General features: G+C 37.4%; 1 protein-coding gene and 2 pseudogenes across 2 annotated transcripts; 2 read left to right on the top strand and 1 right to left on the bottom strand.

Moving 5' to 3' along the window:
• Positions 1-35,884: 35,884 nt before the first annotated feature.
• On the top strand, positions 35,885-36,859 carry LOC143597069 (cytochrome P450 77A3-like; annotated as a pseudogene).
• Positions 36,860-42,450: 5,591 nt separating this feature from the next.
• On the top strand, positions 42,451-45,906 carry LOC143597071 (N6-mAMP deaminase-like; annotated as a pseudogene). The gene is made up of 11 exons (XR_013146832.1): positions 42,451-42,546; positions 42,623-42,693; positions 42,765-42,856; positions 42,927-42,986; positions 43,943-44,149; positions 44,865-44,941; positions 45,036-45,105; positions 45,230-45,343; positions 45,425-45,491; positions 45,575-45,678; positions 45,764-45,906. The product of XR_013146832.1 is annotated as a N6-mAMP deaminase-like (transcript).
• A 983-nt stretch (positions 45,907-46,889) lies between these two features.
• LOC143597072 (pentatricopeptide repeat-containing protein At1g11630, mitochondrial-like) lies at positions 46,890-48,762 on the bottom strand. The gene has a single exon (XM_077075676.1). The coding sequence runs from the start codon at positions 48,671-48,673 to the stop codon at positions 47,453-47,455; it is 1,221 nt and encodes a 406-aa protein (XP_076931791.1). The 5' UTR covers positions 48,674-48,762; the 3' UTR covers positions 46,890-47,452.
• Between the last annotated feature and the right edge of the window lie 23,327 nt (positions 48,763-72,089).

Genomic DNA, 72,089 nt, shown 5'->3' with positions numbered 1-72,089 from the left:
AGTTAAGCTCAAAAATTTAAGTTGGCAACAACTCAGAGGTAATGATGCCTTCTATCTATTCTCAAAGCGTATTTGGCTATACCCAAGTCACCCCGAATTGACTTCGACCCATAGTGTCTGATTAACTTGTAGATACTCGTTGTCTGCTTCCCGTTTTCTTCTTACTCCAAACTTGAGAAATCTTGAGACGTTTTGGTTCTCGTGTTTATTGTCACTATTTCTCATAAGTACAAAAATTATACATGTATTTTTTTTTTTTTTTTTTTTTTTTTTTTTTTTTTTTTTTTTTGAATCAAACATAAGAATTTTCATCGGAGTACTAAACTACTGCAAGTCCCGAATCTGGATCACTGCAGTGTCTTGAAATGCTTTCTTCACGGGAATCAGAACACTCACGGGCTCGTGTATGACTGGGTAGTCGCTTTTCTGCCTATCCTTCGAAAAGATATGTATGAAGACATACAAAACTCTTAAGGAGTTTCCACTTAAATTCGAGTAAATTTAAGTTAGTATCACATCTACTTTTACGCACCATTAAAATTACCATGACATACAATGACTGTTCTAAAGCCTTTTAAGCTTAATAACTTCACTAGTTAGGCACACATAGTCAGTATATATATCATTTTCCAAGGTTGGATCAATTTTCTTTTAAACACAGCAAAGAACTTCTTACGAAGTAATAGACTTGAAAAGTAATTTCATTTCCCGAAATAAAGTTTTGAATTCAATTGCCCCAATCATGTCAAAGTCATCAGGTAAACGGCTATCCTGAAGATCCATTGGATCAGCTGGACCGACCACATGCAAGTATGTGTCCTTCTTACTAAGAATGACCGACTAATTTTCAGCAACTGAAAGAAAAACATGTCAACACTGCCCCAGTTACTTTCAGTCTTCCGGTTAATGGCTATCCTCATTTCCTAAGTCGAAAACAAGGACCAAAACATATCCGAGGAGATGTCCATCAAACCGAGGTAACCGTCTAATTTTAAGCAATAAAGACTCATTTTTTTTTTTTTTTTTTTTTTTTTTTTTTTTTTTTTTTAAATCAAAAACAAAGACATGGTTACTCGGGATTGATCATCCCATTTAGCTCAATTAGGTTTTGAAATCTGGATTTATCAAACGCTTTTGTAAACAAGTCAGCAAAATTTTCAAGTGTATCAACTTTTTCGATCTTGATCAGTTTCTTCTCAGCACAATCCCGTATGAAGTGATGACGAATGTCAATATGCTTAGTTTTACTGTGCTTCACGGGATTGTTAATTACTGAGATGGCGGCAGTGTTATCAATTAAAATAGGAGTGAGTAAGAAATTCAGACCATAGTCGCGCAATTGTTGCTGAATCCATAAAACCTGAGAGCAGCAGTTGGATGCTGCCATGTATTCAGCTTCGCAAGTTGAAATTGCAACTGATGTCTGTTTCTTGCACTGCCAGGAAACTAATCTTCCTCCAAGAAACTGACAGCCTCCTGTTGTTGACTTCCGACTCTGATTACAACCTCCATAATCAGAATCAGTATATGCCACCAGTTCAACGTCTCCTCCCTTTGGGTACCACAATCCTAGTTTCGGCTTGCCCTTGAGATACCGCAAAATCCTCTTCACACCTTTCATGTGAGATTCCTTTGGGTTTGCCTGAAAGCGAGCACAAAGACAAACAGAAAACATTATATCAGGCCTAGAAGCAGTTAAATACATTAAAGAACCTATTATCGCCCGATACAGAGTAGGGTCCACATCTGCGTCACCATCTGATTCAGCTCCCAATTTGTGATTGACGCAGATTGGAGTGTCATATGGAGAACTGTCCTCCATCTTGAATCTTTTCAGCACATCATGAACATACTTTGTTTGATGAATGAACATCCCATCTTTCTTCTGATCAACCTGCAATCCTAGAAAGAAAGTTAGTTCACCCATAGCACTCATCTCGAAACGTTTCTTCATGACAGCCTCAAAATCTTGACACATGGATACTCTTGATGCAGCAAAAATGATGTCATCCACGTAGACTTGAACCAGTAAGAAGTCACATCCTTCTCTCTTCACAAACAGCGTGCTGTCGATCAAACCCCTTTCAAAACCATTTTCCAGCAAGTAGTCCGATAACGTTGAATACCAGGCACGAGGTGCCTGATGTAAACCATATAACGCCTTGCTCAACCTGTATACATGATCAGGAAAGTCTGGGTCAGGAAAACCCGGTGGTTGCTCAACATACACAACCTCGTCAACTTTCCCGTTAAGAAACGCACTCTTTACATCCAACTGAAACACCTTCATCTTTTTGAAAGCAGCAAACGCCAAAAACAATCGAATCGCTTCTAACCGGGCAACAGGAGCGAAAACCTCATTGTAGTCAATACCCTCTTGCTGATTAAAACCTTTAACAACCAGCCTCGCCTTATTTCTCACAATAATCCCTTTTTCATCTCTCTTGCACTTGAACACCCATTTCGTGCCTATAGCATGCACATTCTTTGGTTTTTCGACCAAAGTCCAAACTTCCATTTTCTCGAACTGAGCCAACTCTTCTTGCATAGCTTCGACCCACGAGCTGTCCTTCAAAGCCATTTGATAATTCTTTGGTTCAATTTGGCTTATGAAGCAAGAGTACAAACATTCATTCATAATACCTGTATCTTTAATGCTTGTATAAACACAGGTGTGCTCATTCAAACTACTTCTGGTTTGTACACTAGAGGACACATCACCTATAACATTCTCCAAAGGGTGATCTTTGTGAATTCTCGTGGTCGGAACAGCACCGACATGTAAATTGTCTTCCAAGTTTGAAGAGATCTCATCTATGGTAGTTTCAGGCCGAGAGTGAAAAGGATTAATAAACTCATCTTCAGTTGAGGCCGCAGGGGTATCGATAGGGTTTGATGTGGAAGGTTGAGATTTTTCTATCATCTGATGTTGCACTAGCTCCTCTTCCTCATCAAATATCATCTTCGTCACAACTCTTTCGTCTTCTTCAGCAATTTCCAAATTAGGTACGTTAAACGACTTAAACAGTTTAACATAGTCAAAAAGCTCAGCAGGTCCATTGCTTGGTTTTGGCGGTTGATAACTAGTAATGTCGGTGTTACAAACCACCTCCACCTTGCAAGTTGTCGTATTGAAGACCCGTCTGTTGGGAGTCCCAACAACATAACCGACTAGGATTCCCTCATCGGCTACTTCACCAAATTTCGAGTTAGTCTTCAAAATCGAACAAGGAGACCCAAAAGGTTCAAGACCGCACAAGTTGGGCTTCCTTCCATGCATAAGCTCGTAACAAGTTTTTCCAAGTCTCTTAACTGTTAACACCCGATTCAGAACATAGCAGGCTGTAGCAACTGCTTCAGCCCAGAACATCACAGGAAGCTTTGAGTCGGCCAGCATAGTTCTGGCTCCTTCAATCAACGTTCGGTTCTTCCTTTCAGCTACTCCGTTCTGTTGTGGAGTATACAGAGCGCTATATTGATGCTCAATACCCTTCTGAAGACAAAAGATTTCCATCTCAAAGTTCTTGAACTCTGTCCCATTGTCGCTTCTGATGAATTTAACTGATTTACTCATGACGTTCTCGACTTTTGTAATGAGATTCTTTACCATCTGAGTCGTCTCGTCTTTCGTTTTCAGAAAATATACCCACGAGTATCGCGAGTAATCATCAGTTATCACCAAGCAGTAAGAAGTACCGCCTAAACTTTGTACATTCACCGGACCGAAGAGATCCATATGAAGTAGTTCTAGAGTACCATCAATTGAGTTGATCGTCTTGGTGAGATGGCTTTTCTTGTGTTGTTTTCCCTTCTTGCACGCTATGCATTTATCTTCAAAGTTAAAACTCTTTAAGGGAACGCCCATCACAAGCCCATTTTTGACAATGAAGTTCATCTTACGAAGATGAATATGTCCCATTCTCCTGTGCCATAACTCTGATTCTGATTCGCTTGCCTTTGTCATTAAACATGATTCTCTGGTGGCCATTTCAGTAGACCTCATATCCATCACGTATGTATTCGTTTCACGTGGAGCTTTCATTACTATCCATTCTTCTGGTATATGAAAACCAGGCTTCAATACAATCGCTTCATTCTTAGTGAAATGGACAGTGTATTCTTTATCACAGATCTGCGACACACTCAGCAGATTGTGCTTTAATTCCTCCACAAAGTTTACATTTTCAAGTGTCATTCTCCCATTTGACACAGTTCCTCTCCCAGTTATTCTTCCTCCGCTTTCACCAGCAAAACTAACTCTAGCTCCCTGAACAGGTTTTAAATCTTGCAACAAGTGTTTGTTGCCAGTCATGTGCCGGGAACAGCCGCTATCTACAATCCACAGATTGTTGGCAGCCCTGTTCAACTGTTCCTGCACAATAAAACAATGAGTTAGAATCTTGGGACCCAAGACCAATTGGTCTTGGATCGATACATCCCGTATCCTGGCTTTCTCAAGTTAGCATCAGGATAATTTCTGTACGTCCTGTTAGGGAATCTCCCTGCAGATTGAGTGTAATGCCTTCCAAACCTTTGAGAATAGAAAGTGTTATTTCTTGTGGTTTGGTTGTAAAAATGAGGTTGGTTTTTATGAAAACTTGAATTCGTTACATTTTGGCATTTTTTAAAGTTTTCATTTTTAGCAGGAACAAAATGACGCTTATCCTCATTTTTATTTGGCTTCACATCTCTAAATCTCGGTTTCAAAGGACAATCTGCAACAAGATGTCCTAACTTGTTACATCTAAAGCAACATCTACCCTCCATTTTCTTGTCAAATGTTGGTTTGGATGTAGAGGCAGTGTTACCAGCCGTTCGTCTCACATAAGGTGGGACGTACGGATTGAGTGGAGAACTCTTTTTAGAAACTTCATTTTTATCTCCATCGGTGGGTAAACCTACCTTCTCTTTTGTCTGACCAGATTCGGACAACATATCCGAATCTGATGAGACTGGACTTGATACAGAAATATTCACACTAGAAACAGGCGTACTTGTTTCGCCACAGCTAACATTTGGTTTTGTAATCTTGATTGGAGTTGTCTGAGGAACTTCGAAATCGACAGATTTCTGAACACTCGGATTATAAGTATAGTTGTGGTTAAAGGGTGGTGGAACTTCATTATATCCGATTCCTCCCCTCTTTGCAGAGGTACCTGGATCACTCACGAGGTGATCAAGGATGGCTGAGGAATTCCTGAACTGCTCAAGTTTGCGGTTCAGTTCCACCACCTTTACCTGGTGGTCAGCAATCTGTTTATCCCGATCAGCAATCACTTTAGTTTTTTCCTCCAAAACTTCATAACTAAGATCAATTATTTCAATTTTCTCAGCAAGTTTAATTTTTAAGCTTTGAACGTCTTTTTCACATGCTTTTATTTTAATTTTATAACTCGTTTCTCTTGCTTTCGTAAAATGGTGATCTTCTTTAACAGTTTTAAAGTCAGCATCTAAATGGACATACTGATCAGTTATTGTTTTAAGTTGCTCAGACAAATTCTCACAACTAGTACAAATAGTTTTAGGACTTACCTCGGAGCGATTATCTTTGTCATTTGCCATGAAGGCGGTTTCTTCTTCATTCGCTTTCTCTGTTTCTTCAACCTTCTCACATTCTTCAGCTTCAGTCTCAGCCATGTTAGCCTGTTCACCAGAACCACTTGGGCGTTGATTCCAGTTGTACTCTCCTGCCTCTCTGGTCAACATGGCATTTATCTCTCTTTTAACTCCTGAGTGTTGTGTAGGTCGACCTTGTCCACGTTCAACTGTAGGTTCCTGGACGGATCGTACACGGGATATTCTCTAACAACGCAGGTGCGGAATCCCTGCGTAGGTAGGTTACGAGTGTAGATATAGAAGAACACGAGCAATGAATCAAACACGTTATATTAATAACCAAACACGTGACTCGTAGTCACTAATACAGACTCTGGAACTAGCAAACACGTCTGCTTAAACTCGAACACTTGACTGAAACCCTAAACGAACAACCTCTTACGTTTCGGCTGAAACAGTGAATATATACACGACAACTTCGCCTGTGGCGAAGTTGTCTGTAACTTCGCATATTCAACAAGTTCGCCTGAGCGAACTTGTTGACAACTTCGCTTGTTCAACAAGTTCGCCTGAGCAAACTTGTTGACAACTTTGCTAGTTACACAATCTAAAACATAATCAAATACACAATTACAATACAGACTCGATTACAATTACAAGACTATGAACTACTGACAAACATGCACCAACAAATTATTTGCCTCAAAGTCATATGAAAGATGAGGAGGAAACTTTACTAACATTAACTCCTCACATGTCATGAATGTGAGATTTAAATAAGCCGAAAATAGGTAGAAATTTATTCAGGAGAAATTGATGTAATTTATATTTTTATTTGTTTGACTCCATGATGTGATTGTTGATCCAGCTTAGGAGCACTCACAACGTTCAACGTTAGATATGCTCATAAATCGTTACATCAGCATTATATCAGATTCTATAATTTTTTGAAAAACTATTTAGTTGAAGGTAATGGAACGAAGGAGGAATGAAATTTAAGATAGAATAAAATGGAGGAAGAATGAAATAGATAATTACTATTCTTTTGACTTGTTTAGTTAGCTTATGGAAATAAAATTAATTGTTACTTAATGTTGTTTGGTATATAAAAAGCATAATTATATAAAAATGATCAAAATACTCATATCTCAAAATAAAATAAAAAAGAGACCAAAATATAAAAATTGCAATGGCGAAAGCGATGGCGTCGACGATGGCGGTGGTGGTCAGACAATAACCATGGTGATGATAGTGGTGATCAGGCAATGACAATGGTGATGGTGGTGGTGGTCAGGTAATGACAGTGGTAATGGTGGTGGCAGTGGTGGCTGTCATGACGATAATAGTCATGGGGCTGGGGTGGTCAAGAAGTGGTGGTGGTGGTGGTGGTGGTGACGGAGGCGATTTTAGTAGATGTGGGTAGCGCTAGTGGCAGTGGTGGTTAAGTGGCGACGACGTTGGCGGAGGTGGCGGCGGTGATGGCGGTGCCAACGTTGGTGATGGTGGTAGCGATGGTGGTGACAATGTGGTGGCGACGGTAGTGGAGATGGAAGAGTAAGTGGCGGTCAGGTGGTGGCGGCGACGATTGTTGTCAGGTGGTGGCGATGGCGAAGGCAGCGGCTGCTTTTTGGTTGTGGTTGTTGTTGTCAAGTGGTGTTGTTGAGAGAGTAAGATGAAAGATGAATGGAATGTATAAAAAAGTGTCTAGGAAAGAATGATTATGATGATATGAGATTCCATGCGTAATCGTTGATTCCATTTTATTCACAACCAAGCACCAATTTTTTTCATTCTCTCACAATGAGTTATTCCATCCCCTCTATCATTCATGCACACCACACTCTACCTCACTCTTTTCCACAACGTTAAACCTTCACAAACCCTATTCAAAAATTATTAAATTTGTTATATAATGTGCGTGAGAGAGAGAGGGGGGGTTGGCCCCATGATGCGGTGCGTGCGTATGGTATAATAGATGGGATGATTTTGCTTTTACACAAGATCGTGTTTTAAATTTATAAAAGTGATTTCTACAAAGACTAAACGCACATAAAATAAGCAAGTGTACCTATCGTATATGTAGAATAGTATTGGTAAGAACCAAGTATCGATCCGTGGACACAAACGTTTCTAATAATAAATCGTTGTTTTACTTTAATCGAAGGTTTTAATCATTTTGGGGTTATTTTTTGAACTATTTATAAAATATAAATACTTATATATAATATGTAGGTGAACAAGAAGAGAGATTCTAAACGAGTTGTTCAATTATGCGAAGGTTACCATCTAAGATCAAGAATTCACTCCATTTTAACGTTGATAATTAATATTCAAACATGTGGTAAACTTGCCATAGCAACATATCATAGATAGCTCCTTAAACCTTAAGTGAGCATCTTTGGCACTAAGGAGGTAACATGCGCATTTTAAAGTCCACCATTTCCTAATGTCATGCCACCTTAATGATGTCAATTTAAGTTGGCAAGTAGTTTTGTAAAGTAGAAAGATTAGGACTGACTTCGATTTCTCAAATACCAATTATAACAACTTCGGGTGGTTGTAGTTTAGTCACACAACCTCCCCTTGGTGGATTTATGTAGGTTATAATTACACATTCCATTAACATATGATTTCTTTGACTAGCATGATATCCTAAGCAAAGCCATTTTTGGATTACCAAGACTTAGAAAAATACATCATAACTTATATCTCATCATTTCTAAGTACAATATAAGGATCCATGTTTCGATAATGTATCAAAGTATTTCTATCTTTCAAGAACATGAATCGATCATGAACGATTGCCAATAGAATTGACAACTACCAACTTTGAATTAGTGATTTAAGATGGTGTAACATTTCTCATCAAAAGATAATTGTAATATAACCATGTACTTTACTAGACTACACCACATGTTTTGTATAATTATCAAGTAAAACAAAGCTTCTTCATAGATTTTAGATGGTAAAAGGAGTTTAGCTCATAATGAGCATGATGATAAGATGAATGATGATAACAAATACATGATTAAACTTGAAACAATCTAACCAAATATAGATGAATCTTCTTTCTTAATGATGATGGTGATGATTGATGGTGATAACCTCTAAGCCTTCAAACTCTTCACTAAATCTTCTATATGAGTGTTAGTGTGTGTTTTTATAAGAGAAAACCGGATAGAATTCTTTTCAAGGCACACCAAATGAGTGCAACATGAGCAACTATTTATAGGCAATCTGGAGAGAAAAGCACGGCCTCGTGCTTACGTAGGCACGCCCCCGTGTTTTATAGTGACATGTGCTAAATTCATTTTGTCTTTTCTGGTAGACGTCCACGGCCCCGTGGTTGAGAGGCACGACCCCGTGCTTTTGTTCCCAGTTTTTGTCTTTTCTTGTAGATTTTTGTCTTTTCTGGTGTTCAGAAGCATGGGGGCGTGTTTCTTTGCTTTTCTTGTGTTTTATTTTGTTTTTCTTCGTCTTTTCGTTTGTTTCTTCGTTTGGGGCTTGGTTTTACCTGAAATTTCATTTTCTTATGATAAGTAGCCTTTATATTATGTTATTTGTTAGAAATTGCAGTTTTTAGAGATTATATGATGCCGAAAAGATGTATATTTTTATGTACATCACCCCACTTCCTCGTATTGCCTTCTTGTTTGCAGGTACAAACCCACCTAGATAGACAAACAGTTACAACGTGGCTCGTTTTTGGGCTATCACATCGGACGAAAGATTACCAACAAACCTTACGTTATGGGTCAGGGGTGCTCTTGACGCCTTTGTAGCGACTATAACTTAAAATAAAAGTATATAATTTCTTCACTCGTCGCTCAGAAAAAAGGTAATTTTCATTGAAACTTCATAGCTATTTTCAGAATAAAACATTCAATGACTTATTGTACATTAATATGTAGCTTGCCAGAAAAGTTTATACTTTTTACCTTTGTCACATTATTTGTAGTCGATTTTACAAAGTTACATATAGGTTAAAAACACTACACATAGCTTAGTTAGAAATAATACACATAGCTTACATTGAATACGTAAATATTGTAGGAGACAAAATAAGTTGATTACGGACTAAATTAAATCGGGTTTTTTTAGAACGGCTACTTTTTTGTGTTTAGGCTATCACACTCTTTAAATTTGGAGAGGCTCTGGCCATGCTATGTTGTCTTAACCGGGCCCACGTTGGCTTTAGAGTTTGGCTTGGGCGTTCCCCTGGAAAACCAGACCGCTAACTACCACTTGACAGCTGTTATGCCACCACAAGAGCATAACTCCCTGGCGTAATACACGATGGGACGAAAACCTGGGTGGGATCAGGGTTCGAAGTGACAACTTTTGCACAAGGCCTAGCTCGGGTTGGGTTGAATTAGCTCGCAAATCTTTGTTTTGTCATTTTTTTAGATATGTATAAAATAGTTATGATTCTGCTATGGTTTAAAAATATATATATGTATAATGTATCATAGTAATCTATTTTAATTGCTCTTGCACTTATGAGATTTATGTAATTTTTTTCTCGCTTCAAACATTACCCAACGCTTTCAACATATTTAAATTACATTTTTATTAAATTGATGTAAACATGAGTGGAAAACTTTTTTACTTTTATATGTACGTTTAATATGGTATTTTGACGAGTCCTCGAGATTTTTGAACATCCGCACTGCAACTTTTTTTTTACTTACATTGAAAAACTCAATGTACGCATTTTGTATTTAATAATAATAATAATAACAATAATAATAATAAGTATATAGCTGACCTAATTACTTTAATTATTTTTTCTAACATGTAATTGAACACTTACAACAATAACGCAAATAGTAAGCTTTTATGGTGATGATTGACTCTAAAGCATATATAAGTTTGTCTCTTAATTTTTATTATAACGAAAAAACTAGTACTATTAATGTAACCATACTTGACCCGCACCTAAAATTGTGGTGTTTAACTACGAAACGTCGAGACATATGAACATAACGTAAATAGTAAGCTTTTATGGTGATGAGTAACTCAAAAGCATAAGTTTGTCTCTTAACTTCTACTATAATGATAAAATTAGTACTGAAGAGGTATGTACCCGCCTCAACAACGAGCGAGGCGGGTCAACCCACAAGATATAGACAAGAGGCTTGAAATGTCACAAAGCCAAAACCTATGCGCATGGCGCATATCACATATGCTCAGGCATCATATGCCCAGGCACCACACATGCTCAGGCATCATACGCCCAGGCACACATATGCTCACGCATATCACATATGCGCGTGGCGCATCAGCGCGCGGCGCATATCACATCTGCGCATGAAACATCTGCGCGTGAGAATAAAGAGAAGACCTCGCGCATCCTCAGGATTGGCGCATATCGCGCATGCACATAATCAACCTCGTCCTTATCCAAATCAGGATTAGGGCAACCTTGATTGTGCACGTCAGACAACCTTCCAGAAGGTATCTTTTTAAGGAATAAGAATATGCTGATGTTGACAGCTGCCAAATGAAAGACGGACAGCTCAGCATGACACATGTGCTACCACGTGATTACAACCAATGAAAAAGCACCAGGTGTCCCAGAGGACACGTGGCGCAGAGCAATTGGAGGAGGCCAACGAGGCTGAGCCCAATCAGTGGAAACCCTAGCACTATAAATACAGCATCAAGGAGAGACACTCAATCATCCAACAACTGACAGTTACAGCCAGTAACATACTCATTCATTCACATTCAATCATATTCAATCACATTCACTCACAAACAGTTACACTCTCAATCACAGAAATCTACAGAGTATTCAGCTATTAAGCAATACTCTCCAGATTTCCTTACTCTCATAGCATTATCTTCTCCTACAGATACTTATTCTCACACCGGAGGGTTACCCCAAAGAGGACCCCTCTGTTCCTTTCTGAGGGGTAAGTTAACGGTGCTGTTCATTTTGTAGGTGGAAGAACACAGATCCAAGAAAACCATCGGTGAAAGAATATAATCACACCCGAGGAAAGTAGGTCGTCTACCAGTGAGTCGATCCACGCTTCTTCACTGCGCGCATCGCGCAGGCTCCCATCCAGCACAAAACCAAGATGCCAAGTGGTTTGGGCAAGTATGACGGCACAACAGATCCAGACGATTTCTTGCAAGGTTTCTACAACACGGGAAACCTAGAGAGCTGGACGATGCCAACATGGTGTCATATGTTTGCTCGCTGCCTCACGGGCGCAGCGCGGGTCTGGTTCGAGAGCTTGCCGACTGGGCAAATTGATGGGTTCGAGGAACTATTAGAAAAGTTCCAAGCCCTTTATTCCATAAACGGGTCTGGCTAAAAACCCCTTTATTCCATAAACGCGAGATAACGTCGCGCAAAAGAGGAATAATGAAAGCGCCGAGACACGTGTCAACATAATCAAGATATGAAAAAATCACTTACAATATGGCAAGGGTTAAGTATAATAAATTCCTTACAACCTTGCTCTTATTCCAACGTGCGAGCATATCTTATCTTCAACAAACAAACATGCGATATAAAGAGATCAATGGGGAATGCGCAAGATGCGAAGAAGGGAAAAAACAAAATTTCATTCCAAAGCGTTGAAATTTACAAGTTTACAAGATGAGATACAAACTACAAATAAAAAAAAAAAAACATGAAGGGCTTCTCAAGTCTCCACGTTGACATCAGCCTCTTCATCATCCTCATCCTCGCCCTCAACATCTGGCGCAGCCTGCTCCTCATCATCTCCAAACTGACCATAGTCAAGTTGTTCATCTTGAATGGAGTCTTCGAGCGCGACAGTGTCAGGAGCGGATCCTTTGGCCACGCCAGAGCCGCTAGCAACGCCAGCATTCGCCGCGCCATCATCGCCGCCGCCAGCCCCTTCGCACTCGTCAAGTAATTTCTTCAGCGCGACGAGATCGGGCTGGTCAGCAAGCGCGGATATCTGCAAATCATAAGCAAAAATATGAGCACAAAAGACTTAGAAAATAAGTCAAATCTCATTAAGGTTAAAATACCTGTGCAAGGATGGGAATGGGAGTATTCATATACTTCTCCCCCATCGCGGCCATTTCCGCGCAGGCCGCGTCGCTCTGGTAAGGGTACTCGGATGGGTTCTTCTTCAACATGCCATATTCGTAACCATCCGTGAACCCTTCAGCTCGGCCCACCAAGCGCGCGGCAGCATTGCAATCCATCACCAGGGCCTGAAACTCGTTTGAGTATTTCATCGCGTAAGCGCAACGAGTCATGCCCTGTGAGATCAGCCATTGGCGATCCTGCGCGAGGCCAGCAACAGACGTCTCAAGGGCAGGAACCTGAGAGTTTAATAACTCAACAGTTTTCTTAGTCTTTTTCAGCTCCTCTTTGTCGGACGCTGCTGCCGCCAAGATTTCTTCTTTTTCCGCCCGCGCAGCATCAAGTGCTTCCTGGCTAGACGCTGCCGTTGCCAGGGCTTCATCTTTATCGGCCTGCGCGGCCGCCAGCTCCCTCTTCAGGCGCGCAACCTCACTCTCCAGTGATGATTTTTCAGTGATGGACTGGATAAGAGCTTGGTCACGCGCCTCCGCCTCAAGCTCCAAGTCACGCGCTCTGCGCGAGTACTTGGCCGCCTCCGCCTCCGCCACCTGCAGCTTCTCCCGCGCCGCCTGAAGCTCATGCCCGCGCTTCACGAAGGCGCTGTTGGCACTGGCTCTGTTCTCACTGAGCTCGGCTTGGAGCTTTTCAGCTCTCTCGCGAGCATCAGAAAGATGCCAAGCAGACACCTTAGCCTCTTGCTTGGCTTCCGCAAGAGCATCACGTACTTTTACGTAATCAGAGCGAAGCTCTTGGGAGGCAGCAAAGAAGGCCGACCCAGCAAACATGTGATCGTTGAGCAGGTCGTCGCGAGCGCGGTCCTCCTGGAACCTCCTTTCAGATGGAGGCACAGCATGAGCCCAGAATTCCGCACACACACCCATAGACTGAAAGGTGCTGTCTTCAGTTATATTCCATCTTGGGCGGTAAGTGTGATCGGCTTCCTGCAAAAACAAAGAAATTGTCTAAGTCATCAAAGCATTACGATGGAAATCCGCGCAGTGGAGCAAAAAAGAACCATTACCTGCGGGGACGAAGCAGAAAAGTCAGCGCCAGCCCCACGAGAAGGCTCCGCCGCGAAACCTCGTGGCGCTGAAGGGCTGGCCCGGGCGCCATCGGAGTCTTCACCTTGAACCTCCTCATCCTCCTCTGAAATAGGCCTCTTCTCCTGCGACCTAGAATCAAAATCGGTCTCGCGGGAGGGCTGTGCGCAGGAGGAGGTGAGGGAGGTCTAGACGCCGCCAGATCGGCGCGCAAAACGGCCTCCTGCTCCTTACTGATCCCGATGAGGGGAGAATCATCGCTTGCAGGAGCAGGAGCAGAGCCAGCGGCACTGGCGCCGGCGCCAGGAGTGCCGCCAGAAGCTTGTACGCCAGCTACGGCTTCTATGAAAAAATCAACAACAAGAAATGGTTAATGACTTGATCGAAAAGAAAGTCAGAAAATAAGAGCGCAATACGTACCTTGGCGCAACTCCGTTCGCGCAGCAAACATCGCCATGAAGTCCATTCTACCCTTCTTTGAGGGTAAAACGGGGGACTTCGAAGCGACCTCCGGCGCAGCCTCGGCATCTTGTTGCGCTGTCGCCGGCTCTACAAACATTTGAGTAAGACAAGATTCATTAGTAATCCTATAAGGATCGCGCTCATAGAAACATAAAGGATAAGCAAAGTTTACCTGTCGCGGGCGTTTCCGCCGCGCGAAGGGAAGAGGTAGCGGCACCATGCCTCAGGTGGACAGGAGGTCTGCCCACTTTTATAGGCAGGGAAGACAAGGAAACCCTGGTGGTAAACTCTTGGGTTTTCCCAAATCCTCCCGCCTTAGTAGGAGGATCCTGAACAACAGGGGCATCATCCTTCTTCTGCTTCTTACTGGCCCCTGCGCCAGTTTTCCCCTTAGCTTTACGCTTTAGTTGGGGCGGCTCCTCCTCCTCCTCCTCCTCCTCCTCTTCCGCGAGCTCCAGCTCGTAGTTTTCGAGCGCATCTACATTACACACAACAGAAGTGTTAGCAACATTTGGTATTATAAGGGAAAATGCATAACTACAAAGGCTTACCAGGCGCATCGCTATCGAAGACAAATCCCAGATCAACAGGGATGAACATGTCATCAAAGCGATCAGGGAAACCAACTTCCCCAGCGCCAAGCGCGACGGAGCCACCCTCCATGTGCTCATCATAGGCAGCATGGATATACTCCTTGGTGACTGCACAAAACAAGTCAAATAAGTTCAGCAAAAAGAATTATATTCGCGCAGAAGTAAAGCAATGAGGTAAAACTTACATAACCCGTCGACTTGGATAACGGGCTCAAGCGCGCTGTCCGCCCACCTCTTGCTCATACCAACCCCCACCAGCGCCTCCTCACAAATGTTCTTGGCGGGGGATGGTTCAGCGGTCAGCTTATTAACCCAGGCGCCAGTTGGGTTCTTGAGGACACCCACATCCGCAGGCGCAGAAGAAACCGAGCGCATGGTCATACGGATGGGGATCACACCAGCCCTTATATAAAAGAACCTCTCAGACCAGTCATGAAGGCTCTTGAATGAAACAGTGGAGCACTTCACCTTCTGACTGCGAGGAACGAAGGAGAACCAACTGTCTTGGATCTTGGGCTTGTAAAAAAATTGAAAGCGCCGAGGGGTGGGCTCCTCGCGCTGGGATTTGCACATGAACTCAAAGTGAGTCATGCGCACAAGTCCAAATGGATGGACTTGGGATATATGAATCCCATAAAACTGAAGCACCGCACCCACAAACCTTGTCATCGGAAGACGAAGGTTGCAGTGGGTGAAAAAATGGCTATATAGGGATATATAGCCGGCAGGCGGGTCCGCCGCCGTTTGCCCGGCTGCAGGCAACATGCAGCCAAACAGGGTGGGAAAACCCTGAGAGGCTATAAGGCTGTCAAGATCAGCCTGCCTCAATTTGCAGGGGATTTCATTCCACCTCTTCACCGCCTTGGTCCTCCCTACCTCCTCCGATGAGCCCTCAGCAGCCTTCTTCCCCTTGCCGGTCTTCTTCAATGTAGACATGACTAACGATTTTCTACGGCAATGGATGGGGGAGATTATATTGTCTGAACTATCAGACATACAACTGTAAAATCAAACAAGGGAAACTTATGAAGAACAGATAGCTGGAAGCAGAACAAGGGTAATCGGAATACAAGGAAAGAAAGAAAACAGCTATGAATATTAAACAAGAAGATGAAGGATAAAAAAAAATCAAAGGGCTGGCTTTTATAGGCCCAGGAGAGAGAAATTTTCGTGCTGATCGGACTTCACGCGCCCCCACTCGCAGATATAAGCCACTACGAGCGCGACACGTGTCCCGTTCCCTGTGTGAGGGGACATGAAAGGAAAATATACAGCTGCTGCCAGAGTTCACGCGCCACCACTCGCAGGAACGGACCAACACGAGCGCGACACGTGTCACTGACAGCATGTGAGGGGACACGAAAGGCAACTGTAGCACCTCGAGCACACGAAAAGCCTGACACGTCTCCATCACTGACCCACGTCAGCAACAACCAACCACGTACAGAGACGATTCGTTTGCAGCCAAAGGATAGAACTTTGCGCAACGGTGAATAATAAGAAGAAAAAGACAAAACACCTATTAAAAGAGCAAACTATTTAGTCTAACATCTATCTTACCTCGCTCGCGCGAGACAAGACACACATTAGACTGGGGGGGCTTGAAGAGGTATGTACCCGCCTCAACAACGAGCGAGGCGGGTCAACCCACAAGATATAGACAAGAGGCTTGAAATGTCACAAAGCCAAAACCTATGCGCATGGCGCATATCACATATGCTCAGGCATCATATGCCCAGGCACCACACATGCTCAGGCATCATACGCCCAGGCACACATATGCTCACGCATATCACATATGCGCGTGGCGCATCAGCGCGCGGCGCATATCACATCTGCGCATGAAACATCTGCGCGTGAGAATAAAGAGAAGACCTCGCGCATCCTCAGGATTGGCGCATATCGCGCATGCACATAATCAACCTCGTCCTTATCCAAATCAGGATTAGGGCAACCTTGATTGTGCACGTCAGACAACCTTCCAGAAGGTATCTTTTTAAGGAATAAGAATATGCTGATGTTGACAGCTGCCAAATGAAAGACGGACAGCTCAGCATGACACATGTGCTACCACGTGATTACAACCAATGAAAAAGCACCAGGTGTCCCAGAGGACACGTGGCGCAGAGCAATTGGAGGAGGCCAACGAGGCTGAGCCCAATCAGTGGAAACCCTAGCACTATAAATACAGCATCAAGGAGAGACACTCAATCATCCAACAACTGACAGTTACAGCCAGTAACATACTCATTCATTCACATTCAATCATATTCAATCACATTCACTCACAAACAGTTACACTCTCAATCACAGAAATCTACAGAGTATTCAGCTATTAAGCAATACTCTCCAGATTTCCTTACTCTCATAGCATTATCTTCTCCTACAGATACTTATTCTCACACCGGAGGGTTACCCCAAAGAGGACCCCTCTGTCCCTTTCTGAGGGGTAAGTTAACGGTGCTGTTCATTTTGTAGGTGGAAGAACACAGATCCAAGAAAACCATCGGTGAAAGAATATAATCACACCCGAGGAAAGTAGGTCGTCTACCAGTGAGTCGATCCACGCTTCTTCAAGTACTATTTATGTAACCATACTTGACCGCACCTATATTATGATGTTTAACTACGAGACGTCAAGATATATGAGCATAAAAAAGCCAACAGAAAAATACTGGTTCTACCATTCAATGAGAAATTGCCAACAATATATCTGGTTGGAAAAAAGACCAATGATATTCTAGTGGCCAGTGGGGCCCACGTTTAGATTGAATCCAATGAGATCTAGTTGGAGATTGACCAATCGCTATTAATTTGATGAACACCACTCTGCTGTTTACTAATGTAAGTTTTAAAAGCCTACGTGTACGACCACACCCCTGCTTCTTTTTCAATAAATAATAGCCACCAACCCCGTGAATCCACACTTACTGTTTTAGTAACTAGAAACCGATATATAACTGGTTTGATTTAGTGTTAGGGGGTGTTTGTTTTTTCTTCAAACATCTTCAAGGGAGCTAATGTCTGCAGGCGCGCAGACATTACCCTTGAAGACTGTTTGTTTTTTTTCTTAAAACAGATCTGAAGTTATCTTCTTTCATCTTAAAAGAAAAGCAAGGAAATCTTGCTTAAAACATCTTCACAAAAAAACCCAACTCTTCTCCCTTTGCAGCCACCCTCTCATCCACTGCTCCTACCACCGTCCGCCAACACCACCACCCACCGTACGCCGCCACCACCACCCCCGTACCCCGCCGCCACCGTCCACCACCATCCACCGCCACCACACCGTCCACCACCCACCATCCATCACCACCACCGTCCACCACCCACCATCCATCACCACCACCGTCCGCCACCACCACCACCATCCATCACCGCCACCACCACCATCCATCACCCACCACCACCACCATCCATCACCGCCACCACCACCACCATCCATCACCGCCACCACCACCGTCCACCACCCACCATCCATCACCACCACCGTCCACCACCCACCATCCATCACCACCACCGTCCGCCACCACCACCACCATCCATCACCACCACCGTCCACCACCCACCATCCATCACCACCACCATCCATCACCACCACCACCACCACCATCCATCACCGCCACCACCACCATCCATCACCCACCACCACCACCATCCATCACCACCACCGTCCACCACCAACCAAAACCATCCATCACCACCACCCATTGTCCACCACCACCATCCACCGCCACTACCCACCGTCCGCCGCCACTACCACCATCCACCACCACCACCTTCCACCACCCACCAAAACCAAATCGGCATGGAAAGCAAAGACTAAAAACTAGATGTAACTTGAATAAATGACTTCTATCTTGTGAGATAAGTTTGACAGTTATGCAGACAGTATCAGCTTATAAAAACAAACAGTCTTATATTTTCAGCTTGCAGATCTTCAGACCACATCTTCAGTTGCAGACATGAAAACAGATGAAATCAGCTTGCAGACAGTTTATGTCTGCAAAAACAAACAGCACCTTAGTTAGGCCGTGTGTCTTGGGTTAATCAACAGGGTTTAGTTAAAACACCATGTCATTACTGCGTAGACGGTGAAGTTTTAACCTTAACTAGCGAATTGTGGTTTAACTTAGTTTAACCTATATTTATGAAAACAAATAAATAAAATAAATGTGTCTTTGCATATGATTGGTAAGTTTGATATGCCCCCCTAAACAAAAAGGGGCAGGGCGCTAATGGGTGGGGTGGGGGGTGAAAATGGGTTTGGCGACGTCTTTGGCGGGTGACTTCGCTTTTCGGGCCTCCACAATAATTAATAGTCTTAACAAACTTTAGTGATGCCGATAGTTATGAGACAAACTGTTTGAATCGCAAACTAGACCGGTAGTTGGAATGTTGGACCCTATTTTTAAAAAAATTTTATTAGATTATGTATATGTTTAAAATCTTAATTACTGTTTAATGTCCATATTTCATATATTTTATATTCTGCTTGAAAGTGTGTGCGTAAATGTTTTGAAATTATTTATGACGTTGAAGTGTTTATGGCCAAGAAGGATCAAGGTGTGTAGTAAGGTAATTCTCTGCAATTGGTTCAATGTTGGAGTCACATTAAGAATATTGGCGTAAATTTAGAATTAAATATAGAAAGTATATTAGTTACTTATTCAAAAAAATTTATGGGTTAAACAATCACGACATTGCATACATGGGTACAAAACTGAGACGTCATGCCTATAAAGTATCATTAGGTAGAACATGGAAAACCATTAGAAACCTTGAAAATATTAGAAACCTTGAAAAAAAACTATCAATTACAATCTAAAATTATGGAAAGCTTAAAAGTGAAACCGGGACGATGAGACAAGACTCAATTTTGGTTGGATATTTGGGTGGGTGAGTATCCTCTAAAAGTGCTATTCCAAGCCTTATTCTTACTAGAAAATAGAAAAGATGTACTAATTTGTGAATGTTACCATTGGATGAATGATAAAATAAGTTGGTAATTAAGGTGGAGGAGATAAATGATAAGGGAACATGAGGAAAATAAATTGCAAAGTTGTTTGCAATTAGTTTTGGGTGCATCACTTTCTACTCCTTTGGATGTCAAAGATTTAAGATGAGAAATGAATAATGAGAGACTAGGTGATGAATTAAAATGTTTGTGTAAAATACATGTAATCAAAAGCTTCCTTTATTTTCAATAAACAAATTAAAAGCAAATTCATGCAAATTATAAGACGAAGAAGACAAATGAGAAACCCCAAGAATAATTATGAAGATAAGAGACTACATTGCTGATTGTTGAATATTATTGCAATCTCCAGAGTCTCGTTAAATAGCTATCCAACAAAGTAGAAAAGGAAAACTCAATCAACGCAATCTTCAAATAAAGTAAGGTTGGAGACAACCGTTAACAATGTGATCTTCAATGATAGACAACTTGGATCAAGAGGAGCGTAGTTGCATAAGAGTGAAGGGGAACCGAGCTGGCTGACTAGTCAATAAGTAAGCTCAACCATGAAGCCTAATGCTAAGAGGAAACACATCATGCAAAATATAAGAGAGAACTAATTAGACCAGAAATAACTAAAATATAAAACGGATTATTCAATTGAAGATAATAATATATACTTTTAGCAGTTTGGCTAAAAATAATACCAATCAAAATTAAGTGCTTCATGTGCCATTTGAAGTTAGATCATATTTTAACGAAAGAGGCATTATTATTTAGACTTTCACTTTGCGGAACACAATTGTGTTTTTTTTTGAGATAGCTAATAAAGCTCGATGCATCTTAGGTGAATTGCTCATATGTGAGGTTGGTTTGGGCGATCATAATCCAATAGGTTAAATACCCAACAGTCCGGCACATGTAAGGATTTTATTATTTCTCGAATTACATAACTCTTTTCCTTTGTTTGCATGGAAACTCCAAAGGTTCCTTGCAAACAAGGATAACAAAGGAAATAAGCTAGGTTATTTGAGAAATTATAATATCTTTACAATAAATAGACCTTTCTCAATCACAAAATTGACTAGTGGCATAAAAGCCACTTAAATCATTTGGATAAATCAAAGAAATAAAAAAACAAATGCAAATTGAAATAGTTTGTGCAACTTTTATTTTGTTAATTTTCTTTTGTAATTGGATTTTCTGTTCATTTGTTTCGTTTTGCCTCTATATGCCCATGGTATTTATGCTTCTAGCTTCGTTTTAGTTTATTATATTTGGCTCTTCAAAAAGTATAAAATAAGAAAGTTGATCCGAAAATACAGAATACGAAATTTGATCCGAAAGTAGCGGTATTTATTTAGTCTTTAAATAAAATAAAAAGAAAATAGCTAAAAGACAAGTGTAGTTAAAGAATTAACTCGCAAAATATATCACAATGTCAAGCAAAATAACACAATGTTAAGTAATGTAGCACAATGTCGAGGAAAAAAGACACAGTGACGGAAGTAAACAAAAAACACAATGATAAATAAAAAGACACAATGATTTGAACAATAAGCTAGAAATCAAAAAATGAAAACTTAACACATAATATCGTAGACTTCGACGAAACAGTTCCAATACCGCTAGTTTAAGTTAAATCGGGATCCGTCTGGTACCCTTTCGATGACTTTCTAGTTTTAAAATAACTATGTATTTGAACACAACGCATCGAGTTAATACACTGTTAAATTGGTAAAATGCGTTCGATTCGTGCATTTAAAATGCTGACAATTTGGTGTACTTAAAATGCTCACCTAATATTCTTTTTTCATCATTTACTACTCAACTAGTGTTTAACCTGACGCGTTGCAACGGGCATGTTGAATCTGTTCATGTACCCGTCGTATTGCAACGGTGCACTAATACAGTTTCGGTTGGTACCATAATTAAACCAAAAAACTACATTTGTCGAAATAAAAACATTAACATGTAAAAAATTATAATACTTAAAAGACAACATTTACTCGGTTGGTAAAATTCGAGCGTTGAAACACGGACGTTGGTAAAACCCTAGCAGGTAAAAACCGAGCATTACTATGGCGAGTCAACACAAATTCGGTCAGTAGTTCCTTATGGTATAAAAACATAGGTAAAAGCAAGCGTTAAAATTAAGAAAAATAATATCGTCAATTTAACAAATAAAAAGACTAAATATAAAAAAATATTAAAACAACATTTATTCAATTGGTAAAACCCGGGGAGTTGGTAAACATCAAGTGTTGTAAATCATGGGCGTTGCAGCTAGGGTGTTCATGGTAGGGGTGTTTTTCGGGTTTTGGGTTTTTCGGGTCGGGTTTTTCGAGTTTTAATGTTTTAAATCTTGACCTGAAACCCAACCCGAATCTCTCACAGGTTTTTCGGGTTCGGGTTTTTTCGGGTTGGGTTAATTGGGTGTCGAGTAACCTAGAAAACAAAACAAAAAAAAATTAACTACAATGCTAAAATTAAAACAATATATTATTCTTTGCTCGTAAGCAAATAATCAAATAATAAACCAACATAACTTGATAAAACAATCCAAAAGAAGAGTAAAACTAACTCGAACCATAATCGTCTTGAATCAGACGTGGTTTGGTTGCTCGATTACGGTTGCTATTAGTAACAAACGAAAACATAAATTAACAATAAACAATCGATCTATAATAGTTGTAATGATAACAATCGATTGCGACCAGATCCGGATAACGTTAGTGGCTAATACTAAGCCTATTATACTTAAAAAAATATATTTAATTTCAAAACTAAAAGTATATTCAGGTTATTCGGGTCCACTCGAAACTTATAAATCAAACCCGAGAACCAACCCGGATAACTTCGCTTCGTGTGACATTCGTCAATTTCGGGTCCTATTTGTATTTGTTTTGTATTAATTTATCATGTTACCCGACCCATTTTGTAAACTGAAACCTTCAATATAATCGAAAGGATAGATTTTATGTTACATATTTGTTTCATATTTGCTGAGTCTCAAAAACACCATTTTCGGTCCCTAAAATGCCTTAAAACGCCTAAAACCAACTCCAGGGACCAAATCTGCCAAGTTTACAAAGTTTTAATTGTTTGGCCGCCCACCCCATCCCGATACGCGATGGGTGAGGCCTTAGCTGGTCGCGAAACGCGACCCCCATCAGGTCAGCATGTTTGTTTGTTGTTGTTTGTGTTTTACATCCTTTTATCCAAATCCGATTTTTACACATTAAACCTTATGCATAACCTTTTCAATCTAATCCTATATATACAAGACTCTCTTCTCCATTAATCCCTGCTCATACTTCACCTTCTCTCTCAAATTCAAAGATTTTAAAGGTGTTTTCTTTGTTCTTGGCAGTTTGACTTTCAAAAGTCAAACTGACCATAATACTTGATTTTAAATAACATATTATTACTTATAACTAATGGCACAACATATATATAATATAATACCCCTTGTTACCTTTGGTGGTCATTTCTCCGGTCTCGGTCGGTGAAGTGACGGGCCTCGTAAGGCAAGGCTTCATGGAGGACTCATGTGGTCCTTGATATATATATATATATATATATATATATATATATATATATATATATATATATATATATAACTTGTTTATGCTTACTAACCAAGTTTAACTTCTGCTCAATTTGGTTTGTATATCATATTTATGAAGTTCTATGGTTATGGGTTTGTAGAGACTAGCCTTGGTTTAACCGTAAATAGCTCTAAACCGTAAACCGAACTTTGTTTACTAATTTTGTTAAATAATTGTATAAACATGTTTTATGTTAGCTTTAAGTTTCTAAAATCATTTTTATGAGTTCCATGGTTATGGGTTTGTAGAATCTAACCTCGGTCTTAACCCGAAACAAGATCCGAATCGTTTAAAGACTTTATTGTTAACTTTTTAGTTGTAAATCCTAAGTATCATCATTTATAAATCATTATACAAGCTCCTTGATGTTTGGGCATGTAGTAACCATTCTCGATCTTTTTCCGAGATGGAAACCGAACCAAACTGAACTAAACCGATTTCACTCGCTTAAGACACACAAGTGTGTTTCTAGCTATCAAGACTTGTATATTTCTTTAAAAATATTTTATAAACTGATTCTAATTATTTTCTTAAAGTACTTGGCATGTTGAATCCAACTTGATCTCATAGCAAAGTTTGGACCGACAAAACCGAACACTCTCTTAACGGAATTTGTTAGTTTTAAAACAATAGAACTACATACTTGGTTAAGTCTTATTAAATTTTATTGAATTATCTCATAACATTCATTATTTTGGAAAGTTGACTTTGAGTTTGATCAATTACGAAGACCCGAACCAACAACCCGAACACTCGTTAAAACCCGTTTTAGTATCTATATTATAAAGGGATTTGCATTCTTGCATTTTTACCCACCTTATTACTTAACATAGGTTGAGTAAATATTAAGGGCTAGATACTTTAACCTAGTTTCGAGCAATTTTTATAAAGACTATTATTGAAATATTTACATATTAAACCTTTAAGTTTAAATTGTTTGCATTTCATATCATTTATTTTATTTAAGGACTTCCTAGACAACCTTTATAATACAAGACTTTCTTTCATCTAGGCTTTGCTCGTTAAACCTCATCTTTACGGTTACTCGTCATTTTACCAATCAAGTTTATTACTTGAACGTGAGTACTTTCATCCTCCGTTTTCCATCTTTTATTTTGGGGGTGATATTGCATAACTATTCAAACTAAATGTTTTATACTTGAGTTGTAAACCACAAACTTTATTGTATACTTTACTTAAATAAATGCTCGATTGGGTGTTATATGCTTACATGCTTAAATGCTAATGTGTTTACCGCTTTTGGTTGGTTGATTCATAAATCCGAATATATTTGGCATCCCCTTATAGAAAGGTGTTGTTAATGTATTCTTATTAACGATATCATACAAATCCGAGTCTATTTGGCATCCCCTTATAGCAAGATGTCGTTAATGTATTCTTATTAACGATTTCATTATCTAAATTGTTGCTATTATTTATTGTTTTGTATATAAGTTGTGGAATTTCCTATTATATACTTATTGTTCAAAACTATGAAATTGCTCACCAACCTTTGTGTTGACAAATTCTATTTTATGAAATGTTACAGGTTTGAATTTAGGTTGACTCGAGAACTTGAAGAAAACGTTATCAAGACTATTAGGATATTAGCAAAACGAACAATATATTATTTTCTATGATTTGAATTCGGTTATTGTATGAACACGTTATGTGACTTTTATGATTTTATGAATTTAAATGAGTTGATTAAACATTGTCATGTTAATAGTTGTCGGACCGATGCGGGACACGGTTTCCCAACGATTCACGGGGCAACGTGTTAGAGTGCGGAATCCTCTAACACGGCGATTCGGTGGTGATCAACAACGCACGGTTACGATTCCTAAGACGGTTTGACACCTAGGGACGGAGGAAAAGACCGACACGACGAAGATGGGCAGAGAGGATTTTCGGCAGTAGCAGGTTCGTGACTGTGTGTAATGTGTGCTCTCACTTGTGAAATTTCCTAAGTTTCGTTTATATATCGTATACTGATTCGATCGAATGAGTATCTCATTCGATCGAATGAGTCCTGGTTCGATCGAATCAGTCACTGATTCGATCGAATCAGTTTCTTTTGACATTTTCAGTCCGTTAACTTGGTTTCACGATCGTTATTTTCATATCGAACCATCCTGATAGAACTGGGGACATACACATGACATTTCATGTCCTAACAATAGTGTCTTGTATTCTAGGGCAATCCGTTGCACCCCGGTATGATCCGCCGCCTTTGATCGGGGTGTGACAATTCGGGTTCGAGCTAGTCTTTTCTCGAGTTCGGTACATGTTTTCTCGGGTTGGGTTTCGGGTAAAAGTGACAGCCCTAGTTCACGGTCCGGTTTGCGCGGTTTTTAGGTCAAACTATGAACCAAACCGTTCGTAACGATTTTTGTAAACCAAAACAGAACTGTAGATGATGTGCGAAAACTATATATATAAATATTAATAACTAATTCTCGCAATTCAACACTAAGTCTTAAATTTATAAAACCAAACAATCATAACTAAACTTTCCACAAACGGTAAGTGTATCGATCGCGTAGCAGCACAATCTAACGGAAGTCCGGACATCGAACGCAGAGACACGTGAGAACGGGTAAGATAATTAACCCAAATCTAAGTCCTTCCTAAATAATATATTTAATTATCTTAATTATTTAAACTAACTAAACTTTAACTAACTTAACTTAACAAATGGTGAAACTTAATTGAACTAACGATAATTTGAAAACGAAACACCTAGGTAGGATGACTTAACGGCTATAAGATAACATGGGTGCTAACACGTGGTTGAACCAGGGTTCAAAAGATGGGCTAACTTAGGTGAGGTCAAGGCACTGGGTCCCTACGGTCAGTTTTACCAGAAAACCCTAACGACGTCTTGATAGCTTTTAATTCATGGTTGTTAATCTACGTACCCTAATAACTCATCACTTGGTCCATGTCTAAGTTACAGTTCTCACTAAGGCTCGAGCTATTACAAACCTAGGAGAAGAGGGGTAATTCAATACTAAGGACAAAACAACTCAACTTACAAACTTAACATAGTCAACAGCTGGAAAAACGCACGTGGTCTCGCAACGAATAACCAAATAAACTAAACTAGAAAGATAAGCCGACACCTAAGGTTTTAGTCCAACTCAAAGGTGGTGAACCTACTGACTTCAATTATCCAAGAAACACAAACCGTAATGGTATGCCTACCACAATCAATCAACACACAAAGTATTAACCGAAACATGCAATTATCGCCTACACGAAACTAATTCTTGAAATAATCAACCACACGGGGCACATGCAGTCTAAGATACATCTATGAAAGCAGGTATACACGGAAATAATATCTCAAAATATGAATAGAATAACAATCAACCACTTGTTAAGCACCCGAAAAGTGAAAAATCAACCGTTAAACATCAAACCTAGGTGATTCTAACCAATCTAGCCAATAATAATCAAAGAACAGTAGAACAAATATATAAAGATGATGAACATGTTCATATAAATCTGATTACAAAAGGTTTGAAAGACTAATAACCAAAAACTAACTTAAAATCGTTAACATAATCAAAACTGACAACCGAAGGATAATAGATAGAACCGTAAGCTTGTCCTCCTTGGTTTCTCATCTAGAGCATGTGTGGTGGCTGGAAATATGATGTCAATTCGTTCATAGGGTATTAACCCTTTATATATATATGTTTAAACACCTCCTTCCTAATATAAAATAGGATAAAACAAGCCCACAAGGCCCACTAGAAGACAAAATAGATGGGATAGCTGATTCCTGAACATTCTTGGCTGCCTTTAGGACATGTGGGACGCCGCATAGCGCGTGCATGGATGCCTGACATGGCCGCGTAGCGCGGACAGGCCTTGGGTGCTCGTTTCTTCGTTTTCTAACTCGTTTATCTACGTATATGCATACCGGCTCCATTTGATTCCCGTTTGAGCTGATTTCTTCTTCATACACACTATTCTTTCGCTCTCTTCAACCATGGTACCAACATCAATCAACAATATGTAACTTTATGCATAAAACAATGGATATTCATTAAAGGTTAAATGTAAAACAATCGCAAAAATGGGGTAAAAAGCTATGTATTTTGCTGCACATCAAATATTTCCACACTTAAACTTTTTTTGTACCTGAAAAAGCTATTTTGCAAAGGAATCATAATTGAAAAACTTATCTTAAAAACATATAGATTATCTTAAAATTATAGAAGAACGCGAAAATCGCGATCAACGATATTATTGTCCACTTAAACCCATGCATTGATCTTTACCGGGACAAATAAGATCCAACAATTTATATTACTCAGTGGTTTACAAAATTAAGACCCGTTTATTTTCAGTTTTTACTAGACCAGACCACCCCAACTTGACTTAAACCTAAATATTAGCAGATTTAAAACTTTTGTTGCTCTATTTTTTTCATGAATAGTTAAGACGATCAAGGGTATTTTTTATCCACATAAGCTTAAGCATCAAAGTCTACCAAGTAGCCATTAGATACGATTAAGGTATAATTAATTAATAGCTAGTGTTCCCCACAACATGACATACCCCCATTATCAAGCAATATCTCGAACCCATCACCATAGGTGAGCATGCAAAATTTTATCTGTAGGGTTTACATGTAGCGTGTCCCTTGTAGTCCGTTTCTTAATGGTAATGAGACGCGAGCAAGGGGATCCCACATGGTTAACAACATGGATAATCAAGTCAGTAGTGTATTTGTCCTTTTAAGTACGTAGCGGTCATGTTTAGTGACTTATGTGGCAGAAAACTACGGTTTTGCTCTATTTTAGCTTTTATTTAAATATCTACAACCCCGCTTAGGAATTTTGAATACTTATATGAATAATCTCCATACAGACCCATTGTCTCCGGACTCGAGGCATCCCATCAATACAAGAATTAATGTTATAAAATCATACGCCAATGAAGTGCAAAACACTAAAACTAAGCAGTTTAAGATTTATATCACCGGCTACATGGCATACTCTAACGTTAAACCTACCCAGGCATCATATGATAACATATTTAAAACTTAAAATTCTATTATATTTTCACATTCATACCAACAATTGAGAGTTGAGTACGGCCCGATCTTTCATTACTTATTTTCCATGGACAAAACGCTTTAACCACAAAAGAATTTCGTTTACCATTTTATCAAATTACCCTTTCATTCTCAAGGCTGAACCTATCGACACATCCCAATTTAAGTGTGTTTTCTTTTATATTATCTCATATTATTAGATGTTTGAAAAACCGATTTCCAATTTACTATCATTTTCCATTATTTGCAAAAATTTTGTTAAACTCTAAGGTTTTTTTCTTCTTCTAAGTTTTCAATCAATTTATTTTTTTAATTCAATTTTTTTTATCTTTGTTGAAAACAACAATTTCACATCCTCACACTTAAATTTCACATTGTCCTCAATGTAAGAAAAATGAAATTACAAATAAAATTATGCAAAAATAAAAATAAATTAATGAATTGGAACAGACTCCACTGGTAAATAGAAGATATGCCTCGCGAGTCGTGTCCCGCGCCCTCCAATTCCAACGTGATCTACAAACTATCTTCACATAACGTCATCTCTCAAGAACAAAAGCAACAATAATGAAACAAGTGGCATCCCCACACTTGCTTAAAACCATATCCCATAAATCATCTCATAAGCAACCTTGGAACAACCTGCAAATAAGAGAAGAAACAATCGGTAGAGCAAAGAAGTAAAAACAAAATAGAAATAAAAATAGAAGAAAAAGATAGTAATGGGTTGCCTACCGGGAAGCGCTAAGTTTACTAAAAGTTTTCAGCCAGACTTACTCCCAAAACCTCAATCATGAGGCTTCTCCTTGATCATCTTTCCATCGGTGCTCCTCAGCACTCTCCTTTTATAATTAGTTGGGAAGAAACTAATTTCCAAACTCATGTAAGCCCAAAAATACGCATTCGGCTCGATCCACCCATTATTGAAATTCTGAGAATCTGACCAATTCGGCACACTTTGATTCCTGAGCCCAAATATCTTCCTTCTTGGGGCTCTTGATTTACGTGGCGATCCACGAACGTATATTTCTAAATACCAATCAGCTTTACCGTGCAGTTGCGGATGATGTTTCACAGCAAGATGCAATTCTTTATTCTTCAACTCTTTGGATATCCCGTGTGATTCATCTTTGACATTAAATTTTTTAACCGGCTCTCCGAATAACAATACTTCAAGCTTCTCAAGATCTCTTTCGGGGTTAAAATCTCTCTCGTTCATATTAGCTAAACCAACAAAATCTTCATCTTCCCTAAACTCGTCTTCCCATGAGGGAACACATTCCTCAATCTAAATTTCCGTTCCAACGTCTTCAAACTCGATAAATGGCTCATTAAGTTGTGACTGACTCATAAAGCTTAGCTGAATTCCATCTAAAGTTTGTTGATTCGGAAATGGGGCACTTGGATTAGAGTCATGGATGATTCGTAACAAATCAAATATCACTTCCTCCGGATATGGTATTTTCTCAATGAATTCACCGGATGAGTTTTCATAACCAAGAAGATTCCCCACTAAATCATACATTAAACGGATTTGAGGTTTCACGATGCGTTTTCCTATGTTAGCCATAATCCTCTATATTCTCAACTGACTCACGGTCTAACCTCGTTGTTCTTTATGGGGGGTTTTATTCAAATCTTGTCCTGTAATAACTCTCTATGAATATCACTGCAAAGATAAAAACGTATCACGGATACCAGATAAAAACTGAATTTAATAACTAAAAATAATATTAAACTAAAACTACACTAATTAATATAACTAATATAATCTGAATATAAAAACGAAACTACAATAGGCAAGTCCCCAACTCGGGTCCTTCTCCAATCGCCTTAAACCGTGTCCCCGGCAACGGCGCCAAAAACTTGATGTATGATAGCTATATATATAAATATTAATAACTAATTCTCGCAATTCAACACTATGTCTTAAATTTATAAAGCCAAGCAATCCTAACTAAACTTTCTACAAACGGCAAGTGTACCGATCGCGTAGCAGCACAATCTAATGGAAGTCCGGATGTCGAACGCAAAGACACGTGAACGAATCACCTAGGTAGGATGACTTAACGGCTATAATAAAACACGGGTGCTAACACGTGGTTGAAACCAGGGTTCTAAAGATGGGCTAACTTAGGTGAGGTCACGACACTGGGTCCCTACGGTCAGTTTTACCAGAAAACCCTAACGACGTCTTGATAGCTTTTAATTCATAATTGTTAATCTACGTACCCTAATAACTCATCACTTGGTCCATGTCTAAGTTACAGTTCTCACTAAGGCTCGAGCCATTACAAACCTAGGAGAAGAGGGGTAATTCAACACTAAGGACAAAACAACTCAACTTACAAACTTAACATAGTCAACAGCTGGAAAAACGCACGTGGTCTCGCAACGAATAACCAAATCAACTAAACTAGAAAGATAAGCAGACACCTAAGTTTTTGGTCCAACTCAAAGGTGGTGAACCTACTGACTTCAATGATCCAAGAAACACAAACCGTAATGGTATGCCTACCACAATCAATCAACACACAAAGTATTAACCGAAACATGCAATTATCGCCTACACGAAACTAATTCATGCAATAATCAAACACACGTGGTACATGCAGCCTAAGATACATCTATGGTAGCAGGTATACACGGAAATAATATCACAAAATATGAACTTTACAATAGAATAACAATCAACCACTTGTTAAGCACCCGAAAAGTGATAAATCAACCGTTAAACATCAAACCTAGGTGATTCTAACCAATCTAGCCAATCATAATCAATGAATAGTATAAAAATCATATAAAGATGATGAACATGTTCATATAAATCTGATTACAAAAGGTTTGAAAGATTAAAAACCAAAAACGAACATAAAATCGTTAAAATAGTCAAAACGACAGCCGAAGGATAAAAGATAGAACCTTAAGCTTGTCCTCCTTGGTTTCTCATCTAGAGCATGTGTGGTGGCTGGAAATATGATGTCAATTCGTTCATAGGGTATTAACCCTTTATATATATGTTTAAACACCTCCTTCCTAATATAAAATAGGTTAAAACAAGCTTAAAAGACCCACTAGAAGACAAAATAGATGAGATAGCTGATTCTTGAACATTCTTGGCAGAATTTGGGACATGTGGGACGTTGCATAGCGCGGGCATGGATTCCTGACATGGTCGCGTAGCGCGGCCAGGCCCTGGGTGCTAGTTTCTTCGTTTTCTAACTCGTTTATCTACGTACATGCATACCGGCTCCATTTGATTCCCGTTTGAGCTGATTTCTTCTTCATACAGACTATTTTTTCTTTCTTTTCAACCATGGTACCTACATCATTCAACAATATGTAACTTTATGCATATAACAATGGATATTCGTTAAAGGTTAAATGTAAAACAATCACGACAATGGGGTAAAAAGCTATGTATTTTGCTGCACATCAGTAGAACTCCTAAATGAACCAAACCAAACGTTAGTAACGGTTTAGTTCCGATTTGGTTTCGTGGTTTGGGCTTGTTGTATTTTTGTACAACATGTCCAAATCGGGTCATTCATTTCAGATTTAATAAGAATGAAACTTTTATAAACAACATTCAGTTCAATTCAATTTCGACAATAAGCTCTTATTCATAAAATTAATGGCTTAGAGATGAAATTGACAGTAATATCTTATAAAGTTAAATAAATGCCAAAAAATGAAGTATGACGATGCTTGTTGAGTTTTATTATGTGTTTTTGTTGTTGGTGTAGCCCGAACGGAATCACATAGCCTAAAAATGAGGAATAAATAGTTTAAAATCGGGTTCTTAAAATGAGTACTAAGCTTTTAGCAAAATTGTTTTAATTCAATACAATGACTTTGATTTTATGATGATTTTAGCTTTCTTCTTTTGTATGTATGAAAAATTACAAGACATTTGTTTCTATTTCAGTGATTGCGTAAGAAACAAAACTTTTTGGATGCTATAAAGTTTTTTTGCATATAACATTTGACGTTATCAGATGATATAGTTTTAATTAATATATCTTTTCAGTTTCATGGTTTAACTTAGAAAGATATTTTAAATTGTCATTTTACTCTGTATTTGCATGTTTTTTTGTTTTAATAAAAACAACAATGTAATACATTATAGTTAATGTAAAATTATTTGTTCTTATAAATATGACATTTACAATTCATTATAATGTATAACATAAACATATATATTACGTTTTCTTTATTTTCCACTCGTGTATAACACAAATAACTAACATTTTTTTAATAAAATATAGTGTCTACATCAAGATAGAAAGCAAACGGATAGCGAGCTTCACCGCATGCCTTTTTAATTGTAAAAAGTTGAAAAATAGAAGGGGCTGAAGGGATTCAAACATGGGTTCAATGTGTTGGACAATCTTATGGGGTGTTTGGGAAAGCTTTTAAAATTGCTTTTTTGCTTATTTGCTTTTTAAAAAGCAAAAACAACTTTTAAAAAGCTCGGGTTCGTTTTTGGGGTTTTGGGTTTTTCGGGTCGGGTTCTTCGGGTTTCAAAGTTTTAAATCTTGACCCAAAACCCAACCCGAATCTCTCACGGGTTTTTTCAGGTTTGGGTAATTCGGGTTCGTGCTTTTTCGGCTTGGGTTAATCGGGTTTCGAGTATCCTAGAAAAAAAAACAAAAAACAAAAAAATTTATAAACTACAATACTAAAATTAAAATAACATATTATTCTTTGCTCGTAAGCAAATAATCAAATAATAAATCAACATAACTTGATTAAACAATCCAAAAGAAAAGTAAAACTAACTCCATTTATAATCTCTTTCATTCAGGTGCGATTTAGTTGTTCGATTAATGTTGTTATTAGTAATAAACGGAAAACATAAATTAATAATAAACAATCGATCTATAATAGTTGTAATGACAACAGTCAATTATTAATAGATTTTGAACACTTTAGTGGCTAAGACTAAGCCTATTATACCTAAGTATATATTTAATTTCAAAACTAATGTTTATTCGGGTTGACCCGAAACTTTTAAATCAAACCCGAGACCCAACCCGAATTACTTCGGTTCGGGTTCCGGTTAGTCTTTTATCAGGTTCGGGTTTTTCAGGTCGGGTTAGTTCGGGTCCGGGTACGTCTTTTCTCGGCTCGGGTTTCGGGTTTCGGGTAAAAGTGACAGCCCTAACACCATGGGTCATTTAGCGGGCGACATGACGATTACATTTTCAATAATCATGTCATAACAATTTCAAAGTTAATTAATCAAATTAATTTACAAGGTTTTAATTGATGAAGAATAGAGAGAAATTCCACACTTGTATTGGTCGAATTGACGTAACTTTAGCTTTCTAAACATTGTCCTTATCCGTCATCCAAATAACTTATCTTATATTAAGAACATTTGGCCTGATTGCGTGAAGCTAAAAAAAACACTTGTCCTGCTTGGGAGAAAAAAGTTTGTTAAATATCTTAAATTATATGTGTTCCCTGATAATATTAGAACTTGCAACACAAATACTAAATTTTATCAATTTTATCGATGGAGACTGGAGCTAGAGGTGCACAAAAACCCGGACTCGAAATAAACCCAAAATCGGGTTTTTGTATACCCGGGTTTTTAATACCCGACACTACATGTAGGGCACGAATAGAATATGCATTTCAGGACCAAAACTCGTACCCAGAACCGGACCCGGTTTGTATCTGCTAATACCCGAAAACCCGAACCAGTTTTTACAAATACCCAGAACCGGTTTTTTCAAATACCCGATATTACCCGAAAAAAACCTGGAAAAATAATCCTAAAAGTTGCAACCCCTTAAAAATCCAACATATATCCGAAAAATACCCAAAAAAAACCCGAAAATAGAGCTTTTTCAATACCCGAAAATAGGGAATTCAAATACTTGGTTTTAGACTACCATGTGTATACCTGACCTGATACACAGGGTATGGTTTTTATAGACGATACCCAGATCCAAACCCGACCCGGTTATTATCAATACCCGATCATACCTGAACCCAGTTTTATACCTGAACCCAGGTATTTGAAAAACCCGATTTATGCACCTCTACCTGGAGCCATGGGCATACGTGAGATGTGTTTATGTGCATGGCTATGGGCTAGGCCGAAAACTTTGTGGTTATGCACGGCAAGCAATTGGGCTATGGGTTCAGTTAGGAATTCGGATTAAATGCATCTGATGAGTTTCCTTGGGCGTTAGGTTGGGCCAACGGTTTTATGTATGTGGACCATTTTGGGTATGTAATGAGGGATCAGAGTCGGATTGGACTATCACTGGGCCCAACAAATTCACATAATATTCTATTCGGCCAAGTTAAAAAAAAACTTATTTCCGTAGTCTCTAGAAATACTAAGAGGAAATAAGCTCAAGTATGGGCTTCGACTAACTGCTAGTAACCTAGTACTACCGAGGAACGGGTTCGTAAACTTGCTTGGTTTGAATATTCGACCCCATGACGAGCCTTAGATATCAACTGGTGATATAAAACACATAACATTAACACCCAAACAAGAATATAACGTGCAAAAACTATAACACATATTTAAATTTTGTTGTTCACACCAGATGGGAGGTCGGGTAAAAAGGGTTGGGCGAGAACACCACCACAACTCTATCCATCGGCGAGGATGACTCGTAAATAAAAGTTAACTCTGATTCATGTGTTATAGTCGAACATAATTAATGTAGTAAAGTAAATTCTACCTAATGTTGCTATAATATCTTTAAGATAAGATAGAAATACTACAAATAAAACATTTTAAATAATTATTACAAAATGATATTAGAAAATTATTAGATAAATATGTGTTTTTAATATTAGATAACTTTTTTTTAGAAATGAACTATTATGTCATTCAAATATATATTGTAATTTAGGGTGGGGGGGGGGGGTTGGGTAACCTTCTAAATATTGATTTGTTTAAAAATCAAAAAGTGTTTTGATAAAACTCTTTCAAAAGCTTGAAATTAAGCTTTTCAAAAGTGGCTTTTGTTTTTCAAAAAACAAATAAGTAAATTTAAAAATTCACAAAACACCTCCGAGTAGTTCTATTAATGATTGGTTATAATTAGAAATATATTTAAAGGGTTTTTTAATTCTTAATAAAGAGTGGTTCATGTATGAAATAAACTATGACTGGCGTGTCTTAGTCAAACCTAATTAATATAGTAAAGTAAGGCGTAATTAGAATACACGGCATGTAATATAAAAAAAAACCAATAAAAATTAAAATATGCATTATTTTTTTTTATAGAAATGGAAATGCTTTAAAACATTATATACCTTTTTCGTCAAAAAGTTGGTTTTTGTGTTCCTACCTTTTGCACATCCATGATTTTGTGTGAGAAATTGAAAGCCTTATCTTGTTTTCAACAAGATTACCCCAAAATGTTGGTATTTATGCTCCTACCTTTTATATCTCTATATACTTTTAATTTAGTATGTCACGCTTTATGCCCTCTATATATATCCATGCATAACTCCATCCTAGCTCATACACACTTATTCAAAAATGGAACTCTTGGGTATCATTCTAGCCACCATAACATGCTTCCTTTGTTTCTTGTGGTGACGACGACGGTCTTCCGGCCACAATAAGCTCCCACCAGGACCACCCGGGTGGCCGACAGTCGGCAACCTGGTTCAGATCCTCCTTGATAAGCGTCCATTCATGTATGTGGTGAGTGGTTTGCGAGCCAAGTACGGTCCTATCTACACCGTTAAGATGGGCCAAAAAACTCTGGTCATTGTTACAAGCTCCAAACTCATCCATGAAGCTTTGATTCAAAAGGATGCGAATTTTGCTAGCCGGCCACCAGACACGCCTATTCAATTCTTGTTTAGTGCCGGGAAAAAGGCCATCAACGCCCTGCCGTACGGTCCAATGTGGCGGACCCTACGGCGAAACTTTGTGACCGAGTTGGTAAGCCCTTCCCGGATCCGACAGAATAGGTGGATCCGGGAATGGGCTCTTGAAGAGCACTTGAAAAAAATGGAGTTGGAAAACTCGCAAAAGGGTTATGTGGATGTGATGATTAACGTTAGGCTTACAATTTGTAGTATTTTGATATGTTTGTGCTTTGGTGCAAAACTTTCAAAGGAAAAAATGTTGAGTATAGAGAGTGTACTTAAAGAGGTGATTTTGATGAGTACCAAGCGGCTTTCGGATTTCATGCCGGTGCTTCTGATCCTCCCTTTCTTCCGCCGTCCGTATGAGGCGGCCAAGGACCTACGGAGGAGACAGATGGAGTGTCTGGTCCCGTTGGTTCGGGCAGTGAACATGATGCCTTTTGGTGCGGGCAGGAGGATCTGTCCCGCGTGGAGTTTGGGTACGTTGCATGTTCAGTTGTTGGTGGCTAGAATGATTCATGCATTCAAATGGGTTCCGGTTGCGGGTAACCCACCCGACCCGGCTGAGAAATTCGCTTTAACAGTAAACATGAAGAATCCACTCAAGGCAACGATTTTGCCTAGGGACAAGGCTTGAATTCATCCATTTCCATTTATTGTTTTCCATTTGTTATGAATTACTAGTTTGAAATCGTTGTAGTAGTACCCAAGTTCTCCAATAATAGTTAAAAATATAGTAATTATATTTTTTATCCTACTCAACTGGGTGAAACGCGTTGTGTGTTGTCAAATATGTATTTTTATTCAAAAAAATTGGAACATTTTTTGAAATAATATAGTTTTATTTGAGTAAATTTGACACTAAATACAGATAAAAAAATTATTTCATGCCAAACCGACCTGATTTGACCCTTAACGAAAAGATACATTCACTCAGCCTGCCAAACCCACTCACCATCTCTAGTCAAGGTAAACTTGTTTTAAAATCCATTCAATCCCAAAAATAAATGAACATGTCAAATACAGCTTTGTAAACCATCGGACACCAAACCTACAAAGTTTTTTTATTCATTGAGAGCATGATCATCTGAATATTATGCCTTTAGTGTTGTTATCCATATTTTACAAGCTTAGAGTGGAGACTCTGAAACATAAATAACTATTTACTTTTGTAGAATGGGCGGGTCAGCTAACATGTTAAAACATAACGATTTAAAACAGGTCGAGTTTGGTTTGAATCAAAGCGGGTTCTAATCAAAATAGGTTTGTGTCAAAATGGGGTTTAGTTTAAAAGTTCCTATTACTTACTCTACCTGGTATATCTATTTTTAAACCAAAAAAAATGATTAAAATTATGCAGAACCAGAATGTGCAAAACGATTGGCTTAAAACATAAAAACGAATAATACAATGCATAAAGATCACCACATGCTCTGCAAATGTTTTGTAATTCAATACCAAAATCGAACTGAAATGCAAGTAATAAAATATTAAACCGAGTGAACGCAACAATAAAATAAACTAAAACGTGTTGTTACCTTTCGACATTGTTATCATGTTATGTTTATTTGCAAGCAAATAAGTAAATAACTTGCACAACAGATATTAGCTGTTAATATGTGTCGACAACAAATAGCTTTCCTTGGTTGCTGGGTATATATTAATTTAGTTTTAAGAAAGCATTTAATGATCACACGGTTATAATTTAATAATCATAAATAGAAATCAGTTTTAATAAATGATTTGCGACTTAGTTTATGACTTAAAAACCAGCATTAATCTGGATTTGCCGTTTAAAAAGAAAAACAAGGATTTGTATATAATTTTAACTAGGTTATAAACCCGTGCGATATAACAAAAAGTTGAACTTAACAACATGAATTATCTTAACATACATTGGCAAAAACAAACCATCAAATAGCTTGAATGAACTTACCTTTAACAGGCTAGCTTGGCTTTTAAACGGGCTGGTCTAATCTGGTATGGAAGATGAAATTGTTAAGTTATGAAAGTTTGGATATTACTAAATAGTCAAATACTCAAATAACAATCAAATTATTTCCGAATTACTTTCGCAAGTATACTAAATAATCAAACTCAAAACACAATATAAAGTGAAGAAAAATAACTTGTTGATTGAAGACACTAGCAAATCCAAACAGCCAACTTGACAACTCATATATGTTCGTTTACCTTTGTTCAATTATGTTCGTGAGTTGTTCGTTTAGATTTTAAACAAACGAACATGAACACAAATATTTGTCCAATTAAGTGCCCATATTCATGTTCGTTTAAAGCTAAATGAGCGAAAACGAACATGTCCTTGTTCATGTTAGTTCGGTTCCTTTATAGGCCTAATGAAGATCAACTGAAGAAGTGGAAATCTACTTAATTTTGCTTAATTTAATATACCTGATTGGTTTTATTTTTACAATCAAGCATGCTTGTTGCTAGAGTTAGATCAAAGTTTGCTCGAAATCGGCTCGTTTGTAAATGAGTCAAGCCTGGGCCAATTTAAGCTAGATCATTAGTTGGATTGTTCACTCATACGTTTGGCTCGTATAAATTAAAGACGAATTTTAATACACACATTAGCTTTTAGACCGCGTGTTACGCGGATTTATTTAGACTTTTTTATATTATTGTAACATCTAGACGTGCAAAAAAAAAAACCGAACCCGAAAAAATACGCAGAACCGGTTTTTTTTATACCCGGGTTTTAATACCCGACACTACCTGTAGGGTACAAAGAGGGTATGCATTTCAGTACTAAAACCTGTACCCGGAACCGATTTATACCCGATAATACCCGAAAACCATAATCGGTTCCATACCCGGAACCGGGATTTTGAAATACCTGAACTATACCCGAAATTACCCGAAAATACGCCTAAAAAGTGAATACCTTAAAAAAATCCAATTCATCCCGAAAAATACCGGAAAAAATATGGTTTTTTCAATACCCGGAAACAGGGTATTCAAATACCCGGTTTTATACCCGACCCGAACCCGATGCATAGGTATGATTTTTACAGACAATACCCGAACCCAAACCTGACCCGGGTATTGCTAATACCATTACCTGGTAGGCTGGTAATACCCGAACCCGATTCCATACTATTTAGTCTTTAGAATGTTTAAAAAAAGTAATTATGATTCAATACAGACAAAATAACTAAACTTGGAAACAAAATCTAGTTATTGACCCAACGTACTTATAAAACTTTATAATTAAGTACATGCATACATACTAGACAAGTGCTCGCGCAATGCAGTGGGTGTTTGAACACATACCAATGTAATCATGTAAAAGTAATCGGTGTTCATTGTTCGGTTTGAAACCTTAAAACCGTTTAAAACCGGTCATTGGTTAGGATTCACGGTTGGTTTTTTTCTTTAACTTTCGGTTTCAACTTTTAACAATTCAATTTCGATTTTTTATGAGAAAAAATTGTTACTAACGATCTGGCTCATAGATTTAACTTAAAAACATTCAAAACCATAGTGCGAACATCCATAAGTAACATGTTATGTTTTTTTAATTGAAAAAATTACAGTAATATGATACTCAAATTAAAAATAATAAAATGCTCATTTTTGTAGTGTAACTTTTATAAAAATATATTAACGTATGAAAAGGTTATGGTTGTTTAAAAATCATTGATGGAAAGTTGGTTTAAAGTTAAAATAAAAAATAATATATATAGATAAAGATGAAGGGGCAAATTTGTAAGTATTTTTTAATTTAACAAAAGTTAGTTAAAGTTAAATGTGAAAATTTGTAAATATATTAAATGAACGTGGGAATTTTTTGTTTTAAATACCATATTACCCTTTTTCAACATGCATTGTAATTATACCTTGTGCTAAATATTTTGTAAATTAAATAAAAATGAAGTGTTTTAACCCATAACTCCTATATTATATATGACTAGACGGGTGCCCGCGTGATGCAGCGGGGCGCGTGCACAAACATAATCGAACGCGTAATCGCTTGTGCTACGCTCGTTACGTGGCACAATACAAGCGTTGATCAGTCGTAGTACATGTACAATGTCATCCGCGTAACTAATGCCTGAATGCAAGCACTCGGTGCCGAAAATCAAGAAGCAAAATTGAAATATACAGCTATTTCAATTAAATTATTTCTTAAACCAACCTAGTTTAAGCTGAATCCCGTTTCAACATGACATCGTTCTAACTCGAACTTGTTATGACCTGACCACTTTCAACCTAAAACCTGTACCAACTTGAACGAAATTAACTTTTTTTTGTATCGACACGTTCTGACCCTAATTCGGTTCGACACATGACCCGAGCTCACATGACTCGATCTATTGTCGGTCATTACAGGTATCACGTAATATGTTAACATTATAAAATATAAAAGTACAACAATATCATACTCAAATTAAAGAGAATAAAATGCTTGTTTTTAAGGTATATTTTTTTATAAAAAATATTAACGTGTGAAAAAATGACGACTGTTAAAAAATCGTAGGGGTAGTTGGTTTTGAAGAAGGGATAAGTTTGTAACAATATAATAAGTTTACAAAAATTGGTTAAAGTTAAAGGACTATTATTGTAAGATTCTTTTGAAACTAAATTGGTTAATGTATTTTATGTTTGCAAAGACTATATTACCCTTATTTAAAGTTGTACTATATGCTTTATGAGTTGTAAAACTTTTAAAATGATGCTTTTAATTTTGCCCATCACTCACTCTTTATATATAGTAGAGATATTGATATAGATAGTAAATGTATAGAATTAAACCTTTTGATGACGAATATACCTCAACAAATCAATTGAAACTTATGTTTCTTGAAACATACGCGGTTTAGCATCCATATCTTAATCTACAAGAATCCAGTTTATAAATTTGAGTACATAATCACCAAACCAACCTGAAAAGTATGATAAGTTAGAAGATTGATCTGACATGAAATTGGGATGTGTATATTATTGTTAATTAATATTATTTTAGGTATATGTGTGAAACCGAAAAACCTATCTGAAAATAAAAAAAACAAAACCAAAACAAAAACCGACGGTTTACTTTTATATTTTTGTAAAAACCGAACTGTTTAGTTTCGCATGTAATAAAAACTGAATCGAATCGAATTCCTAAATTTTTATTGTTTTATTTTTTATTTAAGTAATTTATAAGAATTTAATAAATATGTAACTCAAATATTTTTTGTTAAATGTATAAAAGTCTATTAGTTAACAATTAACAAAAATTTTTATATCTAAATTCATTATTTTCGGCCAAATTTTTTTCGGTCTAAAATTCTCATGCTCAAATGGCAAAAACCGAAAAACCGAAACCGAACAGTTTCAAAATACCCAAAACCGAAGTTTTTGTTTTCGGTTTGGTTTTAGGTCAAACCGCACCACGCACACCCTTAGACCCTTTAATTTTGAAACGATCAAACACGCGTTGACTTCACGATATGGCTTAAAGTGCAACACTTTACATTAGGGGTGTTCACGGTCCGATTTTCGCGGTTTTTACGTCAAACCGTAACCAAACCGTTAGTTACGGTTTTTTATTTTCGTAAACCAAAACCAAACCGTTGAACGTTTAAACCGAACCAAACCGAACCGTTAGTAATGGTTTGGTTCCGGTTTGGTTTCACGGTTTGGGCTTGTTGAGGTTTTATACAAAATGCCCAAAATAATTATGATATGTAATTACATAGCTCTTCATAATTTACAAAATTTAACAAATACCGTTACAACAATTGATTTATGGCTTCTTATTAGAACATTTGAAAGACAAATAAAGTCTTTTGCGTTTTAAATTGGGCTTAGCCCATTTTTTATATTTACGGGTAGTATTTATATTTAATGTGATTGTTATAAGCATTAATAATTTTTATTTAATTATTTCTATTGGTATATTTGTATGCATATACATATATGATATAATATATTTAGACAATATATAAAACTAAATCATACGGTCCGGTCCGGTTTATACGGTTGGTTTTGGGTATAAACCGTAAACCAAACCATTCGTTACAGTTTGAAAATGTTGAAACCAACCGACCGAAAATTAAGAAAGAAAACCAACCATGAAACCAAACCGATGACCGGTTTCGAACCGAAGCATGAACTTTACATACGTCTGGGTGCAAAGATGTTAAAAAAACAGGGATGCAAATTGCAGTTACCTGAAACTAGAATATGCTGATTAAAAAAGTTGGGGATTGTTTCAGAAATTTCAAATTTGGAAATGGAAGAAGAGTGGGTTTGTATTGTTCCAAAGGTGGAATTGCATGCCCATCTTAATGGCTCCATTAGAAACTCAACTCTACTGTAAGTGTATGTATGCCTTCTTTTCTTTCAATTCATCATATCCAGATGCTTTATTAATTTTTATTAACTATTTTAGGGAACTGGCTAGAGAATTGGCTCAAAAGGGTACAATTGTCTTCTCTGATTTCGAGCATGTTATCAGGAAAAGTAAGTATGCCTTCATTTCCACTTTTTTATAGTTTCTTTACTGATGTTATGGATCGAATTCTCATCATTAGATGATCGGACACTACGCGAAGTGTTCAAGTTGTTTGATCTTATCCATGTTGTTACCACCGACCACAAAACGATTACGAGAATCACTAAAGAAGTATGCTCATTTCTATCTTCATATTATTATTTTTCCATGATGCAGAATTATCTTCCTTTGTTTTTTGTAGGTTGTGGAAGATTTTGCAGCTGAAAATGTGGTTTATTTGGAGTTAAGAACAACTCCAAAGGTACTTCCACATTATAACTTTTTCTATATTAATAAATAATATAAATATATGATTTTCTAGTGCATCTCTTGAAAAATTTCGTTACTGTGTATATGCCAGGCCTGTAAACAAACAAAACGAACACCAACACTTAAACGGATCAATTTCCGTGTTCATGTTCTTGTGTTAAGAAGTTCGTTGGTGTTCGTACGTCAATGTCATAAACGGTAAAGCTTATAAAATTTGAACATCAGATCGACTTTAAATTAATATTAGTAATAAACAAATTTGAATGGACATGCTTAAAGAAATGAACTTAAGTGAAGAGATATAAGCGAACGAACATAAATGAACGAACGGAACATGACATGTGTTCATGTTTGTTCATTTGAATAAGTGATCAAAAAAATTGTGTTCGTGCTCATTCGTTTATTAAATGAACGAACATAAACGAACTTCTCGCAGAACGGTTCATGAACAGTTCACTAAGTTTTACGTGCTAAATTGGATGAAAACATGCTGGATAAATATCACCAAAAGAAAAATGAACTTGTTTAGAGAATGGCAAAATGACATTAAATTCAAATAATTTTCCCGGACAATCATAAATTAATTTTTTTTTTTATTTTTAACGGGTCAAATGTGCTAAGCAAAATGTGAAAATGATTTGACCTTTTAAAGGTAACGGGTCAAAATGATTTATAGTCATCCAAGGTGCATTGAATTTCAAAACAAGCCCTGAAGTCACTTTATTTAAAAAGTTATATTATTTTGTAATCATATTAATTCACCACATAAGTTACATATAAAGGCAAAAAAGAGTCATTTTGACCCGCGTAAAATAACAAATTTTGACCCATTACTCAGCCTGCACACCTCTAAATGTATATACAATTACATATTATCACGGATTCCTTGTTATTTATCTAAAGAAATGGATAAAGTTTTCAGATTTGATCTAATTAAAGTATTTATAGAGGAATGATTCAATCGGTATGAGCAAGCGGTCCTACATGGAAGCTGTTATTGATGGTTTAAGATCTACGAGTAGTAGTAATCTTGACATCAATTTTTCTTCTGATGATTTTGAAAAATTTTCAAAATTTAAAACCGAAAAGAAGATAATTGTTAGACTTCTACTTAGCATCGATCGCCGTGAGTCTACTGCATCTGCAATGGAAACCGTAAGTTTTTAGAATGTCATTTTATAATTATTACAAGATTTTAGTCCTACAAGTCACTGTTTTGACCCATTTATTTTAAAATGGGCGATTTGGATTGATTTTGGGTTCAAACCGAACTAAAAACCACGACCACCGTTCGGTTTTGGATTTTTCATTTATACCATCTGGGTTAGAAAGTTTTGGCTGGACAAAAAAATTGCTCAAAATAATGAATTTAGGCCTAAATCTTTTTTGTTAATTAATAGTTAATTGATCATTATACATTTAGGCTGAAATATTTGGGCAACACTATTTATTATATTCTTATCAATTACTTAAAATTCAAGTTTAAAAATAAAACTCATAAATTCGGTTCAGCTTTTTCTATTTTAATTACATGCAAAAAAAAAAAGTTTGTTTTTACAAAAAAAACACAAAACCAAACTGTCGGTTTCTGTTTGGGTTTGGTTATTATGGTTTGGTGTTCCTAGATTTGGGTTATGTTTTATTTCTAACAGGTCAAATATGTTGAACGAGCTGAAAATCATCCAAAGTTTATATATAATGTATAAAATCTTTTAAACCACTTTATTCAATAAATAAGATTATTATTTTAATTTTATGGTTTTTTGTAGCCAAATATGACACACTAGGTATATATAAAAATTAATTGGCCAAAAATCGCATGCCCAATAATTAATTTAATTATTCTTAAAAACCCAAAAACTTGTCTTAGGTTAATCTTGCTTTGGAAATGAAGGGTATGGGTGTTATTGGAATTGATCTTTCGGGCAATCCGACTGTCGGTGAATGGTAAAAATCAAAACTTTAATCTGTTTGCTATTTCGGTTAATGTGATTTGTTTTTGTAATTCTGAAATATGTTTAAATTGTTTTGAAATTTTTAGGGCAACGTTTCTTCCAGCTTTGAAGTTTGCTAGAGAACAAGGTCTTTCGGTTACACTTCACTGTGGCGAGGTCCTCTCTTAAACAAATAAACTAAATTGTTTTATTTCAATATTTAGATTATTAATGTAATAAGAGTTTCTGTAGTTATTATAATAGCAACCCCTTTCAACCTGTACTGACATAGTGGTTTTAGGTACCTAATTCAGTTGAAATTCAATCGATGCTCGATTTTCTTCCTGGTAGAATTGGGCACGCGTGTTGCTTTGAAGACGAAGAATGGAGAAAATTAAAATCTTACAAAATACCGGTAGATTTATGTTCTTATATCTATTTTAATGATATGTTTGTATATTTAGCGGTTTTTATAAGTATTTTCTTTTGCATACAGGTTGAAATATGTTTAACGTCCAATATACCAACCGAGACGATTTCTTCCATAGATGTTCATCATTTTGGTTAGTTGTTCTTTCTGAAGATTTTAATTAGAAATGGCAATTTTACCCCTTGACTTGAGAATAAATGATGTTTTTGTTTACAGCCAATCTTTACAAGGAAACCATCCCATTGTTCTTTGCACGGATGACTCGGGGGTGTTCTCGACAAGTCTTTCAAACGAATACGCTCTTGTATCTTCTACTTTTGGTTAGTATTATTTAACTTATTATTATTATTGGATGCATAATTAATGAATGATATGTGATTTGATGTTATCTTGAATGTGTTGAAGGTCTTGGAAAGTTGGAATTGTTTGAACTAGCCAGAAAAGCTGTTGATTTCATATTTGCTGGAAATGACGTAAAGAAGGAACTAATGAAAGTGTATGAATCTGCAGCTAGGACACTATAGTACAACTAGTCTGCACAAAATACAGTGTTGTGATGTTTAATTCTTTGCGGAACACCATTGTATGTTGGCCTTCTTTTATTTCTATTTTGACCTTAGAAATTGCAATTATCCAAAAGGGTATGAACAAATATCTTGAATCGAAACTTAAGTCATTTAAATATGACTATCTAAATGCATAAATTTTCATTATGTTTTAACTATTTTGAGCAAAGACATTAATAACCTATAAAGCTGAAGAAAAAGAAAAAAAAATCGCGATTTCATATGTATTGAGGTGTCAATTGTTGATACTAATGCGATATCTAGTATGGTAAACAAGTGTTGGGTTTGTCAATGCAATTATTTTAGGTTGACGTGTTCAAATCATTTAATATAAATGTTTAGTTGTATAGTTGACACGTTTAGATAAATAGGTCAAATGAGTGATGTTACATGCTTTTAATATCTCAAGTTTAATAAGTTAATGTTCAATCCTTAATCACAACACACACACAAAACAGAGGTTAATGTAAATTCTACCCCACAGTGCCCACACACACTATATATAAATGTTATATTTAATTTTTGTGTACAAAATCACTTACAAAGGCCCCAAGAAGAGGCCTATAGTGTACCAAAGCAAAACTATGACTGATGAACAACTTCTATTGCATATTAGCATTACTTTTATTTTTAATTTCTGTGATTATTGTTGTGACAATAGATTTACCAACCAAAAGTGTTGTTTCATCTTTCCCACCATGGATAAAGACCTAAAAACTACCACTAATGACCACCATTTATGTCAATTAAGAAGCATTACATTAGAACCATATACATATGCTCCATCTATCTGCCAGTTGCCACCACCATGTTCTCGAAAAACAAGGACGGAGATGCAGCGGCTCTGGCTGAAATAGGGACACACGGCACAATGGGTAACCAGTAACCTTTTGATGAAGGAGATTGAGTATTACAAGAGGATCGCGTCAAACACTTCGTCTTAAGAACCATGGCGGCACTAGTGACACAAACGTTGACAGCGGTGGTTCAAGATTTTGGTGCGGTTTTGGATTCTTTAAAACCAAATGGCAGAAGAATAAGTTTTTGCCAAGGATCTGTATGATGGTGGATGCCACTGAGTGCCGCCACAACCACCGCCAAGCAAACAAGATTCCCGGGTTCAGTTACCACAATCTTGAAGGCTGAAGCTGACACTAATCAATATAAGATCTGGTAAAAAGTTTAAAGCAGCAAAGCAAGATACATTGTAGAACACATCATTATTGTACAAGTGACTTTCACTGTAATATTCCACAATATATCTCCATCATTCATCATAATTCTCTTTTCTGTAAATAGATTGCTTATGATTAAAGGATTGAGCCTATATATCGGCAACCAAAATTCGTTAAACGAAATGCAACACGAAAGAACAATAAACCTAATTACTTACTACCAATGCAAAGCAAAACAACAATTTAATTTAAAGTTATGAATTCAAAAAAAAAAAAAAAGTATCACCAGACCTAGTGATGTTGGTTTTGCCATTGTAACATGAAAGAGCATATACGTATCGTTTCACTCGACTCTATTTCGGTAACTTCTCTTCTACTTCATTCCAAACATCAACTTTATTAGGGAACTTGTTCTTCATCGTCTCAATAACCTCTTTCGCTTCATCAACTTTTGAACCATTCGCAAGCCCTTCAACGAGTAACTTCATAGTCGAAAAATTAGGAAACCAATCTTTCTCCATACTTTTCTTGCAAACATCCAACGCCGCTTCAAAATCACCGCTTTTACAAAGATAGTGTGCCAAAGTGAAGTAACACTCGCTTTCCGGTTTAAATCCACCGTTAATCGTCTTCTTAAACAACTCTTTCGCCTCATTCAACTTACCCTCCCTGCAAAACCCATGAATCAAATGACTGTAAGTAACCGCATTCGGCTTCATACCCCTCGACTGCATCCCGTCAAGTAGCGCCTTCGCTTCCACCGTCCTCTTCAGCTTACACAAACTCTGAATCCTAATATTATACGTCCCGATCCCGATATGCACATCATGCTTCTTCATCATCTCCAACACTCTCCCCACATCATCAAACTTCCCCTCCTTATAAAACCCCGCGATCATCAAGCCAAACGTCGTGGCATTCGGTCGACACTTCTTCCTCACCATCTCCGCCGTGACCGAGTAACACGAGCTCACGGACCCCGACTCACAAAACGCCTTGATCACCGTATTATAACTATCAACATTCATCTCCACCCCATACTTCCCAGGAAAATCAAGGTACACCCGTTTCACCTCGTCATACTCCTTCGCCGCAACGCACGAAAACAACAACGCGTTCAACGAGCGCACGTTCCGACCGACACCCAGTTGAGGCATTTTATCAAACAGTTGGTGGGCATCGTTCAAAAGCCCAGCCTGACCGAAATAAACGATCGCATTCGATACGAACCGCTCGGTTTTCAAATCGGGTCTTGTTTTAAACAACTCATCGACGAAATTACGGATACCCTCGTAGTAATTTAGCTCGGTGAGTTTGGAAATGGCGAGTGAGAATGCAACTCGGTCGAGATGGGTATCGGGTGTTAAGGAAGCTGCGCGGCAGATATCGATGATGCGTTCTGGGTTTTTCTCTGATTTTAAGAGGGAAAGAGCGGCTCTTGATTTCTGTTTGCTGGTAAGAGGAGTGGTGGAGTCAGGGTTTAGGATTGATGAGAAATGGCGGTGGCTTTGGATCAGGGTTTGGCGAGTTGGTTTGGTTAGTGATCGGAATCTGGTGATGGAATTGGAAGCCATTGGTGTGTTCAACAATTGAATTGAAGGTTTGAGTGTTTGATTAATGGATTTAGATTCAAGGTTTGGGTTTGAATTTGGGTATTAGGGTTTTCAGTGGTTTTATACAACTAGGTCCTTTTATTTTTATACTTTAGCCCAACATTATAGGGTGTAAACGAGTCAAGCTAGTGTGGGTTTGAGCTCGGGCTCGAAATTAAATGAGGCATCATGGTTCAACTTGAGCTTGAAGTTAAACAAACCAACAAGCCTAGTGATGAGTTGAGTCGAGCTCGGCACGGTTACAAAAATGAGTATGCTTGGCTTAGGTAGTTTCAAATTATGTTTTTTAGCTAACCGCATATAAGCAAACTATGAGACGTGAGCTTTTTGTATAGGCTTAGAATATAAGACCTTCCATTTGTATGAAGTTCTTGATTTTTTTTTTAGAAAACAAAAGCTTTTTAATAGATTGTAACATATCTAACAACAATAATTGAATTTCAAGACTAGAGACTTTTATATTGTGATCAATATGATTGAAGAAATAATTTTAAGATTTACTAAATTAAGTGTATCAGCGCACCAATAAAAGATTTTATCGCCCTGCTTACACCTACCAATGTATGGTACGCCGGTCACCTTGGCCATTTTAGACATAACTCATAAGGGGTTGGGCATTTGGTTTCCCCATCTTAACGTATCGTACACCTATGCACATGCACCTATTTCATCTCACACATTGATTTTGGATGGTTTTAACACTTATAAAGCCATACCAACATGTCAACAAATGCATGTATGACATGCTTTAAACCCTGACTCCACCACTCCTCTTACCAGCAAACAGAAAATTTTTAAAAAATAAGAAAAACGAAATGGTTTATAGGAGAGAGAAAATATTTTTGGGTTTTTAGTGTTCTACCATTTCAAATGGCAAAACCTACAATGGTTGCAGAGAGTGTCAGAAGTTGTCTGGTGAGTTTGAGGTTTTTCTGGTGTTCCGCCATTTCAAATGGCGGAAGTGACATTTTTCCATTTGATCCGTCATTTCAAATGGCGGAACCCCACTTTTATCCTTTTATAGCCTACCCATGTACATTTGTTTCACTTCCGTCATTTGAAATTGAGGAAGTGAATAGTAATATTCCTGACATATGACATACTGGACAACACTTTTCTCTCTTCTTTTTGACCATATTATCTATTCACTTCCGCCATTTTACAGTACTGATATGTGACAAGATTTTTCTCTACTTTTGATCTTTGATCGTAGCTAATGATATTTATTATAACATTTTTGTTGCATATTTATTTATATAGTAAACAAATTAATAAAGAAATTGAAAAAAATAAATTACCTATGAAATATTTAAATTATACCTTTTAGATTACTTATGATATTTATTATAAGTTATTTAAATTTTACCTTTTTAGTCACTTATGAAATAAGAACTAAAAAAATGTTAAAAAAAACTTTTGGTTTCATAGTTATAGAAAAAATTAAAAGAAAAATAAAAGTTAGTATTAAAATTTAAAACTATATTTTCAAATAAATTTTTTTAAGAAAGATAATACTGTTAAAAAAATAATAATATAACACTTTACTCTTGCCATTTAAAATGACGGAAGTGAATAGTATGGTAAAAAAGTAGAGACAAGTCTTGTCAGTGTATGTCATGTGTCAGTACTGTTCACTTTCGCCATTTGAAATGACGGAAGTGAATAGTATGGTTAAAAAGGAGAGAGAAAAGTCTTGTCAAGTTTGTCATATGTCAAGAATATTGATATTCACTTCCGCCATTTCAAATGACGGAAATGGAACAACTGTGTAGGGGTAGGCTATAAAATGATAAAAGTGGGGTTCTGTCATTTGAAATGGCGGAACATATGGAAAAAAATGTCACTTCCGCAATTTGAAATGGCTGAACACCAGAAAAACCTCTAACTCACCAGACAACTTCTGACACGCTCTGCAACCAATGTGAGTTCCGCCGTTTGAAACGACAGAACACCTGGAATCCCACAAATATTGTCTCTCTCCTGTAAACAGGGGCGGATTCAATAGCAAAGGAGGGTGGACGCATGCCCACCGTCCAGCCGGCGTTCAACCCATGTTCTTAGTGTAGTTAATAGACCGATCATCATGTTTAAACTCAAATGCCCACCCTCCGGTTGCCGTTGCCGGATTTGTCTCTTACTAGGTATTAAAAGTGTGAAGATAATAGAGAAACTAACTTCAGTATGAACAAATTTACATAAATTACAGAAGAAAGAAGGAAGAAGAAGGGGTTGTTTGTTTTAGGTCTGAATGGCATCATTCATAGGCAAAAGTTTAGATTCAGATTGTTTGTTTTATAAGAAGTTCTCATCTGAACTGCTGAATGGTTCAAACTTTGAGGGAAGCTGAATGAAACTTTTATCATCAAGATCTCAACCCTAACAGGGCATTCCTTCAACAGCTCATACCACGTACATTCTGGCACAACCTCTCACCGTCCGCCGGCCTCTCACCGTAGGACCGTCGCCTATCACCGCCGGTATCGTGCGTCCATCGAAGAATTTGAGTAATTGTAAGTTTCGACTGATCATAAAAATAGGATCTGTAATATGATATATATCTTTTGTTATAATGGTTTTTGGATCTACTGTTGTAATAATCAAATATGGATTGAGTTATATCCTCCAATTATTACCTGGATTCATAATAGTCAAGCACTATGTCAGTTTTGTGGTTTATAGTTATCGATTAGTCAAGTGGTTAGAAGATTAATATAATGTTGATTCTTGAGGTTTTGAGTCATCGCTAGATTAAATCGATGGCGTAATTTATGGTTTGTAGTGTTGTTGGGACGAGTAAATGGTACCGGTAGCGTAACGAAACGGGTACTAATGCTACCAATTCGGTACCATTTTTTTGAGGTTTTGGTATCGGTACAGTGCCGGCATTTTACTAATTTTTTGCTTCCGGTACCGAGCTCATCACTTGTGTTGTAATTCAATATCTACCATTTCAATGCTTGTGGTTCTTGTTAGTTTGTAGAATTAACAGGTCTTGAATATGTATTTAATAATCAAAACGGGACCTTGATTTAAAATACATATTGTTATTGATTTGCAGGTCTGAAGGTTAGGCTAGAATGCAAGGGCATGGCACAAAAACTCATGTACATAGTTGAAGGAACCACTTATGCAACATACTACATCTAGGTGAACGAAGACCATGGTTTTAGGGGAAATGGTGGTTAGTATGTAGAGGCTTCAAGTCTCAACTGTGACAACTAAAGTATGCTCACGAATTGAAAACGCATCGTCTTATGTTCATTATGTTTATTGATTATTGATTTATTTTGTTAGTTGATTGCACATATCTACAACAATCTACATTAAAGTTTATATTAGGAGACAATGTTTGTTTCTCTTGTATTTATATGGATCGACCTTTTGATATACATAGCAGGATAATGCATTTGATTTGTGTTTTGTCTTTTTTTTTTGCAAAATGCATGAAAACTTTATATAAGTTGTCATTGTACGTAATAAACTTTTAGACATATGTTTTACAATGATATACAAGTGGAGAAAATGATGTTCAGTTGGTTTACGACATCAAATAGTTCAGAGGGGTAAAATTGCCATTCTGTACAATCATTCAAATGTCCAACTAAACAACACTTGATAATTCAGCACTTACTGATTCAGGATCTCTTAATCATTCAGACCTCTTATTGATTCAGCACTTAATGATTCTGCATTTGCCAAACAGCCCCTTAAGTGATTGATGGTTTATTTGTTGTTTTACTAGTATTCCATATTTATTTTTTTTTTACAATTTCCCATACAAACATTTTTATGACATTTCATATATAATCAATATTCACATTAATTACGAGCATTCATTTTTGATATTTTTAGTTAATTAATTGTTACTATTATCAATTTATCATTAGTTAAGTTTATAATTGTATCCAAATTAAAAAAAAGTTTGTATTGTTTAAGTTATATTGCATTTGACTGTTTTATTTATCATTTTTTTTATATATACTATTGCTTAATTTAAAGTCCTTTTTATCGTTTTCTAAATTATATTTAAAACCATTAACAAATTTCTAAAATGAAAGTTTCATCTTAGGATTAAACACATAAAAAGTTTTCTTAGAAACTCATCAAAGGTTTCGAAAGTTCATTTTGTTTTGGTCTCCATAATAATTAAGCTTGCTTTGTTCTCTTTGACCCGACCCAATTTTTTTTACCCGTTTCATTTTGTGCCCATCATAAAAAAAATTTTTGGAGCCGTCTCTGCCTGTAAACCATTTCAACTATCCATTTTTCCTGTTTCTAAAAATTTTCCATAAAACAACATATCAATGTGTCCATTTGAAACTTCGACTTTGTAGCATACAAGAATCTTCCATGTGTAATTTCCATTCATTCTACTAGATTGAATAGTCCATTTAGAATTTTACCCTCTTCTCTAACTACTTATCATAATCGTACATATTGTCATGTGTTTTCACCAATTCTACCTGCACATATAGGTTGCCTATGTAAAAGAATACTTCCGTATATAAGATGCTTTCTTTAATCCATTAAAAATATAAAATCAATCGTTTAATCAGAAACATAATTTCTCGTGAGTCATGACCTCCCGCTTTAATTTCTTTTGAACGGCAAGTTTCATAGAAAGCTAGCAGGAAATTAGCAAAAACTCATTTTGACCCGAATCTCGTTCCGGCCCAACACCGTTCTAATCCGAAACATGTTCTGACCTAATCCCTTTCAAAAATTAACCTTTTTGTATCGACATGTTCCGAACCTAATCTGGTCTGACCCAAGCCTGCCCGACCCGCTGCCCGTCCTAACTGGTAAGCACGTAACATTTTGTTTTTTTTATTTGTAAAGTATAACAATATCATACTCAAATTTAAGAGAATAAAATGCTCGTTTTTATGGTGTAATCTTTTTTAAAAAATTATTTATGTGTGAAAAAGTTATCTGTGTTAGAAAATAGTGGATTAGTTGATTTAGAATAATGTGTAAATACATAACAATTTAATAAATTAACAAAATTTGGTTGAGATTGAAAAACTATTAATGTACTATTTTTGAAAGTTAATAATGTAACTGCACATTGTGACAAAGATTATATTACCCCTATATTCTCAAAATTTTATGTACTAATAACAAGAAAACAAACAGACACTAAATAAGACCAAAAAATCCATATCCAACCTAAGAACTATGAATCCCATTGAAGAGCCATGAACCCCACGCCAACTCTACTCTTTAGCATATGTTTCTAATCCAATTAGAAGCCAACATTATGATCTCGTCTAATCCAATTAGAATAATAATTTGTAATTACAAATATTTCACAAGTGTCATGCATGAGTCTCATGCGTCCTTGAACAGGTTAAAAATGTTTTTTAGTCATTTTTTTACTAGCCTTTTTATCCTATTTTAAATCCATACGGGTAAAGATTATTTTTCTAGCTTATTATATGTTATTGAACTTAACAGGACGAATATATACGAACTAATCTTTGTTTTGTTGATATTAAAGAAAGATATTGAGCGTATGGAATACGTGGGAATAAATACTTATGGCATCGTTTTTCCAAATCCTGGGCTAGAATTCTACCTAGACTAGTTATATTACTTCAATTGGTTGGGGATAATAATAATAATAATAATAATAATAATAATAATAATAATAATAATAATAATTGATTATTTTTTAAGATTGTTTTATGTTAAAAGTTTGAAGAGGAGTTTTGTACCGTCTTTGCGGAATGTGGAAAATTACATCATAACATGGAACAATTTAGTCCTTAAAAGGTGGTTCTTGCATGGCGTGTCGAAATGGAGAGGATTATGTCGCTCACTTCACTGTCTAGGCGTTTGTTTGTTTCATGCAGGTTAACAAAGATGGTTTGTAGCATTATTAAGAATTGGTGTAAGGTACCTATGTTTTTCGCGTTTTCTTTTCGGGACATTCTAGATCTTTATAAGTTTTTCGGGGCTGTCAAAAAAGAAGGCAAAGGTGTTTCGCGCTATATGTCTTATTACAATTTGGAGTATTTGAAAAACGAGGAATGCGCTGGTTTTTGAGTTCAAGTCGGCTCGGTTGCATAGTGTGATTGGTGAGAGTAAATCTTTGGGTCTCTTGTGGGTTCGTAGCAGGTCAAAGACTCGTGCTTATCCTGTAATTGATGGTACGCTCTTGATATCTAAGTGTTTTGTTAAGCTTGTTTTTTGATGGTTTTGTTTTTGGGTGGCATGGCTATTGTTTGTAATAGGTTGGTGATGCTTTTCTGTTGGTGTGACTAGCTCCTTGTTAGTCAAAGTTGTATGTTGTTTTCTTGTGTAATAATGTATTGTTTTTGTTGTTCGTTTATAAAAAAGTATGATGAACTCATCGATTCTCTCGTAGGAAAAGGTTGGTAACAATATATCTTGTACGAATCTAGTGGGACCCTACTTTGAAAAGGCATCCAATGACATCTGTTTGGGGATTGACCCCATGGGCCATGGTCATCTATTACCTATGAAACCATTCCTAGGTTTATTGTTAATTGCTTGTACTTTTAAACCCATTGGCAAAGGTTCACCGAGGCCCGGGTGGCCCCGGCCCCTTTGTTTTTGTACGCAGTAGTCTAAATTTACTCGTTTTTCGGTCGAAAATTTATATACTTAGTGTAAGTTTAGCCTTTTTCGGCCGAAAATTTGAGCCCAGCCCCCTCGTTTGTGAAATTTTGTATACAATTTGAGTTCCCTATTTTTGCATTTACTAGGTAATATTGCATTTATTTCCATGACTCTAATTTTCCTTTTTATAGAAGAAACCTAAACTATAAACTATATATATATATATATGTTTCTAAAGATTTGATTTCAACACAATGGTTAACAAATTGAATGTATTTATTACGATTTTCTTCATTTAGATTCGACACCGCACACTCAGCAGCAAGGTAATGGCTATATAGAGTTATTAGTTTATGTAATACTTGTATTTTATAAAAAGTTGATTAAATATAAATAAGTGTTTTAGGGCATATGATAGGGCGACTATCATGTTTTTGGACATGGAAGTTGATATAAACTATAACTCTATAACCTTAAAGACTATCAAAGAAGATTTTAAATATGTTAATTAGTGTTTCAATTCTTAAGTATATGTGTGTTTTGACATTTTCAACACATTATAGTGTTTGAGTTTTTGAAGCTTATTTTGAGTATTTGTGTCTTGGAGTTTTGTAAAACATAATTAAAAAAAATACGAACAAATCAATCAACAATATAACAAAGAAGAGTCTTTGCATGTACCAAGGAGACAAAGTACATGCATAAACTCTGAGAAATTGCTAATCTGGTCATGTTATTTCTCTCTCACACAAAAACACCATGACAAGTATACTCAAAGCAAGATTCAAAAACTACACTTTGCGTTGAAAATGTCAAAACACACACACATCCTTAAGAATTAAGAACGGTGATTAACCTTTTCAACTTGATAGTCTTTAAGGTTATAGTTTATGTCAGTTTCCATGCCTCGTAATTACTTGATAGCGGCCCTATTGTATTCCCTATAACACAATTATTTATACCTAATTAGCTTTTTATAGAATATTAGAATTACATAAACTAATATATCCATATAGCCATTACCACGCTGCTAAGTGTGCGATGTCGAATCCACCTGCTTATATCGAAGAAATCGTCAAGATCAAAAGTGTATGTATGCATGTATGACATGGTTTAAACATACTTAACAACTTATTACTTGAAAACGACTTTATACATACAACTACAACATTCAAATTCAACATTTTAAACCCTCTTGGTCAATGTAAGGGAAATTCTACTACTACAACAAGTTTAATTATCAACTAACACTATGACCCTTTGTTCCATAAAGCAACAATGAACGTGTCCATTGAGACTTCAACTTTCTAACATACATGAATCTTCCATGTATAATGTCCACTACTTTTGAATAATCCATTTAGAACTTTACCCCCTTTTTCAACTACTTACAATGTGTGTTAATCAATTCTACTTACTCATATATGATGTCCAAGTATAATATTTTTCTTTTATCCATAAGTAATATTAATCGTTTAATCAAAAACATAAATTCTCCCGACTCGTACCATCCACTTTAATTAATCATTTTTTTAATGAATGACTATATATTATAAACAAGACCTGAAGCTTGACTTAAAACGAGACCAAACCCAACGACCAAACCATAACATACAAGAAGAGGGAAAAAATTTACAAGATTATCGAACCATGAGTCTATTTGTTAATCAAAGTGAAGTATCTTCCTTTATCCTCTTCAAAATTATGACTTCCGGTGTGCACCTATTATTGAAGACCAACTCATTTCTACTTCTCCACGGTCCACACATTCCATACTCCATAAGAGTGATTTAAAGGGGCATAAAATACCCGGTTCCAGACCCGACCCTCATGTACCTGACCCACGCATACGACCTGGTATTAGATTTCTCCCCGGAGTTGTAACCAGAACCGATTCCGACCCGGAACTGGAAATACCCGCTCAAAACCCAACCTGGCCTTACCCAAAACCCGGTCAAATACACGACTGTACCCGGAACCGGTACCTACCTGACCCAGTTTTGACTTATGTTACCGGTTCCGGGTAAACAAACCCGATATTTGCACCTCTAGAGTACAAAAGTCAAAAACTGTATGCATTTTCTTTTGTTTCTAGCCCATCGCTGGCCCAAACCAACTGATAATGCCTTGATAAACACTTGGGTCTAGAAAGTTTAATCAGCCCATAAATTCTACTTTTGCTGTCTACGTGGGCTTTGGGCACCAAGCCTTCAATCAATCACATTTTTCCCCCATTTTGATTAATATTATAAATCCAAATAACTTTTCTTGGCTTGTCTCCATTTTCAACTGTAAGCATGTCGTTGCAATGTTAAAATAAATTCATTGTGCTGACTCCTTCTCTTTATTACCTGCCGATCAAACTCTTCGGGGCAAATTATCGTCTCTTGCTATCACTTGTACTTACAAATATAATAAAAACAATGTAAAGTATACTCCGTCTCAACATAATAATTGTTACACAAAATAATGGGATATGAATAAGATAACACAAGAGATGTAATGAGAGTTAATTGTTAAAGTGCCATAAAATGTGAAAAATGCAACTAAAAATTACCACCAGAATAGATTAATTCCCAAATCACTCATTCAAGTTCCCTTAACCCATTTCATTAATTCATCATAAATTTCCAAATCAATATCTCAGCTTAGTTATATATACTCTATAACATAGTAGGCACAATTTCTAATGATATATAAAATGAGAAATAAGTTAAGTAGGTGGTATTTCGTGTTTAGAAATTAGAAAAACTCGACTTTCTTATGTTTTAGTTAAAATTAGTGTATTTTTTTTACATCATTTTGAGCAACGTAAAACTAAAGCGTTTAGTTGGTCTCCATATACGATTTATAAAAGCTCTGAGTTTAATCAAAATAAATTATAATATAAAGATTTAACGGTGAATCTGCATAATCGTGTGGGTTAGGTGAGATATGAACAAGAAAATTCAAATAAGTATCTTCTCACATGCCTCACGTTTTCTCATGTTTTTTTATTTAACGTGTGCCGTCTATTTTAGTTTTTTACGATTATTTTTTTCATTTTTTTACAATAAAGCATACCATAGATATAATTCAGTTAAACATGATCAAATATATTTTATTTTTAACATGAAAATAGTGAAACCAATTTGCTGTTATTATTAAGTTTATTTTTATAGGTGTTTGCTGTTATTTTTTGTTCGTATTTGCTACTTTTCAATTATGAGACGTTAAAAGTATTTACTGATATATATTTTGTTGTTATTATTAGATTTTTTTTCTTTTGTTGTTATAACTATTTGCTGGTATTTGCTGTTATTATTTTGTTTTGGTTTTGATTCTTTTGTTGTAATTTTAGGTTTTTTCCTTTGTTATTATAAATAATTGTTTATGTAGATTACTATTACAGTTCGTATTGTTTCTTATGTTTCTCATTTTTTTAAATTGTTATTGGTCATACGTTCTCATATTAATATTAAAATGTACATGAACCTTCCCCGTAATTTAGTTGTTTATAAACCATTAATAATATAACTATATATTAATATTCTATCATATCATACCTTCAATAATATCGTTATACATAAATCTTGTATAATAGACTTCTATGTGCAATCAATGGTGCTTAAATGAATATAACTTTTAAAAATATTATCATCTTATACATATATAACATATATAAGATATAAAGTATTTTACTTAGATTGTGTTTGTTTTTACTTATAAGGTCTTCAAGGAGCCTATGTTTGCAGGCGTACAGACATAAGCTTTTGAAAACTGTTTGTTAAAAAAAAATCTGAAAACTGCTTTTATGGTCTTAAAAAATAAGCTAATATTACCATCTTCACACTTCTTAACATCATATCATCACCCAATGTCCAACACCATCACCACCCACCGTCCGCCACCACCACCACCACCGTCCGCCCACCTACCGTCCGCCGCCACCACCACCCACCACCACCACCACCACCACCCACTCACCACCACCACCACCACCCACCGGCTGCCGCCGCCACCACCCACAATCACCGTCCACCACCACCACCACCACCACCCACCGTCCGCCACCACCACCGTCAACCACTCACCACCACCACCGTTAACCACCCACCACCACCACCCACCGTCCGCCACCACCACCGCCAACCACTCACCACCACCGCCGTTAAACACCCACCACCACCGCCGTTAACGGCCACAACCACCGTCCACCACCACCACCACCCACCATCCGTCGCCACCACCATCCACCACCACCCACCGTCCGCCGCCACTACCATCCACCACCTCGCCACCACCACCCACCGTCCGCCGCCATCACCACCCGCCACAACCATCCACCACCACCATAGTCCACCACTCACCACCACCGTTCATCACCACCACCGTTCATCACCACCACCACCCATTGTCAGCCACCATCACCGTCCATCACCACCACCCACCGTTCACCGCCTACCACAATCATCTACCACCACCTACTTCCATAGTCCGTACACTACTACCAATTATTTTAGCAGTCTACAAACGTTAAATGACTTTTATCTATTGTAATATATATGATAGATAACTAATTTTCAGTTTATGCAGACAATATCCAGTTTATAAAACAAACAGTATTATATTTTCAGATTGCATACCTTCAGACCACATCTTCAGTTGCAGACATTAAAATCAGATGAAATCAGATTGCAGATAATTTTTGTCTTAAAAAACAAATAGCACCTTAGATTCAATTCTACGAAGTTGACCGGCCTTCATTGAGTCAAATTTAGTCTCTTAAGAGTTTTATTACAAATTTAATTCATAGGATTATTTTGTTACTATGCATAATATATGTGCTAGACATAAAAAGTATTTTCAGCATTCTGATATAATACGTGTGACAGTGTGAGAGATAAAAAGTATTTGTGTTTTGATTCTTCTTCTTTATCCCTTCATAATTAATATCTGGATATTTCGTTATACTTTTTTAACCTTCTTTAAGACGTATATGTAAAATCTTAACTATTTCTCAGTAAAAATATATTAATAATTAACTACATGTAATGTGTGTGCACATGGGTGCATGTTTACATCATTATTCTTCAATAGTAGAGGGACTAGGTGTGGTGGAATAACGGTGGGTGAGGAGGTATGCATACTTGTTGATACCGGAGTGCGTAGACAATAGTGGACTCTCTTGTCGTGGGCCATGAACAATGTTATTAGGTTCAACTCTTGGTGGTGATCGATTCTAAGTTTCTAACTTCCTAAAGCTTGTCGTGCATGGTCCATGAAGTACTTAATCCAATTTGATGGTGTTGGCTCACGTTTAAAACAACTATTCTAGTGGTCTAGCATTTTTCTTCATATAAAAGGGACATAAATAATAAAATAAAATACTTATTTTGTTTTGATATATTATTTGTGTTATGTAGAGCACTTGATAATTATTAGTTTGTGTATTTAAAACAGTTTTCTTCATAAACAGCTTGTTTTTTTCGAAAGGGTAATAATTATATTAGAAAACAACCAGCCGAAGCCAGGGCATCAACAAACTTATAACAAGATCACAAATTACATAAAAAAGTTATACCAAAATTATTGTCACATAAAAGATTTGTGTTTCGACGTGTTTTTTATCCAAAAAAACAAAGAGATTTGATATTATTCAATATTTTTGTCACATTAGCATCTTTTTTTGAGAATTAAACTTCATTCATAGTCTTATATGTGCATCAACAACTGATAATGATAATGCCGTGTAATGTAACCCGTCAGGCATGATTTATGATATAATCAAATAAAATAATAAAATAACTAGAATTTATTTTTTAATCCTGTTTGACAGGTTTCTTTACAATTACTTTTAAAATGGTATACTTTTAAAGCCCATCATCAAAATACAATGATTTTATTAGATAAACATAAAATTATGTGGACATTGTTCTTATCTATGGTCGGTTTTAAAATAATTTAAATAAATTGTATATTCCAAAAAATGGCCGGTTTACAAATTGTGACATGTCCTCTAAAGACACGTCATATTTTGTACAAATTGTACTCTTTTCGATCATTGATTATTTTATATAAGACCAATGTTTATCCACACATTCATTCCCTTATATACATATACACGTACTTCCAAAATATGAAGTGTCAACTCTGAAACTTATGAAGTAAATAATAATTAAACACTACGAAATACATTACATTTTTTTTACATAAATTCAGTTTTCATAGATGTTGACAAATATTACAAAGTAAAAAAAAAAAGACCACAAGTATACACTTGTATATTTTTAATCTGTGTTTTTAGGAGAATATAGTGTATATTTATCAAACAGTTGCATAGCTAACTTTTTTTATACTTCAACCTGAAAAAATATGTAATACAGAAAACTCGGTGCATGTTGATTTAGATATGTATTCATCTTAGACGTAAAGCTCTGCAAATACCAATTACTTGAAATATATACTAAAGACTGTGTACACTAGAACACAAATTGTTCGTAGAACGGAATTGATCCCAAGCTCCATTTTTCATCCAACACGATGTAGAGTAGGGTACTAAACCCATCCTTAAACACATAATCTATACTCCCGCCGATTATAAGGGACATGCGTCATGCATAAGCCACGGCGCCAAAGCGATGAATAACATGTCCTCACATAATAAACATTTTCTGACAAAAAAGATCTCAAAGAGCATGGGGCAAAAAAGAAGTATTCATCGTAAATAACGCCCAGCCTATAAGAGATAAACAACACATGGTCAATAGTACGACATGTCAACATCAGATAGCTACGACGCCCACCAACGCCCTGGAACACACTTGCAAGAGACATGATTGGTGGAGAGCCTGACATGACAGTTGGCCATATCCTCTCTCTCCTCTCAAACTGCTATAAATACCAACCTACCTCAAAATGGTAAAGGATCTGACATCTTATACTCTCAACTCTCTCTTAATACTTATCATACAGAGTATATTGATTCTCACGCCAGAGGGTGGTTACAAGAGGATCCACCCCATTCCATCGTAATGAGAGATCATCACCCTTGGACTAAGTAATTAGACGTAAGGGGAGATATCGTGTTTCTTCATTGGCGTCATCCGTGCATATTGCTAGAACAGAGATTCATAACGATTTTTGGTTCGAATGAGTGAAAAAATACCCACTAAGGCGGCTGGCCAGACGTCAAACGCCAACAAAGAAGAAAACTTGGAAAACGTCCGTGTAATTGGTAGTGTTGAAGGCATAGCTAATACGTCCATCCTTCGACTAACCGCTACAAATAAAACAAAATCGAGACCACAATCGCATACACCCCTGCCGCCAAGCATAGAGGCCTGGTGGGAGGGGGAACAAGAAAAGCTCATTGCAAAAATGCAAGAAAAAAATGTAATCCTTTGTCCAGCCTAAAACTCTGTTCGACGGAGAAGCAAACAGTAATAAGGCGGATGAGGACTATGAAGAGGAAGAAGTCGACTCATGTTGTTCATCGAACATAGTTACCATCCGGAAAAACACCCGGCGGACGTGTGAACAGCCAACCAAATGAGCGTAGTAAGCCCCAGCGCTCGCGGCGTACAACCAATTTGCGCCTGGATGATCCAGATTATGAGCAAAGCTGAAGAGATCCAGACGCATCCGCCAAAAAACTCATCAAGTATCACCCGGATGCGAACGAAGATTTTTCAAAGCCATACCGGCCTATAGCCTCAGTTGGAAAATCTAAGTTCACGAAAAGGATCGCGGAGGCATATTACCAGAAAATCCAAAGATTCCTCCGACATTGGGTCAGTAAGATGGTCTATCGGACCCGGATGACCACTTGCAGACTTACATCGCTGCAGGCTTAGTCTCAGGGTGGACCATGCCACTTTGGTGACACATATTCACTTTGACGCTTGTAGGAGCAACAAGAGCATGGTTTGAGCACCTATCTGAAGGTCAAATCGCAAGTTGGGACGACTTGGCGAACAAATTTACTCAGCATTTTAGCCAACAGAGGCGCCACATCAGTGATCCAGCGGACATACTCAGTGTCACTCGAAAAGATAATGAAACAGTGGAAGACTTCATTACTAGGTTCAACAAGGAAGGGTTGACTATTGGTGAAGTAGGCGAGGAGTTGATGCGCGTTGCCTTCCGACAAAACGTAAGGTGCGATGACCTCATCCGTATCCTTACTAGCGGAGATGGCATGCCTCAAAGTTGGGATGCCATCATGACAGCGGTCAAGAGCTATGCGCGAACAGAGAAAAGCCTGGGAAAAGAGTTGGGGGGCAAGGCGCGAGAAATGATATCAATAGAGCTCGCCAAGGCATAAAGATCACTTCCATCTGGTCACAAATAAACCAAGAACCTCAACCAAGAGACAACACTCATGAGACACACAAAAACAAGCAAAAGACACAACCATACTTTTCTAACAGCTAGACGTCGTTGACCAATAGCCCCGCACAAATCATGTATACGAAGGGTATTGAGTTCAAGAAACCCCCACCATACAAACCAGGGCTCAACGCGGACACAACACGGTACTGTGACTATCATGAGCAACATGGGCACACGACAAACTAGTGTTCGAACTTGTAAGATGCCATAGAAGAGTATGTCAAGAATGGAAAGTTGGAACACTTGGTAAATAATATCCGGGAGTTGGAAAATGGCCGTCAGGTCATGATGGCGGAAGGTCGGGAAAGAAAATCAAGGACCTCCATGCTAACATGTTTTTGGGTGGAGCCGTGAACAAAAAGCACCAGCAGATAGAACACGCCGCCTTGAAGGAAGAACATGTTATCTTCCCAAAGGTAAAGGGCTGAGCAAACAAAAAAGCACCACTGGTGATCACAGCTGTCTTTGGACATTATATGACACCCAGTTTCTTCGTTGATGTGGGAGCCACGTATGACATAATTAATCGCCAATGTTTTGACTTCTTGGAAGAGGAAGATAAGCGCCGATTGGTCTCGTCAACGCGCCAATAACCGGTTTCAATCAAAGTATTGAATACCCGTTGAGACAGGTAACATTTCCGGTTACTCTTAGTGACGGAAAGCATTAGAGAACAAATGATGTGGAATTCCTTATCATGGAAACTCCACATCCACATTATAGTATCATCATGGGAAGAGAAGCGATATGAGACTTTAACGCCACCCATCAACAACTCATGGGATATTGGGAGTACTAATTCCCACGAGAGTGGTGATGATCCACGCTAACCGGGAATATCATGTGGCATACGCAAGCGTCCCGCCAAAGAAAACAATGAAATCAGAAGATAATAGAGAACCAAAAAAGTGGGTTCTCAACAGAAAATTCCCAGAGTAGAACGTCACCATCGGATCGACCCTATCAAATCCAACACGGTTGGCGCTATAGAGGCTCCTCATCAGCAACATCGACGTGTTCTCCTGGACACCGGCGGATATGACGGGGGTGCCAAGGTCCAAAGCTGAGCACCGGTTGAGAGTAAACCTAGCCTTCGTTCCAATAGTACAAAAGCGAAGAAAAATGGGGCCAGAACAAGCGAAAGCGTGTAATGAGCAGGTCCAACAACTGATAGACGTAGGAATCATCCGCACAATCCAGTACCAAACATGGGTGGCTAATCCAGATATGGTAACAAAGGCAAATGACCAATGGAGGATGTGCATCGATTTCAAAGATCTTAACACAACATACCCTAAAGACTGTTATCCATTACCCGAAAAAGACTTAAATGTGGATGCGCCAGCACACATATAGTATTTTAAAAATTAAATATCTAAGTCACCAGATAGCATCTAATGACTATATCTCCAATCTTCTATCATGTCTTCCTTGTCTATTCTAATCTTTCTGATTCCTGTACAATGGGTAAGAAAATACGCTAACACACAGCTGGTGAATGACGCTGACTCTATTGAAAAATATTTTCAATACCTTTGTGAAATTAATAATAATACCTTTGTGACGACTAATTAGGCACCCAACTCAATTGGGATAAAATTACACTAAGTACATATACAATTAAAACATATACACAAATCATTTCTTATAAAGCTTTCGGAGACATGTTGATGATTTGCATGGCCTCGGGAAAATGCCGAGTCACCATGTATGAATGGAACCAGACACATGTATACTATTAATCAGAGTGTCAGTTTCTTATTATTGTAATACAAGGTTTTAAGGATTCGTAAATCCTATGTAAACATTCTGACTCTAAAAGAGTTTGTAAAAGTTTAGGGTGTATTCACCTTTTCTGTTTATGATTAGTTTCTGATACTGATTTCTGTTTTTTGATTTCTACTTCTTGGTTTGTTACCTCATACCTATAGTACGCGAATAACCTTTATATAAATAACTAGATCGATGATCTAGCTTCAAACCTTTAGTCTGTTTTCTATAGCTTTAACCTTAATAAAATCATTTTTTTATATAAAACATTTTGACCTTTATTCCTTTTGTTTATTTACCAATTATATGCTACGTTTCTTCTTCAGGAAGAAACATCTATACCGAGTTCCTTCTTCAAGAAGAAACAATAATTTAACTATAACCTTTTATATGAATATTATATTTCTTAATTATAAAGAAATACTATTTTGACTATATCCCTTGTATGTACATGCATACGTTTCTTAATAAAGAAGAACATATTTTAACTATAATCTTTGCTTAAGAAAAGTTATATTATGCTTAATTGTAATCAAGGTTTGGGCTATACCCCCGACTATGGTCTAAGTCATTTATAATAACAAAATAATAACTTAGACAGAACCCCTACCTCACACGGGTATTCGGAGGTAGATATTTAAAACTTATCGAGCAGCACTTCTACTCTATATCGCGTATCTGGGCTTAAACCTTCAGAACTTCGGAGCTTGGCACATACTACGAGTATGGCATGCAAAACGAGATTGTGTGTGTGAGAGAGTGAAAGTGAGATTTTTGGTGTGAAGGGGGGAAGTGTCATGACCCCTCTATTTATAGTTGAAATTGGGTCCCATCGCGATACGCGATGGACCCTTTTCTATGGACATCGCGTATCGCAATGTCAGAAAATGACACTTGTGATGCTGATTCAGCACTACCGTCTGTCCCCCGGTGGTGACACGTTTTGCTGAGTCATAACAGACCATTGCGTATCACGATGGGCTTACTCTTTTTATCGCATATGGCGATGGGTTCCTGGATACAAATTTTCATTATTGGTCCCTTGTTTTTGGTAGCTTGTCATGTCTGGGTCTAACTCCCTTTGTCCAAAAATACTAAGGCGACTCTCAAGCAGCTCGCGGCGATGCGAGCGTGCAAAGTATGCCATCAAAGCGCCACAGTTTGCCCATCTTCGCCATCGTCTGATGACCGTCGTTCAAGTCAATCAAAAACCTAGTTAAACTATCTAGATATGATAAGTAAGGTATCGTATCCACCAGGAGTATGTGGTCAATGTGATTCGTGTAAACAACTTTAATATTATGAAGTAACAGATTTAGTGCTGATCACACAAACAATGGTTTGAATTTAGAGTTAAACAAGCAAACGAGTAAACAAGTTTCATTCAATTAACAAAGCAAGTCACACCCGGGAATTCAAGTAAGCAACCTACAGTAATCTCATGCAACCTAACAAATTAATTATTACTAGTTAACTACAGACTGATCAATCAGACAAAACCTTTGACATCAATAATCGCTTTACACACGGCACTGGTTATCAAATGGTCCTTGCCAGTGTGACTCAGTTAAGGGCAATTATATGTTTTATCGTACTCAATCTAATCAAACAATCGTATCATCAATTATCTAGAAACTGGTAACAAATCGATCAGACCAACGTAAACCTAACCGATTGAACACACAGAAATACTAAACATCAATAATCATATATCAACCATAAACAATTACACATAGTGTTCTTAGTCACATGAGAAAAACTGTAAAAGTTACAAACTATACATCCCGGGGGAGATTCTAGGAGAGTAGCCGAGCCGCGACATCATCGAATCGTCAATAATGATGATATGGATCATGTATATGGTCTTGGCACGAACTAGAATGGTGGAATCGCCTTCTTGAACTGCTGGAAATCGCCTCCTTGATAAAATACGAGTTAGGGTTGTTTATGATGAAAAGTTTGATTAAAAACCCTAACTCCCGTCTGCATACCCCATCGCGATACGCGATGTGATCTTCACTGGTCCATCGCGTATCGCGTTGGACCAGAAAGTCAACAGTTATTTTAAATCCCATCGCGATACGCGATGGGTCCTCAAGCAAGCCCATCGCGTATCGCGATGGGTCTTGTCACCAACAAACTTTATTAATTTGTCTCGTTTCGCGTGCTGGACGTCCCGGGTCTTCATTCCGTGTTACCACAGGTCCAAATTGAGTACTTTAACGCCTGTGACCTGAAATCCAATAATACACGTATGAAGTATCAAAGTTTCTAAAATAAACGATTAAAACTGAAGAATAAACGAATTAAAACATATACAAATTAACCAACCATCACATCCCCACACTTATCTTTTGCTTGCCCTCAAGCAAACTCTAAAGCAAACATCAACCTCCATCATAGATATGTAGATTATCGCCATTAATACTAGTAAGGTTTAAGGTCATACCCAGTTTCCCAGACTTACACTTTCTATATTGGCATCCAACAAATAAAGTTAAGTGCTATAATAAAAACAATAAAGCCGCCCAGACAAGTGTACTTTGTTTTCGGTTAAGGCACACATGCTCATACCCCTCATAATATTATAACTCTCCTCTTTAATATCTGGACTAGCAAAAGATGTGCTAGTATCACTCTGCTCTCAGTATCACTCATAAACAGGTATCCATCCATAAAACTGCTTTGACACAAATACAAATCAAGAGGACTTAAAAAGGGTTGTAACAGGGCTAGGTGTAAGGGTATGGAAGGGAAATTTTTAAGTAGCTCAAACTATCCAACCCGGCTTATTACAAAACATCTAAATAAGCAAAACTAACATACATACTGAATTCAACATTTTTTTACTAACACAAACGAACTACTAATTACGTAACTGAATATAGACAGACATCTTTTTGGCTTTTTGCTATTTTTTTACTTTTTTTAAAGCTTAATAAACGTGATGCTTAATAATAGAACAAAAACAAAAACAAAAACAAAAACAAATACAAAGAAACATATTAAGCCGGATCGTCTCGTAAAATAATATCGGGGTTAATCAAATGAAAAATAGGTCCAAGAAATGTTTTCTAAGGGAACCAATCCCCCGCCCCTCACAATACCCACGCTCATATGTATAATGTATGAGGCCCAACCCCCCCAGTACCCACACTCTCGCTCATCCAGACGAGGCTTAACCTAATTGCCTCTATCACTTTTGCATTTTGCCAACTACGATCTTGTAATCCATGAACATCGATGAAAGCACTCAAATGACATGTGTGCACTATATATTATGCGTATATTATATATATGTGGTCAACTCACACACGTACCGGAGGAATAAGGTTGCCGATATAAACACGTGTACCTGTCCCCATGATTCATTATTCCCGCCTAAACGACCCCATTTTCAACTTCTCGTTATGAAAACATTTGTGAGTAAGACTATCGAGAAGCTGAAAAACCACCATGACCAAAGACCTATACTTGGCATTAATGGAAATAATTAACAATTAAAAAATTTGGTTTCTGAACACTCTTCGAGGTACTATTGGGCTAAAATTTTCAAATTCCCCCCATCCCACACTTGAGGTTTACATTGTCCTCAATGTTAAAATATTTAAACAATTAACGAACATTTGAGGGACGGAGTTGAAATTGACTTTTTGATTGTTAAGCAATTTTAAAAATTCAGGGCTTAAATGTGACGGTTCTACTAACAAATATACAATTACACTTTTAACATTTAAACAAATAAGACAAAATAAATTATGAAACTGAAATCACCTGATATCAAAGAGACTGGAAAAGGACCAGTCGGCTCATGAACTCTCTTAAACACTCGTATACTCTCGTCTCGACCAATTGCCAAACTGACAACCGAACCTGCAAAATCTCGAGACGTGTAGAAGCAAGCTTCTCACAAGTGTAAGACATAGGTATTTTAAGAGTTATAAAAATGATTTTCTGTTGTTTTTATTAAAATAATTACCTACCTGAATTAAGTTGTATCATAAAAGATTTTGTTAAACAAGTTAAAAACGTTAAAAGACCTAACTCACTTTCGTAGGAATCACGATTGCATTTAGCGTATGCAACAAGCCCTTTAAACCTCCTGGTAGCCCGGGAGGACGCGTGGGGTCTCGTGAGGGTTTATAGTGAACTACACCCACAAAGTTCGGTTACAACATAATATACAAATAAATCAAACACAACAGTAATCAAAAGATATATATACATATACGCCCAACTGGTTACCCATGCAATATTCCCAATAATATAATATTAATATAATACATACCATGAGAATAAAAACAAAATAAAGTAAAAAGGTAACCAAAAATCTACTGCGGTGGTGGATCATCAGTAGTATTCGCACGGGTCCACAGGCTGCTCCTCTGTGATAATCAATGAGTCTGGGAGAGGTACCTGCGAAGAAGCAAACAATAAACGAGAATAATCATCATGGCGGGCCATGTGGGCCCGCATCTACTATCTGTGGGCCCGAGCCTCCTCCCTCTCGACCCGAACCTCTGCCAGTATCTGCTGACAGATCGTCTCAAAGGTGACTGGCTGCTGCGGCTGCTGATGCTGAGGTGGTGGCTGTCGAAGCTCGAATTGCGGCTGTGGACGCATCATGCGAGGGACTAAGATGTGTTGTCGGTGTGTCGGAATGCCCCTCTGCATGGCGACAGCTGTTGCTGAACCCTCTGGCGGTGGTACATGCGGCCCCTCTCGGATCGGGATGAGCACGGGTGGATTGTCCATCTCACAAGTCCCGGCTCTCCTAGCATCCGCCAAAGTAAACGTCACCGTGGGCGGTCCAGGGGTGAAGTATGCAACCGGATATCTGTCAAAGACCCCCAGACTCTGCGCAATCAGCATAATATACGGCCCTAAAGATAACTGGGTTGTCGCCCCCTGTAAGCTCCGGCCTATGCCAAACGATGTGAGGAGCAGCATCGCCATGTTGGCCTCCCTGCCAGCGATGATAGACATGAGGCACATTAAATCAAAGTTGCTACACTTATCGTGGCCCGAATGAAGGCCAACGATGGTGTAAGCAACAATACGGTGTAACTGAGGCTCAGTGAGTCAAAACTGTCGGTCCCGCTGTGAGTGCATCGTGTAACCACAAATGCTCTGTAAAAACGCGGAGTCTGAGCATACTCCCGCGTACACAAGCCAGTAGCCACAGTGAAATCTGGGACCGACATCTTATACACGTGTCTTCCGAGTGAGAACGACACAGCATGTAGCTCGTCGAAATCGGGGGCCGTATATCGTAACGTCTAGTAAAACTCGCGTGCGAGCTCGACGTACGAAGTCGAGCGACACTCGAGCACCTCCAACCACCGATCCGAAATCATCCTCCGGAGCCTGGTCTCCGCCTCTAATGTACCCAGGAAAACCCAATCAAAGGTCCTCAAGACAAGAACCTGCATACCTCTAATGCGCATATACCTAGTGTACTCCTCGGAAGTGATGCTAAACCTCATTACCTGGTGCTGCGTGCGGTGTCCGTCGCCCATAATCTCCTCTGCATCAACGTCAGGAGTAACCGGAACCTCCTGACCATCGTACCGTATGGTGCGAGGAACGTGCTGCTGAATGGGGCGGGGCTCACCCCGCTGTCTCTTGCGCCCAACTGCGCTATCAGACATATCTGCAAAATCAAACAATCAATTTAGATATGTCAACACGTACTGTGACGAAAACCGTATAGCATTTCGGTCGCGGTTGTCCCACATTTAAAATAATATTAAATTATTAATAAAATAAAAATAAATAAAGACGAAAAATTCGGGGACACCCTTTGCGTAATTTTAAAAACCAGATTATCCCGCCCGAATGGAAATTGAGTACGGGCGGATAATCAATTTGTAATTCAAAACAATTAATTTCAAACTAGCAAAGTGTCCCCGAGACTTGATTTACAAACTCACACTAACTAAACAGATTGACACGAACAAACTAAACAACCATACAGACTATCTCGAAACACGTGCAAACAACACAACCAACATCGCGGCAACAAAGAATTCTGTGACAAATCGGATTTAGTTAGCAATAAAATATTAATAAATTAAGTTCAAAACATGCGTTTTATATTGAACCATCACTATCATTTATTAATCAATAAAATAATGATTTAAAATTTTGAACTTTAAAAACCCGTTTTACCACACCTTCATGTTTAACGAGAACCGACATAAATACACCACCGATAACCCGGCAACCATAATAATAAACTATCAACCAAACCGAATTAATAAACCCGGCACAGTTCCAATAAATCCTGACTTTAACTAAAACTAAATAACCGACCCACCAATAACCCGGCGAACACAGTTAACCCGAGAACAACCACCCGCAAAATCCGAACTTCCAAACCGACTCGAACAATTCAAACGTTAACAGAATTAATTAATGATAAACGTACCTCTGAGTCGGTTGTAATGAAAACAATAATAAAATTAGTGGCGTACAGTGGTGACAGTGGAGATGTGGTGGTGACGGTGGTAGTTATGTGTGATTGGAAGTGGACGACGGTGGTTGTGGGTTGTGATGTGGTGGTGGCCGGTGACTAGAAGTGGGTGACGGTGGTGGGTGGATGGTGGACGGACGGTGTAGATGGTGGTAGGCGGACGGTGTAGATGGT

This window comes from Bidens hawaiensis, unplaced genomic scaffold, assembly GCF_021521415.1.
Source record: "Bidens hawaiensis isolate Kalapana, Puna unplaced genomic scaffold, B.hawaiensis_p1.1 tig00047540_1, whole genome shotgun sequence".
Classification (NCBI taxonomy): domain Eukaryota; kingdom Viridiplantae; phylum Streptophyta; class Magnoliopsida; order Asterales; family Asteraceae; genus Bidens; species Bidens hawaiensis.
This window is presented reverse-complemented; position numbering and strand designations above follow the sequence as displayed.

Bases quoted from the DNA above. Each gene is read 5' to 3' on its own strand.
- LOC143597072 (XM_077075676.1), bottom strand. From the start codon at position 48,673: ATGGCTTCCAATTCCATCACCAGATTCCGATCACTAACCAAACCAACT.